Source organism: Sarcophilus harrisii, chromosome 5, assembly GCF_902635505.1.
Source record: "Sarcophilus harrisii chromosome 5, mSarHar1.11, whole genome shotgun sequence".
In the NCBI taxonomy this organism is placed as follows: domain Eukaryota; kingdom Metazoa; phylum Chordata; class Mammalia; order Dasyuromorphia; family Dasyuridae; genus Sarcophilus; species Sarcophilus harrisii.
In genome coordinates, this window is record NC_045430.1 from 107,917,008 (window position 1) to 107,989,096 (window position 72,089).

At 35.1% G+C, this 72,089-nt stretch overlaps 1 long non-coding RNA gene across 1 annotated transcript; it reads left to right on the top strand.

The window, feature by feature from the left end:
* Window positions 1-34,426: 34,426 nt before the first annotated feature.
* Window positions 34,427-53,618, top strand: LOC116419255. The gene is made up of 3 exons (XR_004229515.1): window positions 34,427-34,572; window positions 48,556-48,610; window positions 53,565-53,618. It is a non-coding gene; the product is annotated as an uncharacterized LOC116419255 (long non-coding RNA).
* Window positions 53,619-72,089: the final 18,471 nt, after the last annotated feature.

Consider the following 72,089-nt stretch of genomic DNA (forward strand, 5'->3'; position numbering starts at 1 on the left):
CTGAACTATTTTAATTGGTAGATTAGTAAATGAAAATTTACCTAACCTTCTATATTTAGCTCACCCACACCCATGTGCTTCACATTCCTTCCATCTAGACATCAGGAATGCAAGGCTTACCTAGCCATTTTGTCATCTGCCCTGCTGCCACTCTCTAAGTCCCCTTCTTCCTCTTCTTCTAGAAACAGTAATCAAATCAATATTAGTATTGCTACTGGAAAAGGGTTTGGTGGCTGAGTATCCTATGGTTATGCTTACCATTCCTATGTATATTTAGAACAAAACCCTATTCCTTATATTCCATATATATATATGGAATACACACACACACACACACACACACACACACACATAAGTTTTGAGTATAGGGACTATTTTATTTTTGCATTTGTAAACAGTATTTGGCGAATAGTAAATATTTGATAAATGCTTATTCATTTCATCTATACAATGAAAAAGAACTTAACTAACGATGTAGCACATTCCATTTTGGAATGGTTTTTAGAAAGTTTTTTCTTGACAGCAAGTTTAAATTTGCCTCTTTGCAACTTCTATCCATTGTTCCTAATTATACCCTATGGAACTAAACTTCTTCACAAAAGTTCTTTAAATACTTGAAGACAACTGTCATGTTTCCCCCTTAGTCTTTTCTTTCCCAGATTGAACAGCCCCAGTTCCTTCAATTGCCCTTCAAACAGTATAATCTTTATACAGTATAGTCTCCAGACCTTCACCTTTCTGATTGACTTCTCTTTTGTTTGTCAATGTCTTCATTAAAATGAAGTGCCCCAAACTGAAAAGAATATTTCACCCATGGTTTCACTCATTTCAGTGTATAGTGGAATTTTTGCTTCCCTGATACTGGACATTATGTATCTTTTAAAGCATCTTAAGGTCATGCTGTCTTTTTTTTTTTTTTTTTAAATTTATATCTCATAATGGAACAATATTGAGTTTTCATTTCAATAAAACCTTCAGCTAGGTGGCAGGGGCAGTTAGGTGGCCCAGTGGATAGAGCACCAGCCCTGATGTCAGGAGGACCTGAGTTTAAATCTGGACTTAGACACTTAACACTTCCTAGCCGTGTGACCCTGGGCAAGTCACTTAATCCCCATTGCCTCAGCAAATAAAGAAAGAAAGAAAACCTTCAGAGCTTTCTAAGACAAATTTCTGTCCAACCACATCTTGTACCTTTTTACTGAGGAAGTTGATTTATTAAACTTAAGTGGGTAGTTCTGCCTTCATTCATTGTCATCATTCCATAAGTCTGAATTAAATAATTCTAACCTTTTCTTTTTGATTCTGCTCTTTTCAATATAAGTAAAAATAATAACAGCAACATTATGTTCTTGATTCCATTTTTTATTTCAATAGTATTTTATTTTTCCAAATATATATTTGGAATATATATTGGAATAAATATAATTTCCAAAAATTAGTTAAGCCAAACCAGTGGGTATAATACTAAATTTGACAACATATCCTTAGTGTTTATAGTTCCCTACTTCTCATTGTAGAGGAGGAAGGTATGCTACATCATTGGTCTTTAGGAACTGCTGTTGGCCATTGTATTTAATTAAGTTCAGCCATCTTTTAGTGTAGTTTCAGTTTATATTAGTAAAGTGATTGTGCTTATTTTCCTCAGGTTCTATTTTTTTCATGCAATACCTTTTCATTCAAATCTTCACATATTTCTCTGAATTCCTCATATTATTTTTCTTTTGAATAACACATACCCCTTTAGGTCTTTATTCCAGGGATGTTTGAAATGAAACTTAAGATTTTGCATTAAAATCCCTATTTTGTATTGATTTTTTAAAATTCAATTTTATTTTATTTTCAGCTCCAAATTATCTCCTTCATGCCTCTATTTACCAGAATCATTGAGGCTAGGAAAACTCATTATGAATATACAGTCTTACAGAACAAATTTCCAAATTAACCATGCCCCCCAAAAAGAAAAAAAAAAGCTTCAATTTGCACACTGAGTTCATCTGCTCTTTATCTGAAGATGGATAGTACGTTTCATCATGAGTTATGTGAAATGTGATTGGTCATTTGTTGATCAGAGTTACTAAGTCTTTAAAAGTTAACTTTCTTTGCAATATTTCTGTTTCATAAATTATTCTTGTGATTCTACTCATTTCATTTTGCATCAGTTCACATAAATCTCAGGTTTTTTGAAACCATCTCTTTCATCATTTATCTACCAATACTTTTTCAGCCATTCTAAAACAAATGGGTATCTTTCCAGTTTGCAATTCTTTGCACCATAAAAAGAACCTTTTAGTAATGGCAAGGAACTAGAAATGGAATGGATGCCCATGAGTTGAGGAATGACTAAATTAGTTATGGAGTATGAATGTAATGGAATATTATTGCTCTATAAGAAATGATCAGCAGGATGATTTCAGAAAGGTCTGGAGAAGGGAGTCTCATATCTGAATGTAGGAGTCAGAAAATCATGATTTATTATCAGCAAATGTTTGATTTGAATATCTGTTTTATAAAACTATACAGCTGGGGTCATGTAAAAATTTCTCAGGAGAAAAAGGGTAATAAGTGAAAAAAGTTTAAGAAGCCCTGTTCTAAGGGATAAAATTGAGTATTAATATCATTAGCAAATCAAATAAGATATCTCTTAACCAGTTCATAACCAGTAAGATGTCTCTAACCAGACCTGGGGGTAGATGTGAAAAAAAAGGGAGAAAACAAGCTCCAAATATACTAATTTTATCGCAGAGCTCAATGGAAGGTGAAAATTTGAGGAATTGCAAATTCATTATGGACTATTCATTTCAGCAATCTTTGTATCTAGAGCTTGCAGTTAGGGGAAGTTTTGATGTTGTTCTTGGGGGTAGAAACAGCCCATCTCATGTTATCAACTGCTGATGACAGTTACTACAGCCCTCAAATAATCATCCCTCATTCAAAATTTCAGTTATTCTTAGAACACTTATTATTTCATGGAGTCCTTGATTCAAGAAGACCTGGAGTCAAGTTCAAATCTGACCTCTGACATGTACTAGCTATATCATCCTGGGCAATGCACTTAGCCTTGTTTGCCTCAGTTTCCTCATCTATAAAATGAACTGGAGAAGGGAATGGTGAACCACTCCACTATTTTTGCCAAAATAGAGCTATGGGCAAAATGACAAAGAACTCCCCATCATTTCCTTGAATGTCCACAAATTCCACAGCCAAACCTCTTGTGGGATTCTTTCCTAAGTATAAATCTAAAGTTAAATATGTCAACATGTAGACAGTATGCCAGTCCCCCATGCAGTGCTTATGACCATAAGGGTTGATACAAGCTTCAAAGAGCAATGTTTGATATTGAATACTGAATACTGTAAGTTACCTGCTCCATCAGGTTGCAGTTTATGTTCTACTTCTGCTGGAAATTCTTAAACTAGATCTTCTTCCTTTATGCTAATCACATCACATCACGTAGTGAGACTATAGATCTCACTATGTGGAAAGGCCATCAATATGAATTATCAAATATTGTGAAGGAAACAAAAATTCTTCTCAGATTGCCTCAACTCCCAAAATGTAATTCATCTGTTATTTATATGTTATATTTCCCTCTCCACCCTGCTCTCTCCTGTTTCTTCTCTCCCCACCCCCACTAAAAAAAGATTGTAAGTTCCTTGAGGGTAGGGGCTCCCCCCCCCCCATTATTTGGTCTTTTTCTCCATAGCCCTTAGCTCCTTGCTGTACACATAGTAGGAATTTAATGAATACTTATTGGATTGAATTGAATTATATACCTATTGGTCTAATACCAAAATAGCTTCATTAAAATAACATAACTGCTTGTTAAAAGATTTGTATTAGGTAAAGGTAGGATTGAGAGTAAAAGGCAAGAGGTGTTACTATGTATGACAGCACTTGTGTTACAGTGTAATGTTTCATAGAGATATTTTTTAAAAATCTTTTGCGTCCTTGTGGTTGTATGCTACAGTGACTTACAGAGAAGTTTTTGAATTTATAAAGCTTGGTCATTATTGAAGACCTGCTCATACAGACTGACTTTAGACTAATTACTTCAAAAAGTTTTACTTTGTATCCTCATCATGGTGTAGAAGTTCTCAGAAGCTTGCTAGCTGAATCTCTGTTCTGGCAAATACAACTTTGAGTAAGAATTAGAGTGTGGATTGTATGTCTATTGTCTGTTGATTCCTAAGGAAGTAAGTTATCATATATTTTTACTATGTTTAACAGATATTGGATTACTTGCCATCTAAGGGAAGAGGTGGGGGAAGGGGAGAAAATTGTAACACAAGGTTTTGCAAGGGCTAATGTTGAAGAATTATCCATGCATATGTTTTGAAAATAAAAATTTAATAAAAAAAGGAAGTAAGCTATCATGGAAGATGTAGCACCTGGTGATGCTTTTGTTGGCCATGGTTACTTAGCATCTAAAAGGTATGGAGGGATTATAATGTACTGTGGTACAAGAGTGGCTTCCATTGATGAAATCACAGATACAGGTTTATATACATTTTCATTTCAATTGAATTAAGTCTATTTTGATGAAAAAAGAATAAAAATGCATTTTGTTATATAACCTATGATCCAGAAGTGAAACACCGAGTTTCCGTGGACTTGAGTCAGTTTTGGAGGAAGACATGGGGACTTCTAAATGAATTTCTCCATTTGGCCCATTTTTGCCCTTAGTTTCTCATGGGATGGAATGGGCTTCCTTGGGAGATAGTGAATTATAATGGGGATTCCTCTTCAGGTATAGGTTACACGGGATGACCTTCAATATCCCTTCTTCCTTTCAAAGTGGTTCAAATCCTGGCTTTTTTACATGTACTTTTTTTTGCCTGTGTGAACTAAAACTTTTCTTTTAATGTCTCAGTTTCTCTATCTTCATCTACATAATGAGAGGCTTGTGCTGAATGATAACCAGAATCTTTCTGGCTTTTAATTTTGCAGTTGGAAGGGTAGTATTGGTAGGAACTTTAGAAATAATCTAGTCTAACACTTTCATTTTGCTGTTGAGAAAACCGAAATTCACAAATGTGAATTGACTTGCTTATGGTCTCCCAGCTAGTTATTCACAGAGGAAGGACCAGAAGATAGGTCTCTTGGCTCCCAGACCACTGCATTTTTTTCCCTTACTGAACTATATCCAAGTTTTAGTTCTAGACTTCTGAAATGGAAGGCTGGGATTTCAAGCTTAAGCACCTGTTCATGCTCACATTGTTGTTTCCCCTCCTGTATATTACAGAACAAGAGCCAGGGGTCCAGCTTTGTTCGGATCCACGCCCCATGGCAGGTGCTGACCCGAGAGGCTGAATTCCTGAAGATCAAAGTCCCCACCAAAAAAGTAAGTGTGGCTTCTAGGCTGAGAAGGCCTGGGGCCTGGAGGAGGGGGGGGTTGGGGTTTGTCAAATGAGACCAGGTGGGATGTGGGCTTTGTGGAATTAAACTCATACTTATGGCTCTGGGAACATGGAATTTGTGGCCCTGATTGGAGAACAGGGGGTTGCGCTTTCTTCTCAGATGCCTGTTGGATAGTAAACCAGAAGTTAGTCACAAGGAACATTTTGAATCCTTTTTCACCATACTGTTCTCTCCTTGGGGGCAAGAAGAATCACTGCTCAGGTTGACTTGGGATAAAGCTAAAACATTGAATGGTTCCTCCCCTTTCTTATTTGGACCTTCCCCACTGATAGCTACTTCTCTGAGAAACTGGACACTAGAATGAGGATGATTCAGGCTTCTATTCTTTTTTGGATTAAGTTTTCCTAACAGAGATCCCCATTTTCTTTACCCTTTTCAATCACATGGGCCACCAAAAACTGAGGATAAGTCTCACATATAAGAGGAGATTTGTCGAGAGGGGATCTCATATGCTAATTAAGCATTATTGAGTGGAAGACTCTGTTGGTAGTTTTCAAGGATTTTTACCATAGGAAGGGAATATTGTGTTTAGATAGAGTTCTCTTTGCTAATGAAATCACAGGTTTTATTCCTACTCCTATCATCATAATCTTCAACATTATAGCCATGAACACCATAGTCATAATCATTATGATCAACATTGCTAATTCTATTCTGACTCTCATACTTGCTACCATCATCACTATGATCATCCACATCTCCATCATCATTGTCCTCATTATCATATTGTAATCACAATCACCATTGGGATTGTCATCATTTGTACCAACATCAAGAAACATGCTTTCCTTGGGCATGATACAGTGATAGGTGCTTTGCAAAGTGAATTAGAAAGACATGATTCTTGCCCTCAGGTATTAACTATTCAAACAGATAACACTATATACTCTGCCAAAATATAGAGAATTCAGAGACATAAATAATCACTATTGAACAAAAATATAAATAGATGATATTAACTTTAATTAATTAAAAAGATGATATATCTTTTATATGCCATTTTGGGGGGAGGGAAATTAAGGTGAGGGTAGATTTGTCAAAAATTAACCTTTTAATTACAATCTTAGTGTTTTTAGTTGCTCAGTGCATTCCTTTATTGCCTTTTAATTGACTGCTAGTCACTTTAGTATTGGAATCTTTATTCTTAAATTAACATCCCTCTCTACTTTATGTCAACCAAAATTTCTTTGGTCATATTGCTCCCACAGAGGCTCTTTGGCTACTTATATATAGTGGTCATTCTGTTTTGCTCATATCTTTCCTTTTATGCTCCTCTGTTTATATCAATGTTTGATTTTCTTTTGGGCTTTCACTTTCCTCCCCTTTTGTATTCATTTTACCTATCTTCTGGCCTCTCTTCTTAAACAAGGTGAACAAATCTGTGGCTACAACAATGACTCTGGTCTCTCAGGATGATCCTTTGGGTACATAGATATTGTGTGTGTGTATGTGTGTGTGTGTGTAGACTCAGCAATGTGTTTCCTGCCTTTAATAGCTTTCCCTTTTCACTGTTTTATTCTCCTTTTCCTTCCCTTTCATTCTTCCCTCACTTTCCTTTTCCTTCCTTTCCAGTTTCTTCTCTTTACTCTCCCATCACCTCTGCTACTTCCACATTCCTCCCTTCTCAACTTCTTTGTGCCTCTAAATGGTCTTTTCTGCCAGAATCGGGTCATGAGTTCCCTGATGAATTTTGTACATGTAGAAATGCTTCAATTAGATATGAGTCTATAGTGAAGTTTTCATTATACCAAGTATACTAGAGTTTATAATTTATAGGTCAGGTAGTGTTTAAATTATTATATAACCTGTAATCAAGATGCTTAGAATAATTAGCATGTTTATCAAATTGTCATTTTTCTGTTTTTCTTATTTGTCTTTGTTTTTCTTTTCTGTTTTCCCAATCAAATCTTACTTCCGCCTCCATAACCCATATTTATACTCTCTGCCATTATAACTTGATAATTTAAAATTGTATATTTAAATGCTGTGTACTTGGTGTCAAGAAACAGAGATAGGTAAATTAATTCAAAGAAGATTTAATGAAGGAATGGAAGAACAAAAATGATTGAACGGGAAAAAAGATGATCAATATGCACCAAGCACTGTGCTAAGTGCTTGGGAAATAAAGAGAAAAAACCCCCAAAACATGATACTCACAAGAAGTTTAACTCCAGATTATAGAAGATTCTCTCTCTCTCTGTGTCTCTGTCTCTTTCTGTTCTGTTTCTCTATTTGTATCTTTCTATCTCTCTCTCAATCTCTCTCATTACAGGATACATAGAATGGTCCAGAAATGCTTAGAGATGGGCCCAAGCTTAGGATGGATGAATTGATGACTCGAATCTTGAGGTCATGTGCATTGATGTACTTCAATTATTTGAATAACCAATTTTTTTCCCTCGACCCTACTTAATGATTGACCCAAGTATAACTTGAATATGATCTCTGATAATGGTCACTATGGCCTTTCCTCAAAAATCTCTGACAGTGTTAGTATCTGGCTTATGTCTCCCACAAAATCTCTCTGGACCATATCTCTATCAAGGGAAATCCTAAATATTCATTATCTGGCTCACTTTGTTTCTTTCCCAAAGTACTCTGAGTTCCCCTTATTCAGGCTAAGAAGACATTGAATATGGGACAGGTTTTTATTTAACACCACCAAAAAATGTAGAAAAAAGGCCTCTGGATCATCACTAGAATTTTCCTCTCACTTCTTCCAGGTCCTACCTTTCCTTGTGACTTACACAGTCCATATTACTCACAGCATCAACAAAAAAGGCATATGTACAAGTTGTGTTTCTGTGCATGTAATTTCTTCTAGTAGGAAACCTTCCTTCCTTTTGGATTTTTGTTGCCTTTTGGGCCTCTCTTTTCATGTAGACGAGGCAGACAATTTCTATCTCTGTCCTCCTCTCATTGGAGCTCCAATTCCCCATCCCATCTTCAGGTCATCTCTAGAACCATTGCCCTCTTATCAAAGCTCTATCTCTCCCATTTCAGGCCTTTCAAGTTTCTGTCTTTTTATCTAGGTGCATCTGATACTGGTTTCTTAGTTCATGTGGTTCTCTCTAGAGAAATGTATACTGACAGTGTCTAATTCCATTTTTCAAGTCTTATTTTCATAGGCTATGTATACTTAATCAGTGGAAGGAATCTCTTGTGAACAAGGGTGAAAGGGGCTTAGATGAATAAGCAAAGAGAAATTTACCTATATAATACTATTTTAGAGTCATATATCAGTAAGGAAGTACTCATTGGAATCGGTATGCAAGAGTGTATACCCCCATTCCCTTAAAAGGACATGCTCATAGAAATTTTCTCTCTAGTCCTTTTTTCTGTCTTTCTGTGTCTCTCTGAATTTCTCTCTTTGTCTCTCATTCTCAGCAGTTTTAGAATTTCAAAAATAAGGGAAAACTTGTGATTCTACATAACAGGCTTTTTAGCAAATGTATTTACCCTGAGCACAAGAATCCTAAGTAGCCAGGTAAACAGATCTAGCAAAGAACGAGAAGAAGAGAATCTAGATGTCTTTTTCAGGGACTGTTCTTAGTGCCAGTAGCATTCATATTGCCTTTAATGATCACAGGTAAGGAATGAACAAATCTATCATATGCAGAGATGAATTGAGTGCAAATAAAGATGGTAAGATCTGGGGAAGAGGGAGGTAGATGAAGAATTGGCAGTATTTCACAGATTAGCAGAGATTGGGGCCTTAACTAAGTGATTCCTAGAGAAATTGGGAAATTTCACAATATGGAGATCTTAGACTTTGACAAATCTAAAGTAATGTGTCCAAAGTCACAGAGTTTGAAATACAGAAATAAACCAGTAGGGAGAAAGTTGATAGGAAGTGATTATTTCCCAAAAATAACAATAGAGGAGTCAACTTTTGTGAGGGACATTCAGTAATTGTGCACAGGAAGGAGGCCATTGCCTTCTAAGTTAATGTGAAGCTTGTTGGGAGAGAGTGGATAAAGTCCTTGCATACTATCTGTTCAAGGAGTTGTACCTTTTGGACTTTAGTTATGTATTTCATTCACCATTCTGGAGAAGGACTCTTTACTAGAGATATTTTCTATCCTTCTTTCTTCCCTTTTTATATCCTTCTCCATTGACAGCTTCATATATTACCATTACTTCAACTATTATCCTTATGTAAGACCCTAAATCTCTGTTCCTGGCCCTGAACTTTTCTCTGAACTCAAGAATTAGGTTTCTCCTAATTTCCTGGACACATCCACATGGATACCCTATCAACTCTTAAGGTCAACTTATCTAAAACTAAACTTGTTATTTCCCCATAAAACCAGCTCTTTTTCATTTCTGATAATGGCACCCTTATTCTTTCAGTCACTCAGGCTTGTAACCTTTGAGTCACCTTAATCTTTATTCATCAAATTAGTTACCACCACCTGTCAATACTTCTTTTCATAATATTGTTTTTATCTGTCCTCTTTTTCAACTCCTTGAGGAGCAGAATCATAATTAATTGTCATAAATATCTTTGCCTCCTTCAATACCTAACATATAGTAAATATTTGGTAAAAGTCTGTTAAATGAATAAATGACTAAAAAAAAACCCAATTATCCACACACATTTGTTTCTATAGACCATATTTCTTGGTTATATATACCTGCCTTAATTGTCTCCTCATTGACCTTCTCAACCCTCTCCATTCATGATCTTTGTCATTCCATTTTCCTCAGATTGTTCTACTGAAGAAGATCAGTGGTCAGATTGAAGTCTCTTTTTATTTCTTATTGTCCTTGATATTGCTACATTTTAAGATTCAATTAATTTCCTGGACACATACATATGGATGTCCTATCAGCCACTCAAGGTCAGTGTGTCCAAAGCTAATCTCCTCTTCTCCATCTTTTCCCTCGTGTTGAGATTCTCTCTTCCCTTGTTATCTATTTTCATGAGCTTTCTCTGGGCACATTCTTCTCTGTGTCCTAGGGCACAGGAATATGGTTTAGTGAAAAGGGGACCAAACTTGGAATCAGAAGATTCCAAAACTGTTTTTGAGCTTCAGTTTCTTCATCTGTAAAATGTGGATAATAGTACCTCACAAACTTTCTCATGACTAGAAAATGCTATGAAAATAAGAACTATTATGACAGAGACAAAGGGAATATAGAGGCAATAAAAAGATGAAGGGGGGACAATTAGATTTGCCCACTTCTGAGAACTCTTTTATAAGTGCTTTTATTTACAAAATTAAGTAAAACCTACAATAAAATCCAGACTTAACTAAACTGAAAATTTGTGATCATTAATCTAGGGCTCTGGAAAAATTTCCCTCTGCAAAACTTATTTGCTAAATAATTTAGTAACAATATAGGAAAGCTGGATGACAAAGTTAACTCTGCCTCAGTTTCCTCATCTGTAAAAATGAACTTGGAGAAGGTGATGACAAATCACTCTAGTATTATCAGCAAATAAATGCCAAATAAAATTATGAAAAGTTGGATATTATGGAAAAAATAGCAGGCAGTTTAGCAGAGTACAAACAATGCAAAGGCTACCTGTGATCATAAAAGCTCTTACCATTAATTTATTCTTGATTGCATGCTAATAAGTGCTAATTGCAAGAACTATTTATGTAAGAACTTCCAATAAAATACGTAATAAAACTAAAAATTTTAAACCAAATACTTTATGTTTTGGACCCTTTACACACAGTATTTTTCTTTCTTCTGATGAGAAGAGAATTTTAAAAAAATATTATGTGCAAACCATCTAATTATTATTACTTTTTTATACCATGTAGGGGATCTGTAGTGTCCCCAAAGAGTAATGTAGAAGAAAAGACAGCTTTTGTCTCTTCTTTTCTTCCCAAGTTTCTCTGTTTCAAAGTGTACATCTGAACCCATGGTAGAAAAGTAGGCCTGGCCCTTTAAATCTGCATTGTACCAGAAATTAGTAGAGAGGCTAAGAACAGATGGCCCTAGAAATGTTTGTTCAGGGATCTCCTTTACAGAGGCCATGGGGTCTATTAACAGAACTGCAAGGCTTCATGGGAGAGAGCTGCTTTAGAGTAGTCATGGTGACTGGTGGGAAAAGTGTCTCAAGTCACAGAAGTTTAGGAGGGAAAGTTAGGAGGACAAGATATTACCTAAGGTGTGACTTATGGGCATCTGGTTTATTAAATAAGTATCATGGATCAGGGGGCTCAAATTGGATGGCAAGAACAAGTGAGTTCTAATTCTGGCTTTGCCCATGATGAGTGTCTGATGCCTTACTCTGTATACATGTTGATAATATTCTCTTCAGCTAAGTGGCACAGTGGATGGGATACCAGACTTGGAGTTAGGAAAACCTGAGTTCAAATAGGGCCTCAGTCACTTACTAGCTGTGTGACCCTTGGCAAGTCACTTTATAGCAAACCATTCCATTATCATTGCTAAGAAAACCCCATGGACAATATAGTCCATAGGATCACAAAGAGTTGGAAGTGACTGACTGACTGAATGTACTCAGAAGAGAATGAGAAATTCTTACTGAATGTGTGGAGGAATTAATATACCCTAACATCAAAAACAAATGTCAAAAGGAGAGAAAAGCTGCTTAGTAAATTAATGTTTTATCTGCTTAAACTTTCATTCCTGAGGATACTCTAAGAGCTCTTGCCTTGGTTAAATCCATGAATTGATAGACATATAATAGCATTTTCATAAGCAGATCCAAATTTTATAACAAGGTAAAATTTAGTTTATTTTTAAAGTTTTGTAGCTTCATCCAATATTAGTGCTGCCCCCAATTCCTATGAGATCTATATGTCTCTCAATATGAGCCTGGATTTGAGATATTAGGAAGTTCAGCATAAAATGTATACATTACATGAAAGTCTGAAAGGAGTTAACATTTTTATCTTACTCTTCCCTCCTTCCTAGCTCCTCTTTCACAAATGTTTATTGACTGTACATTTTGGATCACATTACCAGTTCAGTGGAAATGTTCTCACTTGGATATAAGAAAACCTGCACATACTTGTTCCTAACTGTGTTTATTTGTGTAGGTTATCTCTCTTCATTTCTTCATCTGTAAAATGACAGGCTTAGTGTAGATGATTTAGGTCTTTTAAGTTTTTAAAATGCTAAGTGAAACCTCTCTGGTCACCAAAAAGTAACACAAGTAAAAAGAAATTCCTCCTTTTTGTGAAGGATAAAGAATATGTGGATTCTTGCTTTTGACACTGCTGTCTAGTTAATAAATAGTTAGTAAACAGTCATTAAGCAGCTACTATGTGCCAAACACTGGGAAACTAAGATAGGCAAAAGACAATTCCTGCTCTCAAGTTCATTCTTGAAGTGGATCAATGACATCAAGAGGATAATATCTTGACATGCAAGTGAATTGGACTGAAGTGAGACAGAACTGTGCAAAGTCATCAGTGCCACTATTTCTGACAAAGTCGTCAGAGTCCAGTGGCAAAACATAAGTCAAAATGACTGGAGGTGGCCCCCTCAAGGAGCTTGCAATCTAATGGGAGAAGCTGGGGGTGAGGTGTAGGATGGTACCCTCCAAGGGAAAATCCTTCAGTCTTGGTGGGAAATTACCTGAAGAGGTGTGAATTCAGAGTTGATTTCATTTTACAGTTGATTTCATCTTCTGGAAATCATGAAATCTAGGTGGTTCCCTGAATGAGGAATAATAAGGCAAAATTCTTAAGTATATTCCTTAAATGGTGTCTATTCACTCCTCTCAGTGCCTCTTTCTCAAGGGATTAGTTTTCATTATTATCAACTTTTTCAACAAAACAAATAATTTTTCTGTTCATACAACGATGGCTTTAACTGGGAGCCTTTCCCTTGTTGTCCTAATATAGCAAATCCCAAACATTTGTTTTTAATGGAGAATCAGTGGAGAGGGCCCAGACTGTGTTTTATATCTTTAAAGGTTTTATGGGTGCTTGAATTCTGACTGCTATTTAAATAGGGTGGAAAGAATGCAGAATGTTTTGGGTTCTCTCTTTTGGTTTTCTTTAATGGCTCTTCCCGAAAAGTCAAGTTAAGTTTGTCAAGCATAAAGGGGAGGAGAAGTGGTCAAAGAGGGAAAAGGAAGGAACAAAACTGACAAATAGGCTCATGTATATATTTTAATACCCTTTCACATAGCCTAATTTCAATTTAATTTAAATTATTTTAGTTTGATTTATTAATTTTTTATTTTTTCATGTTCTCTGACTTGTTTTCTTCATATTCATCATACCTTACAGTACCGTAGTTTTCCATTATATTAATATATCACTTTGTTTAGCCATTCTTTCTAAACTAAAAACAAAGGGAAGTTTGTTTCTAGTTCATTGCTTCATTAAAAAAAATGGTGATATAAAGATTTGTGTATATGTGGGATTTTCTTTCTATTTTTGACAAGTGTGGCTCTTATATACCAAACAAAAGTATCTGCAAGAGAAAGGATATAGACATTTTAGTTGATTACTTGGCATAATTCCTAATTGCTTTCCAGAATCTTTAAGGCAATTCACAATTCTATTAACATTGTATTAATAGAGTGTCTGGTCTTTCCATAACCCTCCAACATAGACTATTCCTATTTTCTGTTACCTAACAATATCCTGCATATAAGGTGAAACCTCAGAGTTTTTTTGATTAGTATTCTTGAAAAGTTTAAAAATAGTTATTTATTTATATTTATTTTTATACCACAAGCCACTTATTATTATAGGGGACACATTTTTAATAAGCTAAAAGAAAAGAGAATGTGTAACTGGATTTATTTAAATATATATACATATATATGTGTGTATGTGCATGCATGTATGTAGACAGTTTGGTCGTACAGTTCATAGAGCCCCAGGTCTGAAGTCAGGAAGACATTTTTACTGTGTTCAAATCTCTGTGACCCTAGAAAAGTCATTTATTCTTCTTTGCCTCAATTTTCTCATCTGTAAAATGAGCTAGAGAAGAAAATGGTAAGCCACTCTAGTATCTTTTCCAGGAAAACCTTACATGGGGTCATGGAGAGTTGAAATGACTGAAAAACAGCTACATACATACATCTGTGTATACATGCACACACACACACACACACACACACACACACATATATATGATAATATTTATACATCTCTATACTCAGATGTAAAAATATAAATATATGCCTTGCAAATCCTTGCTTTATATTTGGTTTTGGTATCAAGGTTGAAGCACGTAATATACTGCTATGGTGATATTTAACAAGTTTGTCATTATTTATCAGTTATTTGTTGGTTCAATTAATTCGATGAACAAACAATACATGATTCTAGGTATTAGGATATAATGACAAAAAATGAAAGTAGGTTCTGTCCTCAAAGAGTTTATACCTACCAAGGTAGACAATATATAAAGAGAAGATAATTTGAAAAAAGAGTGCATTAACAATTAGGCTTTTCTGAAAAGACTTTTTAAGAGAGGAGGCATAATTTCAAATGGATAAATGAAATAAAAAGATACATTATTAAAACAGGACATCTTTCAGACCTTCATAGGAGAATTCATAATCAAGAAGATAGATCAAGGTTACAAAATGACAATAATAGCTAGCATTTATATAATGTTTTAAGATTTGAAATGCATTGTACACATTCTATCTCATGTGATCCTTACAACAACTCTGTGGGATTAGTGTTTTTATTATCCCCTTTTTATAGATGAGGAAATTGAGGTTTAGAGAAGTAAAATGATTTGCCCAGTATCTTACAACTACTAAGTGTCTGAAGGAGGATTTGAATTCAGTTCTTCCTGTGCAGGTGTACTGATTAAATCAAAGCAACTAGATTAAGAATTGAAAGTGAATGGCAACTTCAGGTCTACATCCTTTTCTGAGATTAAGACATAAAATCATAGAGTTAGAGCAGAAAGGATTGTTAAAAATCATCTAATCTTATCCTTTTATTTGACAAAAGGAGGAATTAAAGAGATTAAGTGCTTTGCCCAAAGTCAAAAGGGGCTTTTGTAAGGGATAAAGCTAAGATACAAATTTAGCTTCTCTGACTGGAAATTCAGCAATTTCCCCACTATTATAGGGAGAACTAGACTAGAGTTTATTGTGCAAGAAATAAGAGGGGAACCTGAATATACTAAAGAAAAATTTCATTTACTTCAGAGTTTTATCAAGGTATATTGACCTGGAATCAAAGAACATTAGGTTTGGAAACAGTCTTTGATATAATCTAGTTTAGCGTTGACTGGTCAAAATGTCTCTAAACTCATTGGAATACATACTCCATGGTGGAATCACTAGGTCAAATACTATGTGCAATTGGTCACTTTTTTCAAGTCATTGCAAATTATTCTTCCGAACCATTCGACCAATTCATAACTGCAGGAGCAGTTATAATATAGCCACTATGTTACAGAAAAGCAAAAGTAAATTAATGCCTTAGCAAGATGACTTATGAGCCCAGAGTTGGGCTAACTGGGTAGAGTTTTTAAGAATTCAAAAATTATCTGTTTGTTTTAGGATTTATAACTAAAGATAACAATGAAAATCTTTGACTAGTCAACTTAAAAAAAATTGGTAACATTTTCAAAGTATTGTTGGTCCAAAGTATATTATTATTTTTGTACCTTTTACTGTGAATTACCCTTTAAGAAGATTTTATAAGTTTGCAAATTTACTAATCAATAAATAAGGGGTGGTATGACAAAAATAAAGAAGAGGATAAACATTATTAATTGCTTATTATATGGTAGACACTAATAAGTGCTTTACAAATATTATCCTATTTGATCCTCACAACAATCTTGTAAGGTAGTTGTTATTATTAGCCTTTTTTTGTAATTGAGTAAACTGAGATATATAGAAATTAAGTGACTTACTTGATTAGGGTTACACAACTAGTAAATGATTGGCATCACATTTTAACTTAAGTATTCTGGATTCCAGGCTCCAAAAGCCTGGTGGTGCTATTCCCTGAGCCACCTATCTACTTCTAATAGGTGAGAGACCTTGGTAAGTCACTTGTCCTTCAACAACTTCATCTACAAAATAAGAGAATTTGTTCCCTCATAAATGAATATTGAGTTTCATTGCTTTTAATTATTTTGTCTAATTTGTTAGATATGAGATGGTACTTCAAATTCATTTTAATGTCCTTATCATTGTTTATTAATAAAAATGAACATTTGAAAAAGAAAAACTTAATGGAAAACAATTTCTTTGCTCCAAATATATTAAAAAATCATTATTCAAGAGATATAAGAAAGTGTCTCAAGGATATGACCGAGTTATTTCTTCATAACCAAAAGGCTATATAAAAAACTGGTTTTCAAAAGAATTGCTAACCATAAACATATGAAACAATGCTCCAAATCCCTAATAAGAGGACTGGAAATGAAAACAACTCAGATTTCAACTCACATCCATCAAATTGGCAAAGATGATAAAAGACAACAGTAGTGTTGAATTGTGAGAATATAGGCACGCTGTTCCTGAAGTTATGAATTAGTCCAATGGTTCTGAAGAATAATTTGCAATGATTTGAAAAAAGTTACCAAATTGCACATAGTATTTGACCTAGTAATTCTACCATGGGGAATGTGGTCTAGTGAGGTTAGAGACATAAAGAAACATCCCAAATGTCCCACAATATTCATAGCAAACTTTTTGTAGGAGCAAGAAAAGAAAAGAAAATTTATATGAATAAATTCAGAACAAAGATAGTGGAAAATATGTGGTGATGTAGATAAAAATAAAACTAAAGGGCAATTGAACTAAGAGTAATATCAATAACTGATATTGGTTCCAGAGGACAGAGGGTAAAATAGTCTCTTTCCTCTCAGTAGAGAAATTGGGTACAAATTTTTGTATCTTGTGAATCCCATGCTCACTGGTTTTACTTTACTGTATTTCTTTGTGGAGAGGTTTTAACAAAGGATGGAAATAATATTGATAAATGTTTGTGGTTAAGAAGCAAATACATCAATAAAACTTCAAAGTACAAATAAGAGGAAATAAGACCTAGGTAGGTGGAGTTTAGTGTTATTTTTTTAATTCTCCTGAGGCATCCCTGTCCTTGGTCCAGTGCCATGATTACAATACCTGGCCCTGGCCTTTCAAAATTCTATCCCTGGTTTCTGCAAACTCTAGAAGTGCCCTGAATGGGATTCAGAGGACCCTATCTCTCTAGATTTTAAGAACAGGAGGACAAGTACTATCATTCTTGTTTTCTGACATGCTTCAAATGCAGAAACAGAAAAATAGGCAGAAGCTACAGGAGAATTGATTGGATTTATCTAAAAGTGCAGTGGGCTGCCTTGGGGAATTTGGGTTTCTCTACATAAGAAATCTTCAAGTAGAAGCAGCAGGGCTTCTTGTTGGGGATGTAGAAGAGATTTTTGGTTAGGTTGGATTAGAAAGTCTCTGAGATCCCTTCTAATTATTGAGATTCTGTTATTCTATAAATATGTCTCTTATATGGTAGGCACTGAAAGTTAAAAACACTGTGACTGAACATAATTGTTAAAAGCAATATAATTGAGCATGAAGTAACTTTGCATGCTTATGTGCGTGTGATTCTGTTTTGACTCTTTTAAAAAATAAATGCTATTTAGAACTTAAGGGAAAGAAGAATTTGATTTCTAAAAGTTCGAGTGTGTTCACCCACCAGGACCTGGCGAGTTTTGTTTCTTTAATCCCCATGGACATGGTATCCCAATATGATCCTATAGTTATGCCAATGTGGTGAAATGGAACGAATACTCCAGAGTCAGATGTTATTGTTTATTTTTTAGTCTTGTCTGACTCTTTGTCACTCCATTGAGGTTTTCTTGGCAGATATTGGAGTGGCTTGCTATTTCCTTCTCCAATTCATTTTGCAGATGAGAAAACTGAGGCAAACATGATTAAATGACTTGCTTAGTGTCACACAACTGGTACAAATATTGGAGGTCAGATTTGAACTCATGAAGGTGAGTATTACTGACTTCAAAATCTGAGTTCAAATGCTCCTTCAGATACTAATTATGTAACTTTGAACAAATCATTTAAATTTCCTTGTGTTTAATTTCTTCATCTGTAAAATGAAGATATTGAACCAGATAGCTTTGAAAGTATCTTGCCAGCCCAAGATCTATCAGCCTATGACCTGATTTGTCATATTCCAGACTGCTCAAGTCTAAGTACAATGTGATAAAGTAACAGGAACACTGTTCTTGTAATCAAAAGCCCTAAATACAAATCCCTACCTGTGTCACTTCACATCTCTCTAAGCCTCAGGTTCCTCATCTTTAAAATAGGTATAGCTATTCTTGACTGTCTCATGAAGGAGCCAGGTAGGACCATAGTGCACACAGTAGTGAGTGGGAAATTGATGAGGTCCTGAGTAACTAGGTGGGGTTGACAAAGAAAGACTGAAGTATTGATGGCATTAGGCTTTGAGGCAAGCAGGGAAGGGCACTGATAGGGAGCAGTTTAATTTTACAATGCACTGGGGAAGTCATGAGTAGCCCCACCTTGCTATGTCTAGTCAGAAATCTGAGTTACATCAAATCTCTGAGATTAAAGTTCCTTTACAAATCTGTCCATGGTTCATTCCATCTTTGCTGAATTTTGGGTTTATAGCCCTCCATGGCACACTGCCTTCTGATGTTTTTCTCCTTTCCCCTTCCCCATATCTCATGGTGTCTTCTTATTATTAATTAGCTCTTTTAGGGTGTTAAATGCCTTCTTTTAGGATTTAGTCTGCCAGCTAAGGGCATATTCCAACCTCATGGGGTGTTTCTTTTCTCCTGGTTAACTGGAGATCCACTAGGGAATTTGTTTTTTTCTATCATTAATTATTAAAACCCCTTTCCTTGCTATGGGCTCTCCCAACTTTATTTCATATTTCCTAGTGTGTATGTGTCCCTTCATTTTGTTCACAACCTCTTCTTTTAAATAAACCCACCTTTTGCCTAAAACAATGGCCATTGTGAATTCTTCACATGGCTAAACTCCAATATTTGGTGCACACATCAATCTCAACATTTGATGCTGAACCCCAAACATATCATTTAGTTCTGAAATTGAACTCCTAAATCACATTAGAATCATGAATACATGAATTTAAATCTTGCCCCAGATATTATCCGAGTGAGTCTATGTAAGTTATAACCTCTGTTTGTGTTTTCTCATCCGTAAAATGAGATTAATAATAGCACCCACCTCCCAGAGTTGTTGTAAGAATTGGCTGAGAAAATATTTTTAAAATGCTTGGCACATTGTAGGTGCTATATACATATTAGCTATTATTATTGTCATTGTTAGAATAGATTTGAAAATTGCCTGCAAACAGTAAAGTATGATACAAATGTAAAGGATTAAATGTAATTCTCAAGCTTTCCAGAGACAAAATCCCTAAGATAGCCATAGGCTACTGTTATGCCAGAAGGGAACAGAGCCCTTTAGCCAGTATTCTGCTGTTATTTTGTCTCCCTAGAAAGCCTAAAGGAGTCTGGGACAGCAAAGATAGGGAACAAAACAGATAAAATCAGTACCTCAAGTACTTGAATACCTATTGTGTGTTCAGTACTATGTTGACAGCTACACTGGATATGCAAAAAAAAAAAAAAAAAAAAATACAGTTTTTGCCTTTAAGGAGTTTGCAATCTTTGTGGAAGATGAAATCCACACAGAATAATTAGAGCATAATAAAGGACCTATGGATGTAAACTTTATAAGTGTGATGAGAATCCAGAGCAGGAAAAGATCATATGGTCAGGGAAGGCTTCCTGGAAGAGATAACAGTTGAGCTGGGTTCTGAAGGATGGAAAAGATTTGGGTGGGGAAAGGGAAAAAGACATTTTATCATAAACAAGAATGCAGGAGTGGCAATGAATATGGCATTTTAGAGGGGAAATGTCAAGACAATCCAATATCCTTAGGATTTATTCCTTCTTATATAGGAGTATTGAAATCCTTTCATTGTTGTAAGTAATCCTGCAAGTATGGAGTCTCTCAAATAGGAGGAGTAGGAGACTCAAAAGGAGAACAAAGGGGAAAGGATTTGGAAAGAAGATCTGAATTCTAATAATGGCCCTGTTATAGTTAACATGTTAGTTTTATCTATCTATCTATATATGTTTAAAGTTAGTATAGTAACATGTTATAGTACATGGATGCAAAATTAGGTTTTCTGTAGGGAAAAACAAAACTTCCTAATTACTATTTGTTGTTGCTAAGTCAGACTCTTTGTGACCTCCTTTTGAGGTTTTCTCGGCAAAGATAGTGGATTCTTCTCCAGCTAATTTTATAGATAAGGAAATGAGACAAATAGGTTTAATTGACTTGCCCAGGATCACATAGCTAGTAAGTGAATGAGGCCATATTTGAACTTGGGTCTTCTTGATTCCAAGTCTGGCACTTCATTCACTCTGCCATCTACCTGTCTTCTGTTCCCATAGTCCTTTAAAATGCAAAAGATGGCATGGTTTTGTAAAAATAGTGATAGGAGTTGGTTAGTTATTATCCTTCACTCTCAAAGAAGACCCGATGTTAGAGTTGAATTACAGTGTGTCCATCTGTGGTGATCAGACAATAGGAGCTTGGAATGGTCAGACACAAATAGTCCATCTGAACATTTGACTCTAACTCTGTGCATATCATATTTCTTTTGAAGTACTTCAGTTATGTTTTTCTCATAGATCACAGCATCTTGTCTGATGAGGGTATGTCATGCTGGGGCAGTCCTGTGCCAACATCTCCTATGTCATTCAATTAATTCTAAAGTTCTTAAAAGACCTTGAGAATATCCTTGTATTGCTTTTATCAGACCACCATGTGAGCTTGCCCTGTGTGAATTCTTCATAGTATGCAAGATTATATGGCTACCAAAAGGACTGAATGACAGACTCATGGCAATGCAATTGCCACCATCATCAGTGTCTATGCTTCCCTCATGACAAACCCTGATGAGGTCAAAGAAAAAAAATTGAAGCTCTGGAGACCTTTATGATCAATGTGCCAAAAAAGGACAAACTTAAAATTCTGGGTGACTTTATTGCTAGAGTAGGTTCTGACTACTAAACATGTAAGGAGTCTTTGGGAGGGTGGGATTGGAAAGAGCAGTAGCAAAGGTCCCTTATTACCAAAGACTTGTGCATTTCATGACCACTTCCTCACCAATACTGTCTTCCATTTACCTAAATTTAACAATACTACATGGAGGCACCCTTACGACAAACATTGTTATTTAATAGACTGTGATTCTTGGGTTGGGCAATATAATGAAATAAGCAATAGAATCAATGAAGGCAGAAGTATTCAACTTTTTTTGTTTTTGTTTTTTGTCTTGGATTTTTCTGTGGCAAGGAAAATAATGCTTGGATTGAAAAACACAGAAATAGCTAATAGAAAGAAGCTACATTTTTTAATCTTATAATTATTTTTTATCTTTTTTATAAAGAGATAATAAGAGACATTTTTCTTAACCATCCTTGTTGGATTAAAATCATTAGTCACAGACAAACTGCCTCCCAGACCATTGAAAGAATTGGCAAATTAGATTTTTGAACTATTGCCAATGATCTTTGGATTCTCCTAAAGAATGGAGGAGGAACAACAGACCTTTTTGAGAAGGTCTAATGTCAGCCTGAATTTGAAGAAAGGGAAAAGAATAGAGAATGTAAATTATGAGTCCATCAGATTGAATTCAATTCTTGGCATAATTCTAGAATATATAGTTAAGGAGATGAATGAATTTCTAATAGTGAACCGATCAAATGGTGATTACAGAGACAATATAGCTTTATTAAGAATAAGGTATATCATTTGTGGAAATATGTATAGAAGAATATGTTTAAGATATATTAGATTACTTGCCATTTAAGGGATAGGGTAGGGGGAAGGGAGGAAAAATTTAGAACACAAGGTTCTAGAAAGGTGAATGTTGAAAATTATGTATATATTTTGAAAATAAAAAAAAATGACAAAGATGGGAAGGATAGCTAGTACTAGATGAATGAGTCAACATTCTAAGAGATCAGGAAGTTCGGTGGGCTTAAATTCAGTTAGAAATTTTATCAAGTGCTTCTTGTGTACATGTTAGGTTCTGGGATTTCAATTATAAAACTGAAGCAGTCGCTGACCTCAGGGTGACTGATAAATACAAAGTGTTACACTTATGTTAAAAATCTTACTTCATAAATATGCATATGATATGTATATATGTATATATACACTTTCATGTCATATATGTATATCTAAAATCTATTTCCCAAAAGATAAGTAAAAGATAGGAATACATTTGTCAAAAGAATTGCAAACAATTAACAGCCACATAAAAGAATGCTCTAAATCATTAATAGTAAAGGAAATGCAAATCAAAATATCCCTAACATTTTAGCTCATATTCTATACATTGGCAAAGATAGAAATAGATAATGTTGGAGGAATTGTGAGAATATAAGTCCACTAGTTCATGCTTGGTAGTATGGTGAATCTGTAGTTATTTTGCAAGTAATTTGGAATTACGTAAGTAATGTGACTAAATGCCCATATCCTTTGACCCAGAGATTCCATACCCCAAATAATCCATTGACAAAAAGAAAGTCTCTATATACACCAAAATATTTATAATAGTACCTGATAGCAAAGAATAGGAAACAAACACCCATTGTTTGGGGAATGGCTAAACAAAGTGTGGAATGTAACAGAATATCATTGTCCTGTGAGAAATGAATATGAATATTAGATAGAAACACAGAAAACCAATGTAGAGTGCAGTAAACAGAATCAAAAAGATTATACAAAATGATTACAACAATGTAAGTGGAAGAGCAACCAAAAAAAGCCAAACACCAAAATGAAAATGAATGTTTCAAAATTATAAAGAACAGTCATGACTTAAAAGAATAGGTACAAGAAGGCATCTATTCCCTAAGCCTTTGCAGAGGTGGGAGGTCCATGAGCGTGATAAATTGCACATATGTTCAGACTTTTGTGATGTATTGAGCAGTTTTGCAGATTTTCCTTTCTTTCTTTTTTTCCTTCTTGTCTTTAAAAACATTATTAATTACATAAAATGATTCTAAGCTCCTTCAGGGAAGGCACTAACTTTTGCTACTTTTTGGATTTCCTATATTTAATATATTGCCTGGCATATCATAGGAGCTTAATGCATGCTTATTAATTGATTGAGACAAGGGAAAGATACTGCAGAAAATTTTGTTGATTTTTTTAAAAAAGACATCAATAAAATTTTATTTTAAAAAAGAAAATATTACCAGAAGCACACAATTTACCCTAAAAGGATACTCGCATACTTTTCCTTCCTGATCTTGACCCTTTTCTGGCTTAACTGTTGTGGCAATCAGCTTATATCCAGCTGTTGGGGAAAAAGTTCTCAGGTGGCTGCTGATAATTTACTCAGAGATAATTGAGAGCTTAATGTATTAATCTATAGAGCCACCCCCACCCCCCATCCTTGTCTTGTTTCTCAGTACTTTTTGAAGGCAAATGTTTTTAATGCAGAGAAGAAGAGGGAACAGCTTTCAGACCACACTGATACTTGTAGTTATGGATTCCGGAATTCACCCCTTCAGAGTAGAGAGACCTAGGGACGCAAGGGGCAAAAAAGAAAGAAAAAGGACCCCAGTAAGATCCTTAGACTGTGACAATGAGGTCAAAGCAGGATTTTATTAGAACCATATTTGAATCCCAAAATTAAAAAAATAAAAGCAACATACTTTAAAAATTATTTATGATTTTAAGCACATGAAAGGCGTATCATGTACCCAGGGAAGGCATAATGGGGAACAGCTGGCAAACATGTGTCTCACTGTTCTTGGGATGTTCATAATTCTCTGATGGCCAAGAATAACAGTAATAATGATGCTGCTGTTGCTGATGATTGTATTAATAATAATAAAAAAGAAAGAGGAGGCTTTCCTGGAGCCTGCTGTGCAGGAATACTCTGGCCCCTGGATGATGGCTAAAGTTTGGGAAAGGCAAATCTCCGCCAGTCTTTGGTTCTGAGGGACTGCTTTAGGGTCAGCAGGCAAAGAGAGGGAAGATCATTGTCTCTCCCCAAGCCAGCCCCACTAGCAGCTGCAGAGAGAATCACCATGACTGGTGACCACCATTGGAATTGCTCTTCCTGTGCTTTCCAAGCTTGGTCTATTTTTGTCTAAACCCTCTGGGCCAGATCTGGGATAGGTAGGGGATTTCCAGTGAGCATGTGTACATCAGCTTTAGACTGGCTAGAAGATGGATTGATCTGTGGCCTCTCTCCAGGCGAGTAGTGCTCAAGTCCCTGTTAAATGGTGGGGATGTGGAAGGTGAGGGAATTAGTGACCACTTATTCCTTCCTCATTCCTTCTCTCTTCACCTACTCATGCTTTTTAAATGACCAACTCCTCATACTTCCTTTAAGAGTTCCTAACCACAGTAATGCATAATTTCTTCATTCTAAATTCTTATAGTGCTGATGACTTTTATCTACAATGTTCCAGACTTGGAGAAACAGTCTCAGTTTAAAAAAAAAAGTTCAGTTACAATCAACTTTTTTGGATTCTGTCCTTTAGATTTTCTTAGCAAAGGTACTGGAGTGGTTTGCCATTTACTTCTCCTATGGATTAAGGCAGATATTAAATGCCTTGCCTAGGATCATATAGTTATGTGATCTTATGTGATGTTAACTATGTTAGTTATATTTTGAATTCAGGTCTTCCTGACTCCAGGCCCAGTGTTCTATCCACTGAACCACCTGACTGCCTCCATATATATATTTTTTAAATAAAGCTTTGTAAATCATTTATCTTTTGTTAAATCATGTGTTTCAATTTTTGATTTGGAAAATACAATCATTTGCCACTTAATTGCCACTTATCACACACTGCCTGCTATAATAATTATTCATTTCAGTTGCATGAACATTTCAGTTGCATGAACACCTTACTGGGACCCAGGGGTACAAAGACAACAAAGAAAAATAATTTCTATCCTGAAGAAGTCGACTTTCTGTTGGAATGTAAACTTCTCTCTATACATTAATATATCATCTCCCTAAAGGCCAGATGCTTCTCTGGTATCTCTTAGAGAGGGTAGTGAAATGTCACATTTATGTAGCACCTCAAGTTTTATAGAATCAGAATCCAAGACATGAAAATGATCTCAGAGAACATGTAGTTTGGAGATTCTTAACCTTTTTTTGCGTTCCAGTTTCTATTGGAAGTCTGGTGAAGTCTAGAGACCTCTTCTCAGAATAATGTCTTTAAATAATTGAAGGAAATGGTACATTTCAATTAGAGAGTAGTGAAAATAAAAATATATTCCTCCCCCATATGAGTTCACTGACCCCTGATATAGATCCCAGGTTAAGACCTCCATTTTAACCAAAAAATTCCTTCAACAGTTAGTTAGGTGATCCAATTTCCTGAAGATTTCCAGTGAGAGAGAACCCACTTTATCCTATTATAGTCTATTCTGCTTTTGGGCAACTCTTATTGGGATGTTTTCCCTGAGATCATGATTCTCTTTTCTATTATCAAAGAGAACAAATCTAATCTTTTTTTCTGCACAATAAAACTTCAAATCCTGGAGAATATATCTCATGGCTTTCCTCTTCTCCCAAAGTCTTATCTTCTACATTATAAATAGTCCTAATTCCTTCCTCTAGTTCTCATCTGGAATATTGTCTTCAATTCTCTAGTTAAAGGCTTACTAGGATAGTATTATAATCTCCCCTCATAAGGAACCGTATTCCTTTTAAAAATATAGTCTGAAATAGCACTAGACATATCACATTTTAAACACCCTGAACTTATAATGCATGAAAACCTCTATCTTTATTTCACAGGAATGATCGCCTAGATTATTGAAACCCAAATACTGGACTTTATACTTGTTCATATTTGATTCCATCTTTATTTAATTTGATTAGCCTGATGTCTTTCTAGATTCTTTGGTAAACTTTTATAAATCTTTGAAGGAAAAAAAAGGGAAAAAAAATCTTTGAAGGAGTTCTTTCCTTTAGTGTTGTGTGTGTGTGTGTGTGTGTGTGTGTGTGTATGTATGTATGTATGTGTGCCTCTCTTACCAAACTGCTAATTTCCTTTTCTTAATTTATATCACTCTCATTCCTTTCCCCCATTCCCCCATTTTTCTTTTACTACCAATCTCTTTCTTAAATTCTTCCAGGAATTCTTGTTGGACTTGTATCCAGTTAGCATTATTCGTTCAGCTTTGGATATAACTATTTTCACATCCTTGTCTTCTGAATTTATATCTTGGTCTAAGGCTGAAAAAATGTCTCACTCTGATCTTTTATTGACTCTGCCACTTCCAAAATTTGATTCAAATAATTATTTTAAAGTTATTTAGAAGGGAGTTTTGGGAGAGTTCAGCTGGATTGCTACCTATACTCCATCCTCTTCAGCTTGACCTATTCTTGATGAATCTATGCTGCATCTTTTTTTAAGCACATAAAACTATCCCTTTATAATATATTCTTCTTTTTATGTATACATATTTATACAATTATCTTGCTGCACAAGAAAAATCAGATCAAAAAGGAAGGAAAAGAAAAACTGAGAAAGAAAACAAGCTGGAAGTAAATAACAACAGAGAGAGTGAAAATGCTATATTGTGCTCCACACTTAGTTCCCCCAGTTCTCTCTCTGGGTATAGATGGCTCTTTTCATCACTGAAAAATTGGAATTGGTTTGAATCCTCTCATTATTGAAGAGAGCTTCATCCATTAGAATTGATCATCATATAGTCTTCTTGTTGCCGTGTATAATGATCTCCTGATTCTGCTCATTTCACTAAGCATCAGTTTATTTAATTCTCTCCAGGCCTCTCTGAAATCATCCTGCTGGTAATTTCTTACAGAACAATAATATTCGTTAACATTCATATACCATAACTTATTCAGCCATTCTCTGATTGATGGGCATCCATTCAGTATCCAGTTTCTTGCCACTACAAAAAGGGCTGCCACAAACATTTTTGCATATGTGGGTCCCTTTCCCTCTTTGAAGATCTCTTTGGGATATAAGCCTAGGAGAAACACTGCTGGATCAAAGGGTATGCACAGTTTGATAACTTTTTGAGGTCCAAACTGCTCTCCAGAATGGTTGGATCCATTCACAGTTCCACCCACAATGTATCAGTGTCCCAGTTTTCCCACATCCCCTCCAATATTTATCATTATCTTTTCCTGTCATCTTAGCCAATCTGGCAATCTTAATTTGCATTTCTCTGATCAAGAGTGATTTAGAGCACCTTTTCATGTGATTACATATAGTTTTAATTTCTTCATCTGAAAATTGTTTGTTCATATCCTTTGACCATTTATTAATTGGAGAATAGCTTGAACTATTATAAATTTGAGTCAATTCTCTATATATTTTAGAAATGAGGCCTTTATCAGATCCTTTGGATATAAAAGTGTTTTACCATTTTATTGCTTCCCTTCTAATCTCATCTGCATTAGTTTTGTTTGTACAAAACCTTTTTAACTTAACATAATCAAAATTATCTATTTTGTGATCAATAATGATCTCTAGTTCTTTTTTGGTCACAAATTCCTTCCTCCTCCACAAATCTGAAAGGTAAACTATCCTATGTTCTTCTAATCTGTTTATAATATCATTCTTTATGTCTAGATCATGAACTCATTTTGACCTTTCTCTTGATATACAGTGTTAGGTGTGAGTCTATGTCTACTTTTTGGTATACTAGTTTCCAATTTTCCCACCAGTTTTTGTCAAATAGTGAATTCTTATCCCAAAAGCTGGGGCCTGTAGATTTGTCAAATACTAGATTGTTATAGTTATTGACTGTTTTGTCCTGTGAACCTAATCTGTTCCACTGATCAACTACTCTATTTCTTAGCCAATACCAAATAGTTTTGATGACCACTGCTTTATAATATAGTTTTAGATTTGGTATAGCTAGGCTACCTTCATTTGCTTTTCTCTTCATTAATTCCTTTGAAATTCTTGACCTTTTGTTCTTCCAGATGAACTTTGTTGTTATTTTTTCCAGGTTAGTAAAATAGTTTTTTGGGAGTTTTATTGGTATAGCACTAAATAAATAGATTAGTTTAGGGAGTAGTATCATCTTTATTATATGTGCTCAACCTATCTAAGAGTACTTGATATTTTTCCAATTACTTAGATCTGACTTTATTTTGTGGAAAATGTTTTGTAGTTTTGCTTATATAGTTCCTGATTTTCCCTTGGCAGAGGATTTCCAAATATTTTATACTATTGACAGTTATTTTAAATGGAATTTTTCTTTGTGTCTCTTGCTGTTGGACTTTGTTAGTGATGTATAAAAATGCTGGTGATTTATGTGGATTTATTTTGTATCCTGCAACTTTGCTAAAGTTGTGAACTATTTCTAATAGTTTTTTAGTTGATTCTCTAGGGATAATATATTTTTGAAAGTTATCAGGAGCAGAAGATATAAAGTTCAGTGATCAATAGATTTTAGACTCCATTCTCTTGCCATGTATGAAAATTGGTAAAACATTTGCCTTCCTCCAATACTTTAGCATCTACTCCTAGAATATTTCAGAAATTATTGACATCAGATCAATAATTATACCGTACAGTTCGTTTAGTCCCCTGGGGCATGATTTCCTTAGATGGGTGACAAGTCCTTTGAGGATAACTGGATACTATCTGCTTCTAACTTATCTTGAATTTCCACTAGGAAACCACCATTTTTTGTTCTATCCTTTTTAGACCAATGCTACTTTTCTTTGGAAAAGAAAAGAAAAGCCAGAAGGAATTGAATAGTCCAGCTTTTTGAATCTTATCTGAAATCATTATCCTATCCATCAGAATACATAGTTCTTTCTTTGATCTTCCCTCTAATGTAGCTTAACCCCTCCCCCCCAACCCTTTTTGTTGTCTTTAGATCCCAGTTTATTTAAGGCTCTAGTGTTCCTAGCAAAATGATTGCATTGAATAGCATTGTTTACTTGTATTTATCCTCATTTCCTTCCATCTTTTATGCTTGTCTTTAAAAAACCTGAATTTACTAATGGATTCTCCGTGTCTCTAGAGTATCTTTTCAGACAGCTTTCCTTTTTTCTCCTTGTCAGAACTATTATTACTTTTTGTCTTCAAATCAGCATCTTTGAATAGTTCTTATCTCTCTGAGACTGCCTTGCCCTTCAATATAGAAGAATTTGGTTCCTACTTACCTTTTCTCTGAACTTTTAAAGTTAGCTCTTCCCAATTTATGCCATGTCTACTTTCTTTCTCTATGATGAATTCTGTGCTTGAGTGGCCATTTTATATTAACATGTTTGATAATTTTTACTTCAGCAATAGCACAACAAACATGTAAGATAGTCAAGTATAATGATTTATTGTCCTCTTTATAGAATAGTAAAGGGAGGCTCAGAAAGTTTAAGTGATTTGTCTTTGGTCACATAGCATAGAAGAGCTAAGGTTTGAACCCATATCTCTTTGTCCCAAATCCAGTCTTTTCCATTATACCAAAAGAAATACTTACTGCTTATTTTTAAACTCTATTTTCCAAGGTCGTTGGGTCACTTAAAAAACAATTGTAAACTAGATCCATCATAGCCAATGTCAATGAAAAAAGCCACCCCTCCCCAAGTAAGAATTTGGGGGAAAATGAATCCGAATCGGGGTACACATTTGTAGGTTCTGATTGGTTGCTTTGCAATACTGGATGCTGAGTTTTATTTCTGAATGTCACTGGCTTTCTATACATCCTCTCTTAGCTTAAATGTGGACTCTGATGAAAACTGAGTAAGATTCTTCATCATGGAGCTATCTACATTAACATCTAGGCAGAGATCCTGGACTCCTGTGTTTTCTTTTTCTCCCCCATCATATCCTTTGGTCTCAGAATATCTCCTGTTTTATGAGGCTTTCTGTTTCCAGTTTACAGGTCTTTCATTGGCCTTGCTTTGGGGAATTATTATGATTCAGAGCAAGTATTTAGATCTAAAAGAAAATAGAAACCACCTTTGGGAACATGACAGTCTCTGATGGGGATGGGCTGCGGTAGGAGGGATGAAAAGCTCTAAGCTTATAAAGCTAACAGCTAAAAGGAACTTTTGAAGTTCTTTAGTTTGTTTTATAGAAAAAGCAACTGAGACCCAAAGAAGTTTTGACATGTCAGAGGTGGTATTTGAACCCAAGTCCTCTATCTCTAGAATTTATATACCTTTTCATGTTGTAATGATGATAGTGCTTAATACTTACAATGAACTTCTGGGCTTAGTCTTGGACATAGAGATTTGGAGGAGAGGTATTTAAGTTCTGTCTAGTGTTTAGTAATGGCATAAACATTAGATTTTGAGTCAAAAGAGACCTGGATTTAAATCTTGGTTTTTGTGCCTAAATAGTTATGTGACATTGGACCAGTCCTTTAACTTTCTTAAACTTCAGATTCTTTATCTATTAAATGGAAATGATACTGAAATGTGTGTGTGTGTGTGTGTGTATATACAATACACAAAACATTAATATATAATATGCATTATATTAATGTATAATAATCTACAATGTTCATTATATATATGTTTATATATGATATGCTAATATCATATGTAATATATTACTATTATAATTAATATTATATATGGAGGCAACTTTACACATTATGCAGAGAAGAAGGTATAGTGCTTAGAGTAGAAAGGGCACATATATGCATATATTAATATATGATATATTAATACATAATATGCAATACATTACTATTATCAGTGTAATATATAAATATCTTATGTATTATATATACTATGGGTACCATATATGGTATATACATACATATATGTGTGTATGTGTATATGTAGGAAATAAAGATGTTTTAACTCTCTCAGTATGAAATGTTGATATTCCTGGCTTTGTTACTTCTTACTCCCTTATTTTAGTCAGGGTCCCCTCCCCCCACCTTTTTTTTTTTTTTTTAAGGCATTGAGGTTAAGTGACTTACCAAAGATCATATAGTTAGTAAGCATTAAGTGTCTTGAGGCTGGATTTGAACTCCTAAAAGTCAGTGACCTATCCACTCCACCATCTAGCTCTGCCCTTAATCATAACTCTTTCTATCCCAATGCACTACACTTTCTTCACCCGCATAATGTGTAGGATTGTTTCCACCTACTGCTGTCCATTTTTTTTTTTTTTTTTTTTTTTTAGAAGGAAGAAGGAGGATTTTGGGTCAGAAGCAGATTGTTTGTCTCCAGGGTTCATTGTTGAATGCTTGAGTAACCTTAAGACTTTAGAATACACATAGAAAGGATCATCTGAGGATCTGTGAATTTACCCTGCAGCTGAGGTTGAGGAAAGTTGAGGTTGAGTACTTGTTTTTTTTTTTTTTTTGTTTGTTTTTGAATCTAGGATTGTAATTATAATGATGTTGGGCTGTTTAGTGTTAGCGATTAAATGAAGAAAGCAAGCTTTTCTGGTCATAAAAGGAAATATTTGCTCTCTGAAAATTCTTAATATTGAATACCATCAGGCAACAGAAGGCAGAGAAGTAGAAATTCTTCCAGGACATTGTCAACAAACCCCTCATTCTAAAATCAAAGAAAGAACCTGCAGGGAAGGCTCTAAACAGAGCCCTACTGAGGGACCCAGATTACAGAGGCAGCCTGCAAGATGGGTTCTAGGTTACAGAGATAATACATATGTATGTGTTTGGGGAGTGATGGATCAGTACATTTTATAACATCACACAGAGACCATCTTTGGAACATCCACATTATATCAGAGGTATTTGTGTCTATTTTTCACTGAGGTCCTTCTCTAGTGCTTCAAAGGAAGAGAGTGACTTTGACAGAGATCAGAAGGAATCTATTCCAAAAAGACAGGGGAGGACTGAAGGAGACAAAGAACAGCTCAGTCTGTCTGGAATTTCAATGTGAAGGGGAGTTGCAATAGACAAGCCTCAGGATAGAAGTTGGAGCCTTGGAGACCGTGGAGAGCCTTGAATGCCAGACCAGATTTGTGAGGAGATGACCTTGGTTTGACAAAGAGCATGCTGGCAGAGTGTGAGGTTTGGCAAGTCCTAGCAGGCTGGGAAAGTTTTGAATGTGAGCCCAGTAATAGACTGAAGCCAAGCTAAATATGAGGCTGACCACTGGAGGGGAAAAGCAGTTCTGAGGTTGAACATATAAAAAATCTTATAGGTATAGAGGAGGGCTGGGTTTGGCTTCTGTGGAAGGATTGTCCTTACTAGGAAAGTTATGGACAATTGGATTACTGAAGATGAGGGTTTACATGTAAAAACAAGTATTTTTCTAGTCACTAGCATTGATAAGGAGCTATCATGGAGAGATGGTTGAACAAATGGGACTTGTGAGATTACTTCCAGTTCTTTCTGTCTTCCTGGAATCAAGAGATGGCACTCTAATAGCATCAGCAATAAGCATTAATTTAGTGCTTTCTATGTACAATAAATTATAATCTAATGTAGAGGAGAAGGATGAATGATAAAAATGCAAGGGAGTTGACATGATTTGGGTAATAGTTAATATCATTCAAGGATAGAGAGGAAAATCTAATCAAGAAGGTTAATATGAGGCTCTCAGAAGGATTACAAAAACCCAGAGTCAAATGGGAATGATTTGATATAGTGAAAAAATTGGGCTTTGAGGTAGAAGACCCACATCTGTAAAATGGGAAGCAGAAAGATATACATTTCTTACTTTTAGACTTGTTAGGGAAATGTTTATAACATTTAGAGCAATATAGAAATGGGAGCTGGACAAGATGGGTAGTTGAAAGAATACAGAATTTGGAGTTAGAGGATCTGACATTGAATCTTGATTCACTCACTAACCAATTTGCATGACCTTCATCAAATCACTTTTGTCTCTTTGCTTCATCTGTGAAGTGAGGGAATTGATTTAGTTGATTGCTAAAGCCCCTTTTCTTTGAAAATTCTATTATCTTATGATTATTGGATTTTTAAAAGCTTTTTTGTGAGGACGTGAGCCACTGTTTTGCTGTTCTCTTTGTATTACCATAGGTAAGAGAATAAACTATTGCCAATGTATCCTTCTTTTAAATTTTTTTCCCAATTACGTGTAAAATCAATTTTTAATATTTGATTTTTAAAAAATTTTGAGTTCCAAATTCTCTGTCTTTCTCTGTCTCTGTGTGTGTCTCTCTTTTTATCTGTCTCTTTTCTCTTTCCCCTCCCTGAGAAGGCAAGCAACTTGATGCATGTTAAACAGTCATGCGAACATTTCCATATTAATTTATGGAATTTTATGAAAGAAATAGTATTTAAAAAAGAAAAAAAGAAAAAGAAAATGGACAAAAAGAAAGTTAAAATATGCATGGATTTGTGTTCAGATTCCATCAATTCTTTTAAAAATTTTTTTTTTTAGATTCCATCAATTCTTTCTCTGGAAATAACATTTTTTATCATAATCGTTTTGGATCATTGAATTGCTAAGTAATCATTCACAGTTGATTATTGCACTATATTATTGTACAATATTGCCATTACTATGTACAGTGTCCTTGTTCTGCTCACTTTACTTTGCATCAGTTCATGTTAATCTTTCTAGGTTTTTTTTGAAAGCATCCCATTCATTATTTTTTATAGTGTAATAGTATTCCATCACAATCATGTACCATGATTTGTTCAGCCACTCACCAATTGATGGACATCCCTTCAATTTCCAATTATTTGCCACCACTGAAAGAGTTACTATAAATATTTTTGTATCTTTGGATCCTTTTCCATTTTTATGATCTCTTTTGGAATATAGAGCTAGTAGTGATAGTAATAGTTCCAAATTGCTCTCCAGAATGTTTGTATCAGTTCACAACTCCACCAGTAGTACATTAGTGTCCCAATCCAAAGCCTCTTTTTAAAGGGACTTGATAGTAGGAAGAGTTAGGACAAGTCTCACCTTAGAAAAGATCTTTCTTTTATTCCCTTTCCCCTAAAATGTGTCACCCGGGCATCCTGACTCTGTGAGGTTGGGAGCAGAAAAAAAGACTCATTTCTCTGTATCTTTAATTTGCTTTCTTTTCACTCATGTGTCTTTGACTTCTCTAGATGTACGAGATCAAATCAGAAGGCTCCATTGCAAAGAAGTTCAATGATATTCTGCAGAAGATGAGTTACCCCTTACAGCCCCGAGTACCAGAACACAGCAACAACAAGATGAAAAACCTCTCTTATCCCTTCTCCAGGGAGAAACTGTATCTGTGAGTATTTGGTTTGATGTCATATGGGACACAGAATTAAAAAAAAAAATGATGGCTGTCCCAGGGAAGGATTAGAGTAATATGTTAATGGTAACTGGCATTTATATAGCATTTTATAGTTCCTAAGGCACTTGGAATACATTAAAAAGCCTAAAACATTAACAGTGGAAACCAAGTGCCCATGGATGCTTTCCTTCCAATTTTTAAAAAATTCATTATATGCTCAACATAACTTAGCACATAGTATTCACTTTAATAAATGCTTATGGATGGTTGATCAAAGATTTGGAGATGAATTATTTCTAGAGGCCATCTATTCCAATTCTTATTTTTATAGTTGAGGAAATAGAGGGCAGAAAAGTAAATTGACTCACCAGTTTAACATAGATGTTAAGTGGCAGAGTTGGCATTTGAATTCAGGTCTCTAACTTCAAATTCAGGGCTCTTTCCACTATAGTACTATATCTCATTATTTCATTTGGTCCTCTAAGATTGCTACTAGAAATATTAGTTTCATTTATAATTTATATTCTAAATTATTTATATATGTTATTTATATAAATATATTATTAATGTAATAAAGACTTACTCTTTTGTAGTTGGTTGGTGGTCCAGGGATGTATCTTTTAATTATTTTGAGGAGACTAAGGGGAAATAAAATGAAGAATCCTTTAAATTACCTGCCTAAAACAGGAATCCTTACTGAAATTTTGGATTTTGAGGATTATAGTCAAACTGGAGAGAAATGTGTGCATGTGTATGCATATTTGTATATGTATACTTGTATGTTTGTTGGGAAAGGAGAATTGAGCCCCCTCAATTCTGGCAATTCTTCTCTTCCCATTTTCTTATCCCTTTCACCTTTGGGGAGCCTTCAGAAAGATAGGAAAGAAAAGTCTTAAAGCAGGAGTGAGCATTCTTGAGACTCACTTATTTGTATTGAGAACTGGAATGGGAATCATATTCCACTGAAGTGTATGGACCAACAGCCCAGGAAGACAGGGCAAAGAACTAAAGATGGTGAGGTGTTTGCAACCCAAAGGAGGAAGAAAAGCAAGGACAGAAAAGATTGCTTTAGGGAACCTGAACACTGAAGAGTTTTGGACAAGGTAATTTGTATAGTACCTTTTAGATCTACAGCTCTAATTGGCTAGCCTTAGAAGGATATAAAAGACTTAATAATTCTGCCCTTTTCCAGTTAGTGTTAAACTCTGGATTCACATATACTGGATCCATTCTTGGATATGGATATCAAACATCATATTTAGTTTAAGATTACCTTTCTTAAATTTAATCTGAATTATTTCCAAATATAGCTAATGTATTCATCATGTCTGAGTTTCCACAATGTACATAACATATCCCTAGCTCTCATACATGTAGCCGGGGTAACAAATACATATTGTTTTTCTTTATTTCATATTATTTTTCTTTCACCCCATAGAATATGGAGGCCACATACAAATATAGAAAACATGTAAAGGCCTCTTTATAGTTTATATGCAGTAAGTTCTTTTCCCTCTCTGATGGGTCCTGTTTTTCCACCAGAATCCTACAGCCCCCTTTGATTCAATGCTGTCCTGTGACTCAAATTCCCCTCAGAATGGGAATTAAAATTTAGAAATGCCAGCTGAGTAACATCTTGCCATTCTAGTGAATCTCTAGCCCTGCCTCCTCCCTCCCCCCCAAGTCCTATACAATCTCTTCAAGATGTGTAGTGCTATCCTGTGACTTGGACTCCCCTCACCCTCCAATGGTGAGCATATTTTGCATTGTCCAAATGACTCAGTATAGTAGGGGTAGGTAGTCAGGTCAATCATTTAGTTAGTAAGCATTTATTAATGTTTACTGCGTACTGAGCTCTGGAGATACAAAGAAAGGCAAAAACAGTCTCTGCTCCTCAAGACGCTCATATTCTAATGGAGAAGATGACATGTCAGTAACTAGTTTCATACAGGGTATAGACACAGAGCCTATGCTTGCTAGGGGGAAGAGAGTTGAGTTCCATTTGCTCTTTATTTCTGTATTCTTCTATTTCCAGACTTAGAGGAAAGGCTTTAGCAGCAGAGGGAATCAGGTCTCCTCCAGAAGATGGGTTTTGAACTGAGATTTTGAAAGGAGTTAGGGAAGATAAGAAGTGGAAGTAAAGGAGAAATGAGAGGCAACCAGAGCAAAGGCTGGAATTGAGAAATGGAGTGTTGATTTTGAGGAAAAGTGAATAGGCATCCCTGGAGTCAGGAAGACTTGAGTTCAAATTGACATTACCAGCCATGTGATCCTGGGAAAGTCACATGTACTTCCTCCTTCCCCCCAAAAAAAAGAGTAGAATATAGAAGAATAAAGAGTCAAAACACTAGAAAGCCTTAATTGGGGCTCTTTAGGAAAGGGTTTAGATGCCAGACAACTTTATATTTGATTCTGAGCTAATAGGAAGCCACTAGAGTTAATTGAATTTGGGGTAAGGGGAATCACATGGCAAGATTTATGATTTAAGAAAATCCCTTTGGCAAATGAGTAGAAGATGAATGGAATGTGGGAAAAACTTGAAGCAAGGGGAGCAACTAGAATCTATTGCAATCATCCAAATTAAACATGCTGTGGCTGTTTGAAAGAAGAGTAGGGAACATAAACATGAGATATCATAAAGGCAGAAATGACAAGATTTAACAATAGATCATATGTGTAGAATGAATGTGAGGGAAAAATTAAAGTTCACATTAGGGTTTGAGCCTGGGCAATTTGGAGGAAGAGCAAGAGGGAAATTGGGAAGATGGGAGAGTTTTGGGGAAAGGCAATGACCCTGTTTTGGACATGTCGAATTTGAGAAGTCTATTCATTTTGAGATGCCCAAAGACAGCTAGTTATGGGCAATAAAGTCAGGAGAGACTCAGTTAGGATATATAGACCCAGGAAGCATTTCCATAGTTATGATAATTGAATGTGTGGAACCTGATGAGTTCACCAAATGCGACAGTATAGGAGGAGAAAAGAAGAGGACCCAGGACATTGTTTGGAGATACCCATGAATTGACAAGGATGAAAATTCAGTAAGAGACTGAGAAGCAGTCAAACAGGTAGGAAAGACAGAAAGAGAAAATAGTGTCATGAAAGCTTAGCGAAGAGAAAGATTTCAGGAGGAGATGGTGATTAGCATTCCAAGAAGGTTGAGAATTGAGAAAAGACCACTACATTTGACAGTTAGGAGATTGCTAGTAACTTTGGAGAAGGCATGAAGTCAGAAGCCAGCTTGTAGAATGTCGGTTCCTTGCTCTCCCATTATGCCTTTACATTTTTATATCTTTTCTACTGCTGCTCCAGATTCAGTATTCCATTCAGTATAAGATCTACCCTTATGTCTTATAAAGGCCAGGTTCCTGAATTATTACATTGCGTTTTTTTGTAAACCTGGCTCTGCTCAATAAATCTCTCTTCTATGACTAAAAGACTAAGATTATGGGAACATATGGCTTATAAAATCAAAATCCATAGGAAATCAAAACCTCTTTTCCTTTACAGAGGAGGTTTGAGTTCAAGAATGTTATTCATGAACTTCCTTTGAGGCAATTTTGGTCATGTGCTTCTGCAAGAAGTCTTCCTCATGCACTGATGGAGTTTCTGGTTGGGAAACTAATCTCTTTGGTCACTTGTCTCTAACCTGGGTTAACAAAACTATGGGCAAGCACTTCTGTGCACTTATGACCTAAATTGCTCATTGATTGTTAAGATAACAAGAGACTGAGGGTGAGTTAAACAAATCTCATATGCATATATGCTAGAAGAAAGGCACTAAGAGGAAAGACAAAAACTTGAGAGTCTCTGTCATCTTTCAAAGATCCATTCAAGAGAATAAGGCAATTCCTTTGATAAGAATCTATCCTTCTATGAAATCTCAGTCAACCAAATCATTTTTCAGGTCAGCACTGTAATCAACACGGGTTGATTTTTTTTTTTTTTCTTCTTAACAGTGACCCAGTGGACATTTCCTTACCCAGTAGAGAGAAGCATATTATCAAATATTACAAACAAGGCTAATGTTTCTATAAACATTAAATTTGTCAGGGAGCTTTCCATTCATCACTATTTTTCTTTTCCTCTGCTCTAAATAATAGAATAATAAAGTATTAAGGGCTAAAAAGGACCACACAAGTTATCTGATTAGTGGCCAGATCCTTTAAATTCTACCTCCATAATATAAGTTGTATCTATCTTCTTCTCTTTACTCACACTCCATCCCCATGTTTCAGGTTTTTATCATCCCTCACCCAAAGGGTGATTTGTGATTCATCCTTTAGTCTCTCTCTCTCTCTTTTTATTACTCTATCCATTCTCAGTAACTGACCTTCTATCTAGGCAGCCAGCCAATTCATGCTCTTTTTCAGCATTCTTTATCATAATCTACCTATTCTTAATATCCTCATTAACACAGTCTTAGATCAATGATACCAGGTGAGCTGTCATTCTCCTAGGATCTTAGATAAATAGATAGAGAATTTACAAAGTGCTTATTTTATTTACTTATATTATTTATTATCATTATCATTTATTAAGTCCCAGTCATTATGGTAAATACTGGGAATACAAATATAAGAAAAACAGTGCCTACTCTCAAGGAATTTACTGAATAATGGGGAAAATGATGTCTAAAGGGAAGTTGGAAAGCAATTAGGAAGAAAAGGTACACAAACCCCATTGGCATAGGGAGAGCCTTCAAAAAATGGTGTTCCAGGGGACGAGCCACCAGTTAAGAGAGAAGGGATCCAGGGTGGCAATATGGCTGTCAAGGAAGAAAAAGGAGAATTTTAGAATACAGGTATAAGCCTTTGCATTTAAAAAGGAACTAGAGCGGGAATCTAATAAAAATCAGACAAGTAGTGGAGGTGGAATTTAGTTTGCAGAAGGTTTATTTTAAGATGGTGGAAAGAGGAGCCAAAATCCTACCATTTTAGACTATGTAAAGATTATGTTGATGAGCTTTCACTTAACCCACAGACAAGATTTCTTATTGAACTTAGCCTGAAGCTAATAATAAAGGAACAAAATAAGTCTCTCAACAGTGAACAAAAAGATTTACTTAGTCATAACAGAGAGAATATTCAACAAGAGTAGACATTGAGACCCTCTTGAGTTGATTCAGCTGGGGAAAGCTCCATTCTGATTCATCAGCTCCTTGTAACTATTTTTTTCTCAGGTGTTGAAGAACTGACATCATCATTTTGAGCCCTGAGTTTTCTGAGTCAACTAAATCTTGAGGGATTTCTCAAAATCTTTTTAGAAAAAAAAAAAAACTAGACTGACATGGGGAGAGGAGTTAAGATACTTCTACTAGTCTTGGAATACTGCAGACAAGTTTAAAGCTAAAGCTTCCCAGGAGGCTGGAGAAATGATAATGAAGAGATATATTTCTGAGAGAATAAGAGTGAATTATGAGAAGCAACATGTCATCATGCATACTCAGTGACATTGAAGTTAAGAAGAGCTGACTTCAAGTTTTGCCTCTGACATATATTATCTATTTGATCTTGGGGAAATGTAAGTGACCTCCAAATGCTTTAAACAAGCCCAAGATACAGAGAATTTACTGAGCTGTAATGGTAGGAGTTGAGCTCAGATAGGAATTTCCTATACTAATGAAATCATATGTTCTGTCAATTTTATTTTCTATCTTTTTTAAAGTACAGAGATTTAAAAAATTCTCCATATTCTTTCCTCCTCCTTTCTTCTCTTTCTATTCAGAAGTCAAGAAAAACAAAATTTATTCCAAATGTCATAATCAAGGAAATAAAATTTCCACATAATCCATATAAAAAGAAATACAATTTCTAAAAGAGAAAAAAGTGTTTCAATATGTACTCTGAACCCATCTGTTCTCTATCTGGAGGTGGATAACATGCTTTATTTAATGAATCCTTTGGAATTGTGTAGAGTTTCAAAATCTTTAGAAGTTGATTATCTTTACACTATTGCTATGTAATCTATGTAGATTTTGTTCAGTTAACTTTGCATCACTTCATACATATCTTCCCAGGCTTTTTGAAAATATGTCTGTCATTATTTTGGTTTCTTACAAATGATATATTTAGAGTTTGACTGATTAGGTGTCATTTTCTTATACTCATTTATTTTACAGATGAGGAAGTTGAGATCCTGAGAGGTGAAGAAATGACTTGTTAAAGTGACAACAGTATTTCATTGTATTCATATACCATAATTTTTTTTCAGTCATTCACCAAATGATAGACATCCCCTCAGTTTCCAATATTTTACCTTCACAAAATTTTTATAAATATTTTTGTATATATAGGTCCTTTTAGTCTTTCTTTGATCTTTTTGGGAGTATAGATTTAATAGTGGTACTATTGGGTCAACGGTAATAAATAGTTTAATAGCTTTTCAGTATAATTCCAAATTGCTTTCCAGAATGATGAGTAGTTCATAATTCTACCAATAGTGCATTAGTGTATCTGTTTTCCCATATCCCCATCACCAACTCTCATGTTAGCCAATTTGATGATGTGATGTAGAGGCTCAGAGTTATCTTAATTTGTGCATCTCTAACTACTAGTAATTTGGGTATTTTTTTTCTTCTGGCTATTGATAGCTTTGATTTCTTATTCTTAAAATTACTTATTCTCTTACTAAGTATGGATTTTAGAATTCTCAAAGCTATATGTACTATTATTGTACATGGAATAGGTTGGGATCTTATGATAGACTATTTGGAGGGAGTATACATGGTGCCAGAATGTTTTAGAAGGGGTATGCAAACCTAATTCTGGGCAAGATAAGGAAAAAAAAAATCTCATCTATTACAGGATAGTCACATAGGGGTCCAAGTTTAGGCAATTCCACTAGAAGGAGTAAGATTGAAAAAGATGGTTGGAGTAGAGACAAGATGTTTTGGAAATGATTGGGAAGTAACATGGAAGCTTGGTTCTGGGTAAGGTGAAAGCTTACTTATCAGAGTCCTGTAAGCATCTTAAACTCACCATGTCCATGACATGTAATTATATTTCTTTCTAAATTCATTTCTCTTCTGATTTCCCTATCTATGTTGAGGGTACCACCATCCTTCAGATCTCTCAAGTTCACAGCCTCAGTATCATTCTTGATTCCTCACTCTCCCTTGTTCTGCATATTTAATCAGTTGCCAAATGTTATTTTTAGGTCTACAGCATTTCTTATATATTATCCTTTCACTCCACTTCTACCTCATTACTTCTTGCTTGGACTATTTGAATAGCCTCTTAATTGGGGTCTGCAACTCAAATCTTTCTTCACTTAAATCTATTCTCCATTCAACTGCCAAAGCAATTTTCCTAAAATTCGGGTCTGACCATGTCTACCTCAAACTTGATAAATTCTAGTAGCTTCCTTATTGCTGCTGGAATCAAACAAAATACCTTCTTTTTTCATTTAAAAATATTTTATTTTCTCCCCATTATATGTAAATTTTTTTTAACACTGTTCAATTTTAACATTTTTTTTTGGTTTTGAGTTTCAAATTCTATCTTTCTTTCCTCCTTAGCTCCTCCTTTAGACAGTAAATAATCTGATATAAGTTATATACATGTAAGTATGCAAAACATTTCCATATTAGGCATTTTGTATAAGAAAACTCAAATAAGAGAGAAAGTGAAAAATAATATACTTCAGTCTATATTCAGATAGCATATGTTCTTTTTCTGGAGATGGATAGAATTTTATAGCATGAGTTCTTTAGGATTGTTCTAGATCATTGTATTGTTAAGAATAATTAAGATGTTCACAGTTGATTGACATACAGTATTGCTGTCACTGTGCACAATATTCTCTTGGTTCTTCTCACTTCACTTAGTATTAGTTCGTGTAAGTCTTTTCAATTTTTTCTAAAATCATCATGCTTGTTATTTCTTATAGCATAATAGTATTCCATTACTATAATATACCACAACTTGTTCAATTGTTCTCCAATTAATGAATATTCCTTTAATGTCCAAAACTTAGACACCACAAAAAGAGCTATTATAAATATTGTTGTACAAGTAGGTTCTTCTCTCATTCTACCACTTTAAAAAATTTCTTTGGGATGCAGATCTGGTGATGATAGTGCTGAATCAAAGGATATACACAACTTTATAGTCCTTTCCAAATTACTCTCCAGAATGATGGATCAATTCCCAACTCCACCAGCAATACATTAGCATCCCAGTTTTTCCCACATCCCCTGCAACATTTATAATTTCCTTTTTGTCAGATTAACCAATTTAGGGTGGTATTTCAGAAGTGTTTTAATTTGCATTTATATAATCAATATTCATTTAGTAATTTTTTATATGATTATACTAGCTTTGATTTTTTCATATGAAAATAGCTTGTTCATATTCTTTGACCATTTACCAATTGGAGAATGACATTTTTTCTTAAAATTTTATTCTTTTTTAATATATTTGAGAAATGACAGCTTTATCAGAAATATTTGCTAGGAAAACTTTTTCCTCTCAGTTTTCTACTTGCCTTCTAATTTTGGTTGCATTGATTTTTGTTTGTGCAAAAACTTTTTAAATTTTATTTTTATTTATTTGATAGTTCCCCCAATTATATTCAAAACAAATTTTATTTTTACATTTTTTCTCAAATTTGTTTCTAAAATTTTTGAACTCTAGGTTCTATCCCATAATTAAGAAATTGCTTTTGAAGTTATGCAAAAATTTTCCATACAAGTCAAGTGGTAAAAAAAAAAAATAGATCTCCCATCCTAATTAAAAAAAAAACCCTCAAGAAAAATTATGTTAAGAAAAAGAGAGAGGGATAGAGGGAGAAAGAGAGAATGCTTCAGTCATTATTCAGACACAATCATTTCCTTCTCTGGATATAGATAAGATTTTTCATCATAAGTCCTTCAGAGTAGATTATGGATGATTGTATTACTGAGAATAGCAAATTCATTCACAGCTGTTGAAAAGTCAGAACACTGCTATTACTTTGTATATAGTACATTTCACTTTGCTTGAGTTGATGGAGGACTTTCCAGATTTTTTTTCTTCCTGAGAGCATCCTGCTCATCATTTCCCATAGACCAATAATATTGCATCATCAATACATGCCACAAATCATTGAGCCATTCCCCAATTGATGGTATCCCCATAATTTCCATTTTTTTTGAAGAGAGCTGCTGTGAATATTTTTGTACATATGGGTCATTTTCCTGCAAAGACTTTTTTGTTGTATAAAAATAATCAAAGTTACCTACTTTATATTTTCTATCTCTATATCTTTTTTGGTCTTAGCCATAGGTCTGTCATGTAAACTAGTCTATGCTTTCCTAATTTTCTTATGGTATTACTCTTTATGTCTAAATTATATACTCATTTTAACCTTATTATCTTAGAATACACTGTGAGATGATTTTCTTTATCTAGTTTCTGCCATGCTGTTTTCAAGTTTTCCCAATAGTGTTTGTCAAATAATGAGTTTTGTTCCTAAACTTTGGATTTTTGAAACTATGATCATTTACTATAATATATTGTGTACCTAATCTATTCCAATGATCCACCACTACACTTCTTGGCCTAGTACTATATTATTTTGAGAACTATCACTTTATAATATTGTTGGAAATATGATATGATCAGGTTCCCTTCCTTCAAACTTTATTCATTTATTCCCTTGTTATTCTTTTTTATAGTATTTTATTTTTTTCAAATAGATGCAAATATATATATATATATATATTTTATTATTATAGCAACTTTTTATTGACAAAATCCATGCCAGGGATTTTTTTTTTACAACATTATCCCTTGCACTTACTTCTGTTCCGATTTTTCCCTCCCCCCCTCCACCCCCTCCCCTAGATGGCAAGCAGTCCTATATATGTTGAATATGTCCTAGTATATCCTAGATACAATGTATGTGTGCAGATCCAAATAGTTTTCTTGTTGCACAGGGAGAATTGGATTCAGAAGGTAAAAATAACCCAGGAAGAAAAACAAAAATGCAAACAGTTTACATTCATTTCCCAGTGTTTTTTCTTTGGGTGTAGCTGCTTCTGTCCATCATTGATCAATTGAAACTGAATTAGGTCTCTTTGTCAAAGAAATCCACTTCCATCAGATTACATCTTCATACAGTATCGTTGTTGATGTATATAATGATTTCTTGGTTCTGTTCATTTCACTTGGCATCAGTTCATGTAATTCTCTCCAAGCCTCTCTGTATTCATCCTGCTGGTCATTTCTTACAGAACAATAATATTCCATAACATTCATATAACAATTTACCCAACCATTCTCCAATTGATGGGCATCCACTCAGTTTCCAGCTTCTAGCTACTACAAACAGGGCTGCCACAAACATTTTGGCACATACTGGTCCCTTTCCCTTCTTTAGTATCTCCTTGGAGTATAAGCCCAGTAGAAACACTTCTGGATCAAAGGGTATGCATAGTTTGATAACTTTTTGGGCATAATTCCAGATTGTTCTCCAGAATGGTTGGATTCGTTCACAGCTCCACCAACAATGTATCAGTGTCCCAGTTTTCCTGCATCCCCTCCAACAATCATCATTATTTTTTCCTGTCATCTTAGCCTATCTGATAGGTGTGTAGTGATATCTCAGAGTTGTCTTAATTTGCATTTCTCTGATTAATAATGATTTGGAACACACTTTCATATGAGTGGTAATAATTTCAATTTCATCATCTGAAAATTGTCTGTTCATATCCTTTGACCATTTATCAATTGGAGAATGGCTTGGTTTCTTATAAATTAGAGTCAGTTCTCTATATATTTCAACATCCACTTTTGCAAAATCTTGTGTTCCAAATTTTTCTCCCTTTCTCCTCTCCTCCCCCTTTCCCAAGATATCAAGTAATCCAATATTGCTTAAACATGTGCAGTTCCTCTAAACATGTTTCCATATTCATCATGATGTGCAAGAAAAATCAGACCAAAATTCCCTTGTTATTCTTGACCCTTTGTTCTTCCAGATGAATTTGATTATTATTTTTCTAGCTCTATATGGTAATTTTTTGGTAGTTTGATTGGTATGACACTGAATTTTTCTATTTGTCATTTAAGAGTCTTCATAATTTGATCCCAAGCTACGTTTCCATCCTTATTATATATTCCCCTTCTATTTACTCTATCATTTAGCCACACTGGTCATCCTGGTGTTTCTCATACCTGATATGCCATTCTCTCCATCTCTTTCCCTCTCTCTCCCTTTCTTCTCCCCAAATCTCTCCATCTTTCTCTTTCCACAGGCTATTTCCAGTGTCTGAAATGCTCCTTCTTCTCCTCTTGGAATGCCTTAGCTTCCTTCAGGACTGAGTGCAGGGGGCTACCTTGTGTACTAGCTTTTGGTTTTTCCTTTCCCAAGATAATCTTATATTTGACTTTTTCATACCTACACATGTCTGTGTTACCTTCCCTTTAGAATGTAAGCTCTTTGAGGGCAGACAGTTTCATTTTTGTCTTTCTTTCCTCAGTAGCTAATACAATGAGTACGTAGTCATAGATGCAGATTAAGTATTTGATTAATTCATCTTGGCTTTGCCATTCAATATATTTGTTATCCTTCCTAGCTTTATGTCCTAAGTCATTAAACTTGATTCTATTCCCTAGCAAAATCCTAGAAAACATTATTAAAAATATGATGTATGGTGAAAAATTTCTGAAATTTGGAATATGTATACTTCTTTTAACTCAGAAGCCTGAAATCTAGAAGGTAGATATGACATATAGATCCAAGATCAATATGGGTTTTTACTGAGTTGAACCATAGAGAGGCTATGCTATATGCCTGTAGGATATTATGTTAAGTGGTAATAACAATACTTTATATTTATATGGAGCTTTACAGTTTATAAAATCTTATAAAATCCATTGTCTGATTTGATCCTCATAACCACCCTTTGATGTAGGTAGGATAGCTATTTTCATCCCTGTTTGGTTGATGAGGAAATGCATGCTTGAATGAGTTTACCCAAAGTTACTCATTGGGTAAGTATCAGAGCCAAGACGAGAGTTTGATTTCCCTAATTCCACTCTGGTTGCTAATTGTAATCTTTAGGCTTTATCCATCTTGACTCTCACTTGCTTGAATTATAATTCTGTTAGACCAGGATCCAGTTTTGGATAGGGTAACCTTCCCAAAGGAGGAAGAACAATTTTCAGAACAGAAGGCAATCAGGTTGAAGTTCCAGGGTATACAAATGAGAGTTGTACCTTCCACCAGGTAAGCCTATAGATCATTGAAGAAACATCTAATGGGTAGGTAGGTGGCATAATGTATAGAGCACCAAACTGGAGTCAGGAAGTCCTAGAATCATATCTGCCCTCAGACAAATAGTACTAGTTGGTAACGTCATTTAACTTCTGTTTGCCTCTCTTCTTATCGGATAATAATAGTATCTACCTCCTGGGACTGTTGTAAAGATCAAATGAGATACCATTGCACAATGGTCAGCCTCACTCTCCTAGTCATGAAAGTCTGAGTCAATTGACCTGAATTTCTTTCAGGAAATCCTTAAAGCTCTTTCTGGGGTTGATACTTTTGTTCTGCATTTGACCCAGTTGACCACCTTCTCCCCTGATTATTCTCTCTCTGGATTCTCATGATCCTATATTTTCTTGATTCACATTTCACTTGTCTGATCATTTCTTATCTGACCATCTCTTAGTATTGCTGGCTCATCATGATCATTATCTCTACCTGTAGATGTTCCTGAAGATACTGTCATAGGCTCTTTTCTCTTCTCCCTTGATTATCATTCTTGGAAACTTATCAACTTTAATTTAACTACCAGATCCATCTCTTTCTCTGTGCCTCCCTCCTTCCTCTTTCCCTTTCTCTGTTTCTTCCCTGAGCCTCAGTTTCACATCACCATATGTCTGTTGGATATTTCAATTATATATCCCAATGGAGACTTGAACTCAACATATTTAAAACTGAATTCATAGTTTCCCCCTTCCTTCCTCCAAACTTCTCTATTTTTGTCAATGGTACCACCATCATTCCAGTTCCCCAAGTTAATAGCTTTGACGTTTTAAATTCTTCACTCTCTATTACCATATCCAATCATTTGCCCAAAGTTGCAATTTCTACCTTAACAATCTTTGATCCATTTCTCTACACATCACTTCTCACCTCAATTATTGCAACAGCTTCTTAATTGGTCTCCTTACTTCCAGTTTTTCCCCTTTTCCAGTTCTTCTTACACACTAATGCCAATGTAATTTTCCTTAATCATAAATCTGATCATTTGACTCCCTTTCTCAATCAACTCCAGTGGTCTCCCGAATGAAATATAAATTCCTCTCTTAACTTTTAAAGTCCTACCCAACCAGGCTCTAATCTATTTTTTCTAATCTCATTGTATATGACTCCCCTTCCTGCATTTTGCAATATTAACCTTTTTTTGTATTTCTTACACCTGATATTCCATCTCCCATTTTTATGCCTATATTGGGGACAAAAACTATCCAACATGCCTAGAACAAACCCCTTCTTATTTCTGCTTCATAGAGAGTCCTTTCTTTCAGGATGCTGCTTAGGTACTATTTTCTACATGAAGTTTTTCCTGATCCACCCCAAATTCTAGTGCCCAAACATCTTTGTTATTTAATTACTTGATATATTTTGATGTTCATTTATGTTTTATAGTTATACTGATTATACTTTTACATGCACTTTTCTTTCATTCATTAGAATTTAAGCTCATAGCAAGAAGAGCTTATTTTGTTCTTTGTTCCTGTATTTGTATCCTGAGGTCCTAGTATAGTGACTGAAATTATAATAAGTGTTTAATATATACTTGTTGATTGATGAATATTGTGGAAGAGATTACTAATGGGTTATAGGTTGATCTAGATAGACTCTAAAGATCCTTCCAATTCAGAGATTGTGGGATTTTGCCTGGCAATTACCCAGCCATTAAAAGTACATGTGGTGACAATATAATCTGTGGAAGAAGTTCATAATCTGTTTTCTTGCTCTTTACAGGTACAACATCCAGGACAAGGACACTTTCTTTGACAATGCTACTAGGAGCCGCATTGTAAGTAAGCAAGTGTAGCTGGCAAATAGATGGAGTTGGGGGTAATGCAGGAAAAAAGAACCTGTCTGCTGATTCGGACACTATTTGCTTAGAGGTTGCAAAGCAACAGTGCAGCAAATCCTAATGGCAAAAGGGATGGCAAACAAATCACCTTCCCTTTGCACACTCTTTCCTAAGGCCATTCTGATAATCTTAGAATCCTAGAATATTAGATGGTCCTATAGTTAGTTTTGAGGACATTGAGCTAAGTCTAGTTTTGCACATCTGTTTTGCACATCTGGAATTTGTGACCCAGAAGCTTTTGAAGTAACATGACCAAGACCACATTATAAGTTAGCAGTAAATGCTAGGACAAGAACTCAGGGCTCCTAAATTTCAATATAATACTATTCATAAAAACTTTATTAATAGGTTTTGCTTTTATATCAGCTACATTTCCTAACAAAACCCTTCCTAACATCTCCTTGAGATTATCACTTATAATAAAGAATTAATAAAATGTTTATTAAAATCAACACATTGGGAAAGTTTAGCATAGGTAATTGGGATGCCTGCATCTATCTTCTTTGGGAACAAGGTTGGGTATTATAATTTGCAGCTATCCATTTTAATTGCTTTGTTGTTCTTTCTATCCATAGTTGTGGTCATTGTGAATGTTTTTTCCTAGCTCTGCTTAGATCACTTTGTATCAGTTCATTTGCCTTCCTATATTTCCTATTTTCATCATATTTATAATTCATTATAGCACAGAAATATTAATTGCATTTATGTATGATGATTTATTTAGCCATGCTCCAATTAATGACCAGTGGGAGCATCTTGCCACTTTCCCTTATCCTCTGCCTCCTTATTTTCTCCTCTCCAAGGAGTTCTTAAACCATTTATTTTTATCATGAAAAGCCCTGCAAAAAATGTTTACCAAATAGCAAGAGCCAACTTACTCTGCAGAAAGTCTAATCATTTGAATCTTGCTTTGGCTGAAGCCCTTTCAGTATGATAAGCATATTCTTTCTTTTCAGATTCTTTAGTTCTTTAGCAAGCATGAGTCTACTAATAGAATCTCCAGTTGCCCTTTGCTGTTGGTTACTAAACATTTGTTAACATGGCTCCTTTTAAGAGACACAAGGGAGACAAGTTCCCTTCAAGGGAACTTTAAGTGAATTAATAGAGGTATAGTTTTTTTATTTGCTTACTCCTTTGTTTTTATTTGTTCCAAGAATTAAATTTTCAAAGAGAGACAAAAAGTCAAAGGAACCCTAGGGGTAGCATGAAATTGCCCAATACCACCCAGTGGAAGTTTTAATTGTATTTTCTTGAACACTTGGAAAGGAGTTAATGTTGCAATGACTTAGGTTTGGGCACCTGAAAGACATTTCTGGTGGTTAAGGTAATGAGCCAGAGGAACACTTGATTGAGGTTGACTGAGGATAGCAATAAAATTATCCCCTTTTGGAGATTCTGAGATTTAGATAGATAGCAAAAGCATTTGTCAAGCACTTATTATGTGCCAGATACTATACTAAGTGCTGGGGACATAAATACAAGCAAGATGGTCCCTCTCTTCAAGGAGTTTATAGTCTGATGGAGAAAGTACTTAAATGGGAGCTGAAGTACTGGGGACATAAATACAAGCAAGATGGTCCTCTCTTTATGGAGTTTACAGTCTGATGGAGAAAGTATTGAAATGGGAGCTGAAAATCAGAGAGTGAAGGAGGAGTTCTCTTTCAAGTCATGGCCCGAAGATGGTGAGAAAGTTTTGTTGATCCCAGCAAGACAAAGCCAAAGTTAACTTATCAAAATTTTAAATGGTTTTAGGGGCAGATTCTAGTTTTCCACTGGGAAGAAAGTAGAGAATACAGCCTTAGTGGAGACAGAAAGATAAGAAAACAAGCTAGAAGAATTTTAAAGGTCATCAGTCTCTTCCAATGCCCCAGTTTTACAGATAAGGAAATTGAGACCCAGAGTGGTAATATGTTCCTAAATATTCAGTTTCCTAAATATCATTAAGAAAGAAATAGATTTTTACCTGCCTACAGTGGTACACATTTCAGAAATGTCTGGAGACAAGACAATGAAAAGGATGACTCCCTTAGTGCTTTTCCATTCAGAAGTCTTAATAATGGCTTGAGATGTGTTATCCTGAGAATACACTCAGAACTCATTTAGGGTAAGTAGGTAGGTGATGCTATAGTACATAAAATCTGGAATCTGGAAGGAAGGTTCAGATGTGGCCTCAGACACTTACTACTTGAGTGATTTTGAGCAAGTCACTTAACCCTGTTTGCCTCAATTTCCTCATCTATAAAAGGAGCTAGAAAAGGAAATGATAAACTAGTCCAGTGTCTGTGCTAAGAAAGCCCTAAATGGGGTCATGAAAAGTCCGCCACAGCTGAAAAGAACTGACCAATAACAAGGATACAATGGTTTCATCAGAAAGACGCTAAGCTGTTTTATAGGTATTTCTCTTTTTGTTCCTGTGGCAAGAAACATACGTTTATCCACTCCCTTGATTTGGTGTTATTGCAAGTGGCTAAAATCTCTGTTTGTCTCTGGAGGCTAGGGGGTGGTGGTAGTTATAGGGTGTTAGGGGGATTAACTGATAATTACAAAATGCTTGTAAAATAATAAAATGCCACATAAATACTGTTCCTAATTATTATCACTGTTTAATTACTGCCTCATATTACACACAGAATGAAAGGCTGCTGGATCCAGTTTTACTGGAAGTTATTTAAATGCCACTCCCACTGACTCTGGGGCTAAAATATGAGTGACAAGGTTCTGCTCGTTCTCCAACTCTGCTCTCACAGCCCCACCTTGTTCTCCCATGAGGCATAGACTCTTCAGTTCAGTGTTGAAATCTGCCCTTGTCCCAATCATCTGCCTTTTGGCACAAATAACAAGACAAATATACTTCTCCTCCTTGTATCCTTTATTTCATAGAGGTCAGGATGAGCCAGATGTTTATCTTACATCAATTTTCAGTGCAATTTAGAATAGCCTGGTAGAGAGGCATAAATATTCATCTTCAGACGCTATCAATCAGTTATCCAAACTTGAGTCCTCCCAAATACAATCTTTCAGAAGGGGGAAGAAAATAAATATATAGCATCGACTGTGTGTCAGACACTTTTAATTCTTTTAATGATCAACAATCCTGGTAGATAAGTGATTTGGTTATCTCCATTTTACAAATGAGGCAAGTAGGGGTTAAGTGATTTGCTCAGGATGACACAGTTATTGATCATCTGAGATTGAACTAGGGTCTTTGCACTCCATATCCGGCATTCTGCACAATGTACCACTTAGCTAACTCTGAAGTATCCCCTTCCTTTAAATCTCATCATCAACCTGAAATAACATTTATGCTGAATAACTCATATAGTCTTGCTATTATAGTTGATTCGTTTTGGTCATATCTGACTCTTTATAACCTCATTTGGGGTTCTCTTGTCAGGGATACTGGAATAATTTGCCATTTCCTTCTCTGGATCATTTTCCAGGTGAGGAAACTAAGGCAAATGGGGTTAAGTGACTTGCCCAGAGTCACACAGCTAGTAAATATCTGAGGACAAATTTGAATTGAGGACTTTGAGTCTTCCAGACAGCAGACTCTGTACTATGATGCCTTGTAGGTTAGTTCTAAGTAGAAAATACCAAAATTCCCTATCCCTCTTATCTTAAAAAGGTAGAATTTTAGGCTTACCTAATTTCTCTCTGGAAGCAAAGTGGTTCAGTTGAAAATATTTTAGATTTGGAATCTGATGATCTGGCTTCACATCAATGACCTGTGGTCATTTCCCTTAACTCTTTTTGGACATTATTATTATTATTATTATTTTTATAGCTTTTTATATACAAAACATATGATGGGTAATTTTTCAATATTGATCCTTGTAAAAACTTCTGTTTCAAGTTTTCCCCTCCTTCCCTCCACTCCATCCCCTAGATGGCAGGTAGTCCCACACATGTTAAATATGTTAAAGTATGAACATCATTTTTAACATATATAAAACAAAGTGGTTAGGCCAGATGGCCTTTTAGTATTCCCATAGAACCTTGATCCTATTGTCTAATTATCCCTATTAAATTTTAAGATCCTTGAAGTTACAGTCTATCAACAAAGTTAATTTTTCATCTTCTTCAGGCCTTAGAATATGGCACATATGTAGTTACTATTTTGAATTTTTTTTATCCTTGACATATGGATTTTAAAACATCCTACTTATTAGGTCCCTACTATGTTCTCAAACATCTCAGATTCTGTGAAGGATACATAAGAAATATGAAACATGCTCCCTGTCCTCAAGAAGTTTTCTACCTAATTGGGAAGGCGAAATTAACATATGAAAGCCATCAGAGATCAATCACCAAGTCATAATATACATGAGTCCAGAGTTATACTAGTATCCATAGTCATGAGTAGTGGAAAGGGAAGCTGTCTGCTGAAATTTCTTTCTTCTCATTAAGTTCCAACATCCTACTTGAAGACTTCTATCTTCCTTCTCAACGACTGGCCATTGCTTCAACTACTTTTGGAGTTTTACAGATGTTCATTGTGTTTTCCTGCTTTGGGGAATTGGAAGGAGTTTTTAGGAGGTTACCAATATAATCCCAGAGAGTGGTATATGCATAATGAATAATGGGGACAGTGCGTTGTATTTTATATATTTGTTTCCAGGTGAGATGAAGAGGAGATAATGTGTAGGGGAGTTAAATTTTTTGTTCTCTCAAAGGATTCAAGTTTGATTGGGTTTGGCATTCAGTACATGAGTTCAACATATGCTCGGCTTTTCCCCTAGCTCACTCAAAATGCATATATATATTCTTCTTCCCTCTCCTCCCCCTCTCTTCACCAGGCCTCTTTCCCCCAATCCCTAGTGTGTGTTGTTCAAATTCTTATGTTGCCCAGGGACACAATTGGTCTCATAGCTTTCCCATCTTCCTTCTTTAGGTGCATGAAATCTTGAAACGTACATCCTGTTCTCGAGCCAACAACACGATGGGTGAGTACTACTTGCTTACCAACACTTGGACGAGAGTGCTGATGGAGCCGCCAAGGTGGCCAAATACTGTTCTTTCAACAACTCAGTTGGTGGGGGAAAAAACAACAAAAATAAACAATCCCTCCTGTGCCCTCCTCAACCCACACACAAACACTGATGGGTGCTTCAGCAAAGGCTGAGAAAGCACAGACTTTTCCTTAAAAGTTGTTATATCATTCATGCAGGGGTCCCTGCTCCCCTGGCCCTTGTCCCTTTCTCAAATTCTCATATCAGCATAATTGCTTTTGTTTCTCTCTTTATTTACCACCACCCCTCACCTACCTCCACCTCTTGCTCACCCTTGCTGTCAGTAATTTGGAAATCTCTTTATTAGCCATCTGTTTTCCAACAGTGTTATGGAAGTGATAAGAAACATTTTAGACAGATACAGTTCTGGGCCTCAGCTTGCTTACAGTCTGGTATTATATCAGCCTTCATGCTGACAGATAGAACAGGCACAATAACAGAATTAGAATGTGCATATGTGAATTAAAGAATTTTAAGAGTCTGGAGAAGGAAATGGTAAACTGTTCCAGTATCCTTGCCAAGAAATCCCCAAATGTGTCACTAAGAATCAAACATGAGTGCAACACCTGAAGAAGACCTTAGGAGTCTTCTATCTCAATTGAGATATACTGCGTACAGTGGAAAGAACCTTGGGTTTTGAACCAGAGGACCTGAGTTTGATTCACAGTCTTCCACTTACTATAAATGATTCTGGACAAATCACTTAATCTCTCTAGCTGTTAGTTTTCTCCTTTGTAAAATGAGTGGCTTAGACTAGACTTCATCTAGTCTAATCTAATAGACATTTATTGAATGCCTATGATGTGGAAGATACTGTGCTTTATGCTAGGGAATGCACCTACTAGGAGTATCACAAAGGCTTTCTATAGGAGGTGGTGTGTATTGTGAGCCTTGCAGGAATCTAGATGATTTTGAATGTTTCCTCAACCTTAATAATTAAGTTCTCATTCCACTGAGGAATGTTATTCTTTTTTGTTTTTTTTTTCTAGTAAATTTATTTATTTTTAATATACTTTATGGATCATGTTGAGAAAGAAAAATCAGAGAAAAAAGGCAAAATCATGGAAGAGATTAAAAAAAAAAACAGAAAAAAGAAGTGAACATAGCATGTGTTAATTTATATTTAGTCTCCTTAGTTCTTTTTTCTGGATGCAGATGGTATTTTCTGTCCAAAGTCTATTGGGATTACTTTGGATCATTGAACCACTGAGAAGAACCAAGTCTTTCACAGCTGGTCATTGCATTATTACTCTTATTGTGTACAACATATTCCTAGTTCTCCTTGTTTTGCTCAGCATTAGTTCATGAAAATCTTTCCAAGCTTTTCTAAAATCAGCTTGCTCATCATTTTTCATAGAACAATAATATTCCATTATCTTCACATACCACAACTTGTTCAGCCATTCCCCAGTTGGTGGGCATCTACTCATTTTCCAATTCTTTGCTACACAAAAAGAGCTGCTATAAACATTTTTGCACATGTGGGTCCTTTTTCTTCCTTTTAAGATTTCCTTGGGATATAGACCTAGTAATAGCACTGCTAGGTCAAAGGGATAGAAAAGTTTTATTCTCTTCAGCAAACATTTTTTGAAATTCTTAAGCATTGGGATTTGAAGGTTAAAAAAAAAAGATTACTTCTTTTTCCACTGAGCTTTGCTACTTCTTCCTTATCTATGGATGAAAAAAAAAAAGTAAGGATGTATTTCATATTTAATTGCCTTAATCCCTAGATTTATTTTTGGATAAAGTGTTTTCCAATAATTTTTCCCGATTTTCCCTATAGAGGTAGAAAACTCACTAGCTCATAATAATGTAGAATTTTTATTTTTATTCCATTTTTATTTTCCATTTCTATTTTATTTCTATTTTTATTCTATTTTTTAGAAGTGTAGAACACTTTTTGATTAATATGAAGTCAAATTCTATTTCCCTCTAATGTATAGAATATAAATTAATATATATATATATATATATAATTGTTATATAATTAATATAATATAATATATGGAATTTGTTCATGAAGTAAATATTCTTTGAATGCCTAATTTAAAAAAAATCACTTGCTAAATAATAGGTATAAAATGATAGCAAAAACTTGGACTCTATTGTTATACAGTTTAAAATTCAATAATGGGGTACACAAATAACTAACAAAAAATAGGATAGGTGAAATTAAGGCAAAATAATTTAGAACTTTGAAAATAGAGACGTCCTTTTCACCTTAGAAGCTGAGTAAGTAGGAGTCAGGGAAGATAGGAGGTAATGAAATTTGGAACAAGGAGCAAGAGAGGGACTTGAACCTATAATAAAGTAAATGTTCTAGAATTTATAAGTTGGGTGATTCTAGGCAAGACATTTGATCCTCTTTGCCTCAGCTTCTTTATCTATAAAATAGTAACAATAATGATACTTTTTTTCTGCTCCAGTATCATTATGAACAAAGTTCTTTGTTAGGCTTAAAGTGTTTATTTAACAATGAACTATTATTGTTATTAGATGGAGACAGGGTAAAGGAACTTCAGTCTGGTTATTGGGGATGGCATAAACAAATGCATGGAGATGGGAGAGATAATCATAAAATAAATAATATTAAGTAGTTTAAGAAAATATTTAATGGGTCAAATTGGCCCCCAGATTGTAAAGTCTGGAATTCTAGTTCCCCCAAAGTCTCAGAGGACTACCTTGATAAAAGCAAATGTAGCGTTCTTTGATATTAAGGTTTCTTTTGAGGAATTCCATACTACTTGATTAATATAAATAGAATGATATTCCCCAAATTTAAATGAAAAAATTTGAGATTCTTTACCATTAATTTCTGGGAAACGCTAGAAGGGATTAAAAAAATAGTTTCATAAAATTGCTGAATTATAGATCTTAGAAATAATCAGCCCCAACCCTTCAGTTTACAGATGTTGAAACTGAGGTCCGAAGAAAGGAAGGTTCATTTTTAGGGTTGCATAATGAGCACTTCCATAGATAGAACTCAAATTCAGTTCTCACTCCCAAGTCCTGTGCTTTTTTCACTACATATGGTTTCCAAGCATTGAGAAAGATCTGGCTTTTAGGGATTATGACTTCTCTGACTAAAGGAATGCTTAGTATGAGTCAGCAGTGTGACATGGCTGTCAGAAAAAACTAATGTGATCTTAGTCTGTTCTAACTGAAGTTTAATATCCAAAACAAGGGTGTGTAGTCTGCGGGGTGGGCAGTTCTGTGCTTATATTGCTCTGCTAGAATGTTACTGATTGTTAATGGCACTGCTCTAATACAGAAGCCCAACCAGTTATTGTAGCAAGGCGGTGTTGATTACCCAGTGACTTTTTTTTTTTTATTTTATTCTGAAAATATAGTCATGTATTTATAAATTAGTAAGTGCTAAGGAACTCCCATTTAAGAGCATTAGTCAATCCTTTTATGTAAGGAAAGCCACACACACACACTCTCCCTCTCTTTCTCTCTCTTTTACAACGAGAATAGTTATTAACCTCCAATTTGTCATACAATGGGGTTTCCCTTGAAACACTTTGGCTGATCTGAACCGTCCTTTTGTCACTACCTTCATTCAGGTTTGTGTGGAAATCTGCTACAGGGGCTTGGAAGAGGACAAGAAAACAACAGTCAAATAGACCTTTCAATTCTTCTGGTCTAGTAGTGTTTCCTTCAGAATGAAAAGGCAAAACTCCTTCCAAGAGTTTTCCAAAGAAAACTCTTTCTCCAAAAGAGAAAATTCCAAAAAAAAACCCCCAAAAACAAAAAAAAAATGGTTTAGTAGAAGGAACACTGGACTAGGAATTAGACAAAATCTACAGTCTGAGATCGGTTTTGACATGGAGCAAACAAGTGACGTTAAGCAAGTCATTTTACCAAATCTGGAACTGTTTAAGTAAAATAAGGAGTTCATACATGATGGCATCCAAGGATTTTTCCAACTTAGTTGCCTATGGTTCTAAGGAATTTGTCCCACTTGCTTTGTGTTATCATTTTAGCATTTTTAGCATGATGGAGGAAAAAAGATTGTGGGAATAATAACCTTCCTTAGATACTCTATTCAGAGATGTCAGTTTGGAGACTAGTCTTGGTAGAATTAGCTCTTCCTGGAGAGATCTCATCATTAGATGTATATAGCAAATAACCCAGCTAATGAAACCTTAATTTCTGAACCAGCATGACTTTTAGTAGTTGTATGCATGTATATGGCAATTTCCATGTTTGCTTTATATCTGATTTTAGAATTTCATGAAATATAAGAATTAAAAGGAGTCAATGTTTTCCATCCCAAACTATATGGAACCTGGTAAAAGAACTCCATTTTGTTCCCCTATAGACTAATGTAATATCTATAACATCAGCACAGTGCCTCTCAGTGACTCAGGACATGAGACCATGATTTTGAGGGGGAAAAATGAACTAGGTTTTGAATAGGAGAAGAAGTCCTGTTTTAAGTTTATAGGTTTTCATTAAGTAAAGACCTTTGGTATGTGGATTGAAAGAAATTTCAGCATTATAGAAGAATGCTATCCCAGAAACTAATGATTGGGAAACATTGATCTATTCCATGGCTCACCTTTAGGACTTGATATGGACTTAGAAAATGAATCATTAGATCACATCATTTCAAAGTATAAGGATGAATGGAAGAAGAGATGAATGGTCATATATAATGAATTTTTGCTAAATTAGCTAATTGTAGGCATGATTCTAATTATAAAGAATCATTATGTTTTGTTGAGGTATATATCTATGATGGGATAGAGAACCTTCCAAGACTTTTAAATTATAAATACTAATGTCAACATTTTGTGAATCCTGTATCAGGAAATTATATCTAACAAGAAGGAATCTAGAAGAGGAAAAGCACTGCTAGAGAGAATGGAGTACTGAACAAGAAAGTGGAAATATTGAAGATGGTGATTTAAAAAATTATTCATAATAGTTGTATATATTGAAATTAAGTTGTTCAGAAGAGCTATGAGAGTTGGTAAGAAAGTATCTGATAATAGATAGGGATTATTTGGACCATGACTTAAAATGTAGAATTATTGGCTAGGGATAGTGCATCTAACAAGGATTTAGAAAAAGAGATTTACTAGAATCTTGAAAATGTGATCAAAAGGGCTGAAAAACGAGAGGGAGAAAATAGCTTTATATGTCAGAATGATATCATGAATCCCTCAATAGTTGTGAATACTCTCCTTTCTTTTCCTGATGATTTTAGGTAGCTTTCCCCTGCAGTGGATCTTCTCTCAGAAACTATATTGTTCATATGACTCACAGTACCAGAAAATAGATCTGTGTTTCTCTTTGGTACATGTGAAGAATGATCATTCTCCTTTGGGACTAAACAGGTTGTGGACAAGGACTTCTTTCCAAGTCTGAATGAGACTGGGTGATTCTTATCTCTTCACCTACCTTCTCTTGTTGAGTTTCTGAATCCCTTTTCTTTTCTCTCTTAAAAAATATGTATTTGGACCTTTAATTGTTTCTGAGTCTCCATTTGGACTCTAGGCATATGTTTAGGCCTTGTTGATGTACAAGATTCTCTCTAAGTTTGATGTATATTGGATTTTTCTCATTGTATCTGATTGGTTCTGTGTTCCTCTATCTTAGGTTTCTGCTTCCTTTTAAAATCTAAGTCTGACAGCCTCCTAAGGTTTAATATGAGTTATCCTGAAGTGTGTAACACCCAAGTATTGGGTGATCTTTATTATAAGCAGTGAGAACCCAGGGATCTAGGAGAATTTTACATTACCTAGAAGAATTGACAAGAGAGGTTATATCTTATTCAGGAGAGAATAGAGGGTAAGAGGCTTAAATGAATTATTTAGCTACAAGCCCAGGCACAATCTATAGATAAGCTTTTTTTTTTTTTCTTCTTCTTCTGGATCCTTTATGAATATCCTTCTTAAAAAATGACAAATGCCTTTGGCAAGCAAGGTTTCCCTGTTTTATGCAACATTTAATATCCATAGTCAGCCATTGATTTTATCTCTGTCCTTGGATTAATAATGGAATTCTATATAGCACCCAGGACACCGGGAGGCATGTATTGAAAAGTTTCTGAGGGAATGTAAGGTCCAAGAGAGGCGGGGGGAGCTGTTCAGAGCACTGTAGAATGGGCAGGAGAATTATTAGTTGAGAGACTTTTATATAAGCCTATTCTGTGTCTTCTGTGGAGTTAAATAAACTATAGTAACCAGCCAGAGTTTTTTTTTTTTAAGCCATTCATATTTACTATGACTTTTAACTGAGAAGTAGCTTTTCTAAGGTCATATGATAGGTAGAACTTGTAGCCTTAGAGTGTGAATTAGTGTGAAATTCATGTGAAAAGGACTGCTATGAAAACATTTTGATTCAAAAGTGCTTAAAGACAGTCTGATTTCTCTTAAACTTGAATTTTTTTTTTCAGGTTGATTAAAATCTCAAGATCAATACCTTAAATTGGACTGTACAGGGCTGCTGGGGAAATTTTACAAGATCTCAAATTCTTTTTTAGTGAGGGATGTTCTTTAGAGAAGGGATAAATATCCATTTCTTTGTTTTCACTGCCATTGAAGTCCTATGGCCAGAGAGAGCATGAAGGCCCCACTTTGACCATGTCTTCTCATTCCTACATATGGAAACTATTGTTACCTTGAGTGGACAGAAAATTGCTGATTGATGGATCTCTCTTTTCATGGACTTTTTGGTGTCAGAGCACTTAAATAAATAGAAGCTTTGGATGCCCCCCTCTCCACTCAGGAGATGATGTCTTAATTATTTCGACCGAAGCCAGACCAAGTTGTATGTTGTAAACATCTGGTTTATCATTCAGCCAGCTGAACTGGTTTACATTTTGTTAAAAGAAAAGACCCGGGATTAAAGGCATTTAAGTAATTAAGCACATGTCAAGACAATTTGGTGATGGGTAAATATAGTTTCTACTAAATGCACAGTGCAGCAGATCTGGTTTAGATTTTTGTTGGACTGGAGAATGGGGATGAAAGCAGAATACTTGGTGAGCTGGGACCTATTTTGGGGAGAATCAAAACCAAATGGATTTTCAGAAGCTAAGTCAGCATCATCCTCTAAATACCTGTGTGGTAGATAAAAGTTTCCTTTGAATTTGGCCCAGAGGGAAGAGGCTTGTTAAACCCTGTCACCCAACAGACACTTGTCAATTTTGTGAGATTCTCTTTGGGACTCAAGCTATAAACTTTAACTACTTGACTTTTTCTTCATCCTTAAAAGATAGAGGTACCTGTGAGACTATCTGTGAAAAGTTAGGTTTTTCAGGCTTTTGTTTAAGGTTCTGGTATCATTAAACTGTCAAAGTCACTCATACCCCATGACCTTGTCACTCAAAATACCTCTATCATTGGCTCTCTTTTCTCAAAACAGATTAGTTGGAATTTAGAAATGCCTAATTCAGATAAGCTATAGAAGCCAAAATCTGCTTAGCAGCCTTTCATCACTTTTTCTGCTTTGTGGATATGGGGTATGAGAATTAAAGTCTGTAAGTAGTCTCTAGAAAATTAGATTTCACCAATCAGTTGGAAGTGTTACCTACACTTGTCCTAGCACTCATTTTCTTTTCACATCTTCTCTCCCATGCCCAATGACTGTGTCCTCTGCTTTGCCTACTCTTTCTAAGATCCCTGGATTTCCCACTTTCCCACTTGGTCTCATATGTATCCAGTGGATCCTTCTTATGCCAAACTCACTCTACTTCCCACAAACAACCTAAATGTCACCCTTAGTCCACACTCCTCCCTTTCCACACATAGGATGGTTTCCACCCCATCCCACCCTACTCCAAAGACTAACACCAGCTCTGAGACTATTTCCCAACCCTGGGGGATGCAATCATTCCTTAGTTGTCATCCCCTTTCCTGAATTACCCCATAAGATACTCAACCTCTGACATCTAGCCCTCATCTCTCTGATAACCGAGGTCCTATCTGTTGGTCCTGACCCATAGCATTAGACAAGTCTATCAGAAACTAGTTTTCATTATATCTTATAACAATTGTTCTCTAAAAGCTCATATGGTGGGAAAAGTAGTAGATTTGGGGTTGTATTCTTATCTATGTAACCATGAACAAGTTACTTTGCTAAACTTTATTTTATTCATCTGTAAAATGGGGATGATAATATATTATCATATTAATGGATGAGTCAATTTACTACAATGTGTTTAAATATATACACACGTAGGTGTTGTATGAGAAATGTCTTGGACACTAAAAAAATTGAGTAATTTTCCCACAGTCTTATGACCAAGTATGTGCCAGAGATAGGACCAAAAGGTTAGAGCAACTAGGTGGCACAGTAGATAGTTAGATCTGGAGTCAGGAAGATCTGAATTCAAATCTGACCTTGGCCACTTACTAGCTATGTGACCTACTTCTATTTGCCTCAGTTTCCTTGTCTGTGAAATGGATCTAATATCAACACCCACCTAGAAGAGTTGTGAAGATCAAATGAGATAATATTTGTAAAGTGCTTAGAACAGTGCCTGGCACATAGTAGACACTTAACAAATGTTTATTTAATTCGATTATGAGTTCACAAGTATGGTCATACATATATATATATATATATATATATATATATATGTGTGTGTGTGTGTGTGTGTGTGTGTGTGTCACATATATACATACACATAGATAGTCATATACTATATACCTAAACCATGGAAATACATATTAAAAATTAAATTTGTGTATTTCCCACCCAAAGTTCTTGTGTGCACATGTATAATATGTAATATATAATATAAATACAATACATATACATGTGTGTATACACATATAAGATATTTTGTATCTTACATGTATATAAAATAAACAAATATACATATAAGATACAAAATATATATAAACATATGAGAAAATAACTTTACCTTTCATATATAATAATTAATAATATAATATAATTACTAGAATTCATGTAGTACTTTAAGGTTTATGCTTTACAAATATTGTATCATTTATCCTTGTAAATATTATATAATTTTATACTTGCAAAATCCCTGGGAGGTAGATGCTATTATTATTCTCACTTAATAGAGGAAGAAACTAAGGCTGAGGATGACTTTCTCTGAGTCATGAAGCTAATAAGTATCTGAGGTTGGATTTGAACTCACATCTTCCTGATTTTAAGTCTAGTGCTTTATTGGTTGTGTGACCCAGTTACCCCCTAAATTCCTAAGCAGCTGTTTTTAATACTACAAGTTGCCCATTAACATTGGTAGGAATTCCCCATTCCAATATGCTGTATAAGCTGAGGTTATGGGGCCCAGGTCAGGAAATCCAGTATGCTTAAAATACCCTCCTCCCTTTCCTCACCCCAGGGGAGCCCTGTGGTGAGGGTCTGGGCATCCCCTGAGTTGATTGTAGGAAGGAAAAAATTTAGATCTGATGCTGAAGAAGAAAGCTTAGTTTGGCCAGATGGATTTATACATGATGGAATCAATTAGCCCATTTTTTTTAAAAGGGAGGAAAAAATGATTTTCAAAGGAAGCTCTCCTTTCAAAACATTTGATTCCTCCCCTTCTTTTAAACATACTTTCTACTCTATTAAGTGTAGGATCTTGAATTTTGAGTTTGGAATACAAACCCAGGGACTAAGAAAAGTCTTGGCCTATTTGCCACTCATTTTGCTCATAACCACTGATGAAATGATCTCTGAAATGTCATTGGGGTATATCTTTGGGATTTAGGTCTTTGACACAATTTAAATTACTAATCAACTGGATAATATTGATTCACAAGGTAAAGGCTAGATGTTTGGGTTCCTTTTCATGGAGAAAAATGGTAGGTAAGTATACTTATTAAATGTTTATGGAGCACTTTCTATGAGCCAAGAAGAGGGCTAGTTGCTTATAAAGTGCAGGGCAAAAAACAGAAAAGGGCACTCAGGAAGTTCATTAGTACATTAAAATTCCATAAGGAATACAAAGTAGCAAATAATTGGGAGTTAAATTGTGTGGCACAAATGCTAAATGTGACATGTAAGTCAAAGATCTTCATAATACCCTAGCTAGAAACATTTTTGACTTCAGAGTAAGGAATTAAGAATTGGAGTAGCAGAGAGAGTTCGGGGACCTATATCTTTTTGTGACAGATCCTTTTTAGTTTCCAAAAGGAGTTGAGATCAATATGTTACAATGGCTAGAAAGCCAGCCTTGGAATCACAAAGAGCTGGATTTAAGTCCTGCTTTTGACTTAGAACCAGTCACATAACTTCATATAGAATTATAGAACAATTGGGAGAGAAGAGAAAAAAGGAGAGATTGATAAGAAATTGAATTTGAAGGCACAAATCTTAGTTGCCAATCTGGACCCAAATATTTCATTATAGTACTCAGGCCATAGTGAGAACCAGAGGCCAAGTGGCCTAACCACCTGTTCTATATCTTTCTTGATGTTTTGAGATGCCCTCAAATGCCTTTTCTGGTTATTTCTTGGCTCTAGTTGTCATAGTAATCCTATGTGGTGGGGAGGGATGATGGTAGGGGAGGTAGGGGAACAGATAGGCTGTGATGTTTCAGCTTTTATCCATGTCGACAGCCCTTCAGAAACTTTGAACTCTCCTTCCTCTCCTCCTTTGCTGGCACTTGGGACTCTTCCCCTTGATTATTGTAGGGTGGCTTCACATTGCTGTGGTTACCATTCTTGAACTGATTAATGATGTTCAGAGTGAAATTATAGTCTTGAGAATAAGACAAATCTGCAGTTCATTGAGTAACCCAAGCATTCCTCTATCCTTTCCTCCTCCAAATAAAACTCCTCCAACTTTCTTACTGTTTTATGTTGATGTTATGTAGGAAACTTAAAAACAGAAAAGGAATCTTAATTCCCTGGTGATGGCTCTGCTCTAAATCCACCAAAGCTTTCAACTTATTGGAATAATTGCCCTTCCTAGTCTAATACCCCCTACAAGCTTATATAAATCTTCCTGAACTTTATTGGTGATGATCTTGCAATGGGGTTATCTCCTATAGCAGCATGTCTTTCTAGTGCTCAAGCCTTGCATTCCAGAACCAGCTGAAAAAGAGAGCATGGTTCCAAAATTCTAAGGAGAGGTTTGAGAAATACTTCAATGTGACTCCAGTGGCTCTGAAATTGTGTATAGAAACTAAAAAACAAGGATGATGGGTAAAGGATGAATTTTAACAAAGTTGATATAGTCCAGATTAGTCATCCTACTTTGTCCTTTAGAGAGAGTTATGGGTGATGAGATTTCTTAGCTTGTGGACATAAGGCATTTTTTTCCTTTGTGCTCCTTTCTTAGTCACCTGTCCTACTCACATATCTTTCATCTGCAAATCTCTGCATTGGTTTGAGGACAGAGAATATATATGTATAGTGAGAAAGCAAAAATAATCTTTTAAAATAAAATACATTTTTAAAATAAGCAAAATATTTCCTTTCTTCTTTAAGTTACTTCCCTCCCCTCTATCTTTGTAAAGTAAAGAGAAATAAAACCCTTGTTACTTGATTTGTATAGTCAAGTAAAACACATTTCTACATTGGCCATATCAAAAAAATAGCTATGCTTTATTTTAGCTCTGAGTCCTTCATTTCTCTAACAGGAGATGGTATCATGTTTCATCAGTAATCGGGAATTGTGGCTGGTCACTCCACTGCTCACAATTCCTAATTCTTTTCAAATTGTTTGAGTTTACCATATTGCAGTCTTTGTATATATTGTTTTCCTTTTTCCTTTTATCAGTTTGTTATGTCTTTCCAGGTTCCTCTGAATGCATCCTTTAATCATGCAATATAGTACAATAGAATTCTCACATATTTAAATGTCATAACTTGTTCAACCATTCCTCAATTATAGACATCCCTTCAGGTGACCATAATTTTCTATCTCAAAAGGAGTTTTGAATATCCTTAGGGTTTGTTTTGCCAGAACTAATCCTTCCCTTAACCCACATTCCCTTTAATTCCCACATCTCCCTTTTCCTTCCTGTTTCATTATTGAATAAAATGTATTTCTGTAGCCAACTCTGGGTGTGGGTGCCATTTTATGAATGTATGTATGTGTGTGTATGTATGTGTGTGTGTATATATATATATATATATATATATATATATATATATAGTCTTTCCTTATTTGATCAATTCAGATATTACTGATATTCAAAGGTCAGCTGCTCCCCTATACTTTCTCCTCCTAATTTATATAGATATCCATTTGCAAATCTTGATTATATGAAATAATTCCCCTAATGTTCTTTTTTTCCCTTTTCTTTCCCCTCCCTTTTCATTCTTTTTTAAAATTACCAAGATATAACAGGATCATTTGTTTAATTAGAATCTGTCTTTGAATGCTGAAGATGATAGAGTTCATAGGAGACACGTGGATCACCTCCCCATAGTAGAATGTAAGCAGTTTTTTCACATTTAGTCCTCCATCCTTGTTTATATTTACCTTGATATGTTTATTTTAATTCCTGAGTGTGAACTTCAAAGTTTGTAGTTCTACTCTTTTCATTAGGAATGCTTGGATGTCCTCATTTAATTAAAAAAATTCATTTCCCCCATGTATAATTATGCTTCATTTTTCTAATTCTTGGCTAAAAGCTCATATCCCTTGACTTCTAGAATATAATTTTCTAAGCTTTGCATTTTTATAATGATGGTTGCTAAACCATGGTTGACCCTGATTGGGTTCCTCCAAAACTGAATTCTTTCTCTCTGGTTCCTTGTAGTATTTTTTATTTGATCTGTTCTTTCTGAATTTTAGATAAAATGCTTCTGAAAGTATATTCCCCCCCCCCCCAAAGGTGATTGGTACATTCCTTTTATTTCCATTTTGTCCAGTGATTCTCAGAGATTTGGGAAGTTTTCTTTTAGGATTTTTTTTTTTTTTTTTTTGGAAATATGATTTCTGGACTCTTATTTAGGGTGTTCAAGTAGTCTTAATTTTTTCTCTTTAGTTTTGATTTTGATTTAATATTTCTTGTCTCATTAAACTACTGACTTCTGTTTGGTCCATTTTAATTTTCAGGGAACTTATTGCTTGTGACAGACAAGCTGTTAATTACCCTTCCAAATCTTTCTTCCATAATTCTCATTTCTTTTTCAGTTATTTTGTCTGTCTCATTTCATTGAGAGAAAACATTGTGAAATCCTTCTTCATTTTTTTCCCTTGGAATTCTGGTTGATTTTGGCCGAAGTTGTTTTCCTTTGAAGTTTTTCTTGTAGATTATTCTCTACTGTGTCTTCAGTACCTCTGTTAGCATAGTGGCTTATTTATTTGTTTGTTTGTTCTTTTTTATTTTCTCATTCTTCCAGCTTACCTCCTGGCTTTGGATTTGATGTATTAGGGCCCAGTTCTGTAAAGTCTTGTAGGGAAAGTCTAGGCTGGTCCTTTTATTGTTTTATTGGAGTAAAGAATTTCAGAATCTCATAGCTCAGACTCAGGACCTACATTCTTTCAGCAATCTTAAAGTGGTTTGATCCATTGTAAAGTGTGCTTTTGCTGCTCTCCTGGTCTGATATATCCAAGTTCTTGACCTAGGTTTGGGTTTGAGCAACAGAAAATTGCTATTGGACTCTGCCACTATTAGTCAGCTGAGAATCTCTGTTAATTCAGTTATAGAACTGCCAGCTTCCCTTTGATAATGGTTTGCTGCCCTGGTCATTTCTCTGAAGGCTTTAAGATTGGCTGGAAGCTAGATCTGACACCCTTCTCTGCTCCTAGGATCCTGTGGAAGAGAGAATTGGTGCAATTCCTCTCTTCAGTGCCCTAAATCTGTGATCAGGAACTGGGTAATTGGCAACAAGGCTGCCAGTTTGTCCCTGTTCCAGTCATGACACTCTGGTATATGTCCACAGGTTCTAAGAATACAGTTCTAAGATCCTTTCATGTCCGTGACCAGGTTCATAACTTTTCCCAGCCCAACATCATGTGATACACACCAGACCCTATGTGCAGTGTCCTTTTTATCTGTGTCTCTATATCTTTGGTTGGAAAAATGATTCACTATGACTTTTGTCTGCTGTGTTTTCTAGATCTTTTTGGATAACTTTTTTGGTAGGGAGTAGGGGAAGGAGATAATCATTGCACTGATTCCTGCCTACCATCACCTTGGCTTTGCCTAGGCTATATCAGAAATGATTTTTGTCATTTATTTTCTTCTCCTCTTTCCAAATTTCCCCCTTTCTTCCTTCCCCTCTCTTTCTCCTCTTTTTTCTCTACTACTCCCCCTTTCCTACCCTTCCCTTTCCTAGTCTCTTCTTCCTTCTTTTTGTCCTTTTTCTCTCCTTTTGTAAATGCTTTTCTCTGTGGGTGCTATTCTGAGTACTTTACAAAAGAAATGACACTAATCTGGTCCTTAACTCCTGAAAGCTTATGATTTAAAACAACACAAAGACTATTGGAAAGGAGGAATATTCATATAGTTCAATCAACATTGCCCAAGTTCATGAAACAGGGTAATGGCTCTAGGACTTTAATAAATCCTTTACAGAGGATTTAGGAAAAGATAAGGATGATTATAGTATCAAATGATCAGAGGTGGGAATTGAACGCATACCTTCTTGACTCCAAGGCTAACACTTTAATCTTTATATTACACTGTTTCACCCATCCTTAATAATATTATAAATATGTATGGGTTATAATGTGATATATAAAAATTATTTCAATATCTAGTATGAAATATTACTTTCATACTAGACAGAATCTACCCTTGATGGTATTGACCATTTTTGTCTTTCCTTCTTTTACAGGTATTAATTCATTAATAGCAAACAATATCTATGAGGCTGCCTACCCACTTCATGATGTAGGTATCCTGTTATCACTATCATTTGAAAACAATTGAAAAACCAACAGGCATCAGTTTACATAGATATATGAAAATTCATGGGTCTGATAATTGCAGGGATATGTGACACACATATCCTCTAACAATGTCTGTAAAGCTAATTGAGTAAGTTTTTAGTCTTTTTTTAAAAAATCTTAATTGTTATTATTCTAAATGTGAAATCCTTGTTCAAACATTACTCCAGTGGAGGAATTGAATCCTGCTACATTTGGCATTCTCGGTTAAAATAAAGACAATGCAAAAAATAAGTTGTAGCTAAATGGAAACATAGTTCATTGGGATGGCAAATCAGAAAATTTGTGGAGCTGGTATTACTGGGCATCCAGAGGCAACAGGAAACATTATTTCATGAAACACCTAGTCATCTTGTCATGATGACTTACAAAAAACCCCAGTATGAAAATGGTAATAGTATCATGCACTAACATCTTTTGCAAAAGATGAGGAGACAGAAGCTCTTGATGCAAGAATTTCAGTTTAAATAAATGCATACTTTAATAGTTAAGGACTTCAATGCAAAGGTAAGCATGGAGGCTAATCATGTAGGTTTTATGATTTAGGATTTAGAAATGAGGAAGCCTAAAATCTCCACAGCAGCCTCATAACTGTATCTTTTGCATACTGTCTTCAAGAAGATTGTCAAGAAGTTCTGGAAGAGGTAAGTACCAAATGCCATTATAAAAATGAAAATTCCTTATATTCTAAAAGATGACTTCTCAGAATGGTAGTTATTTCTGAATCCACTGTTTATGTAGAATTTAAGGACAAACATAAAAGAAAGGACAAAAGTGAGAAGATAATGGCATATAGTTCAAGTAAATTCTAACTCAAACAGACTAGTAAGACTCCCTTCATCCTCCCCCCCCCCCAAGAAAAGAAAATGGAAATAGATGAACAGATATTTACATTTACTGTTGGCATTTCTCAAATAATTTTAATAAATGTAAATAAATTACCAGAATGAAGAATGCCAAAAGAATTTTAAATTGCCTCAATCAGCAATATCCTCTCTCTTTGCCAAGCAGAGAGAGATGGAGGCCAAGGGCAACATGAGTTAAGAATATGAACTCAGTTTAAAAAATCTTTTGAAAAAGGTTGTACAAGATTATGAGTCTTTCACATAGCAGTGAGAATCTTTGGAAGGGAAATAATGCTTATAAAGAGGTTAGTGTGAGATACAAGTAAGCCAGATCATTCTAAAAGCAAAATTGAAAGAAGGAAAAGGAACAAGACAACAAAAGGAGATCTGTCAAAATTTTCATAATAAATTCTGTTCTCCATGAATTTAACTAAAGCAACCAAATTTGGAGTTTTAACATTACAGTCCTTAATGTGCTACAAGAGAATATAGAAATGGCACTAAAGAAACAAAAATGCTAAAAGTACCTGTGCTTGTCCAAGTATGCCCAGAGGTAGTCTGTGTTGATAGCACCATATTTGTAAGTTCATTAAGAGATTGATCCCCTGGATCATTCAAAGAAGATAGAAAGCCAACTGCTTTTTATTTTTATTTACTGAAAAAAGGTCATCAAGAAAAATACCTGCTGACCCTGTTATGCCTATTTTTCCATTTCTATAAAATCTTAATGAAAATATTCTACACACTGATTGAGGTCATAGCTGATGGAATTTTTTTTTTGTTTGTTTTTGTTTTTTAATTTAATAGCCTTTTATTTACAGGTTATGTGCATGGGTAACTTTACAACATTAACAATTGCCAAACCTCTTGTTCCGATTTTTCACCTCTTACCCCCCCACCCCCTCCCCCAGATGGCAGGATGACCAGTAGATGTTAAATATATTAAAATATAAATTAGATACACAATAAGTATACATGACCAAAACCGTTATTTTGCTGTAAAAAAAGAATCAGACTTTGAAATATTGTACAATTAGCTTGTGAAGGAAATCAAAAATGCAGGTGGGCATAAATATAGGGATTGGGAGTTCAATGTAATGGTTTTTAGTCATCTCCCAGAGTTCTTTCTCTGGGCGTAGCTGGTTCAGTTCATTACTGCTCCATTGGAAATGATTTGGTTGATCTCATTGCTGAGGATGGCCAGGTCCAATAGCTGATGGAATTTGAGTAAAAATAGGTTTCCACAGATGATATTCTGTACTAGAGTCATTATGTTTATTAATGACTATTTAAAAAAAAAAGCCAAACCCCAAATCAAATTGATTTAGTAGAGCAAAGTGCCATCTAAAAGTTCTCTTTCAATAAGCTGTTTCATATACATATGTCAAAATCATGCAATATTCCTTGAGGGATGTAACAACATAAGTAATTGTGTTTGATCTTCAGAGTTTTAGCATCAAGTAAGACACAAAATCAGGGAGACATATGTTTGTCAAAGATGTTTGCCACTGACATGGAAGCTATCTAGCACAGAGTTCAAGTAGAAAAGGAATTTCTCCTAGATGGTGAGGTCCTTTAGATTTTATTGTCTGCAGCTGACATTATGTTGATGCCATCATGTCTCCAAACACTGCAGAGATTCCTCAATGAGAGGCATATTCAAAAGCGTTCTATATGACTTCCCAAAGGGGGAAAAGCCCCCAAAGTATATAAAGAAGACTTATTGTTTGACTATCAGATGTAGTTGAATGGACTTCCTGTAAAAATTTGGTCCATAAATACTTACATTTTTGACAGGAAGTGCAGATGAGCAGTAAACCTGACCCAGAATTAAAGAGGATTTTGTTAAATGGCTTCTGGAAAACTATATCTGCTTTTAATGATCCAAACTTTCTCTCTGAAACAAAGATCAATCTTTTAAACAATGATACTCTTCTGGGGGCAGCAAGTCATGGAAAACATATTTCCCTAAGGAATTAAAGTCGAGGTCCACCCAGAGTTCAGTGGAGAGGTATTTGAATAGACTGCAACCAAGCAGGATAAGTGGTGCAAGGGATCATCAGGGATATATGTAACTGAAAAAGGAGGTAGTCTGATCGTGTAACGGGACAAAGGGGTAATTGATAGCTTGTATGTTCTTTTGGTATCCATGTCAAGACATCTAGAAGAAAGTGATTAGTAAACTGGATGACCTTCCTAATATTACTTAAGGAGAATTTAGGGGAGGATATGAGCAATAGTACACAAGGCAAAAAAGAAAAAAAAAAAAGGTGTGGGTGGGTTAAACTCTGCATCACTGGAGGGAGTATCTACATCAATCATATTGCAAATTTTTGGAATTAGAAGTAATGAGAGAGAGAGAGTCCTTCTACTTTGTCAGGTCTTTGAATGTAAAGGTAGGATTTTTATCATTACCAATTAGGATAGAGGTAGTAGGATCAGGGTAGGTACCATGGAAGCAGTTGTTATATGAGTTGGGCTTTCAAGGATGAACTAACTTTGGGAAAAGAGAACAGAGTACATTTAAGCCATATGGAAAGTAGTGAATAAAGACAGAGATGAAATAAATCAAGTTATATTCAGGAGATAGTGAAGAAAACAGAATTTCAATTTAATTTGGTAGACAATTAGGAACTACTAAACACTACTTTTGAGCCATAGGAAAATTTTCCACTGCTAACCCAACGCAGATTATCATTACCAATCACCTGAGCAATGCAA